This window comes from Ambystoma mexicanum, chromosome 8 (genome assembly GCF_040938575.1).
Source record: "Ambystoma mexicanum isolate Mex_15411 chromosome 8, UKY_AmexF1_1, whole genome shotgun sequence".
NCBI classification, from domain to species: domain Eukaryota; kingdom Metazoa; phylum Chordata; class Amphibia; order Caudata; family Ambystomatidae; genus Ambystoma; species Ambystoma mexicanum.
In genome coordinates, this window is record NC_090929.1 from 406,838,065 (window position 1) to 406,910,153 (window position 72,089).

Sequence of the window (72,089 nt, forward strand, 5' to 3'; positions counted from 1 at the left end):
TTGCGTGGGAAGGCCCATGCGTACCCCGTCCGCACCCCAGCAAAATCATGTACCCCACTCGCATTAGCAAAATCATGTGGGAAGGCCCGCGCGTAGCCCGTCCGCGCCCCAGTGAAATCGCGTACCCCGCTCGCATGAGCCAAATCACGTGGGAAGGCCTGCGTGCACCCCGTGATACACGCACAACTCCCCTGGAAGCAGACGCCTCCTCACAGGACAGCCAGACCCCGACAGTGGACCATACCCCACAGGCAGCCCACACCACATGGGACCCCCACCATCACCTGTGAACATACCCCACAGGCAGCCCACACCACATGGTCCCCCATCACACGTGACCATACCCCGCAGGCAGCCCACACCACATGGGACCCCCACCATCACCTGTGAACAAACCCTGCAGGCAGCCCACATCACATGAGACCCCCACCATCACCTGTGAACATACCCCGCAGGCAGCCCACACCACATGGGGCCCCCACCATCACCTGTGAACATACCCTGCAGGCAGCCCACACCACATGGGGCCCCCACCATCACCTGTGAACATACCCCGCAGGCAGCCCACACCACATGGGACACCAACATTACCCATGAACATACAGCGCAGGCAGCCCACACCACATGGGATCCCCACCATCACCTGTGAACATACCCCGCAGGCAGCCCACACCACATGACCACCCCATCACGCGTGACCAAACCCCACAGGCAGGCCCCACCTCATGTCCCCACCCCCCACCAGTGACTGCAACCTGCAGGCAGGCCCCACCACATGTCCCCACCCCCCACCAGGTACGGCAACCTGCAGGCAGGCCCCACCTCATGTCCCTACCCCCCACCAGTGACGGCAACCTGCAGGCAGGCCCCGCCACATGTCCCCGGCCCCCACCCCAAAACACATTGGACCAACATACAATCACGCAGCACATGCCAACTAAAATGCCACCACACGCTGCATGCCACCCTGGTGCACCGCAACACCCATTCATTGGTCATGCTCCCTATGTCATGTGAATCCTAACATCACACATGCATCCATGTGCACACACATGAACAACATTGGTGAACAGCAGAGACACACAAATGAGTCATGGAGGAGTGAAACATGCACTAAACCGTTGCGACCAGATACCACTTCGATTTCAATGTCAAAAAATTATATTAAAAAACATGTATCTAAGTCTCACACAGTAAAAACAACAAATTAAACATGCATGAACCAAATCAAAAACCAAAAGAAAGTGAAAACCAAAATCAATGTGATGTAAAAAATGAAAGGGTCAAAAATGTGGTCCTTGGCCATTAACGTATGTGCAAATGAAATCACATATCATGTGAAAACCATTCCTTCATGGTTAAAAAAACTTTTCAAATTAAAATCCAAATATTTACAAAGATCCAGGGTCCATTGTCCCAAAACATGTAGAATCATCCTAAAGATACAATAAAAAAATAACTTCAAATAAAAGGAAAAAACAAATGAAAACTACTCCTAAAGAACTATATACAAAGGCAGCAGGCTAGTCCATCTCCTCACCATGCTCGCTCATAGTCTCCGCCACGGCATCATCGAACACTGTGTCCAATTCCAGTAGGCGTGCCTCGGCTTCCCCCTCGAGGGCTTGCAGGGACTCCTCCATGCTCCTCTCAAATTCCCTGCTAGTCTCCTCGAGGACCTCTGCCCACCTCTCTGCCCGACGCAGTGAATTCTCCACCCTGGCCATGGTGAGGTGCGCCTCCTTTGCCCGCTGCCGCTCTGCCCCGATTTGCTGGCCCAAACACTCCAACACGGAAGACATCCTTGTCGTAAGGTCCACGTTTGTCTCCTGCTCGATGGCCCATACCTGCCCTTCTGAGGATGAACGCCCTGAGTCCTGTTGCATCCTACCCTGAGCCTGCTGCTGCCAAAATGCCTGGTGCCTGCACCACAAGGACAGCCTCCGGGATGATGACACCAACCGGGGCTGTCGTGCATGTGCCCTGCTGCTTGGTGCCTGCACTTCCGCCATTGCCATAGCTCCTGTCGCTGCAGTGACATCCTCTGCTGATCCTCCTTCGACTCCCGACTGTAGCAGGGATGTGATCTCCACCAGTCGGGCTGCCGGGGTTGGGACAGGAACACAGGAGGCCCTGGTGGTATCTGGGACAGAAGACGGCAGGGAGGACGACTGACGCACGAAGGAGGAGGGGGGGTTGCAGCAGTGGCCATGACACGTACCCGATTCGTGATCAGGAACTGAGCTAGCCAGTTAATGAGGCAACAGACCTCATCTTGATGATGTGCAAGCCCCCGATTGGAAGCCTGCACATCATCATGAATGCTGGCTGTACGCCTTGCAATACCGGCTAGCAGCGGTTCCACCCTGTCACGAATTGCTTCATCCGCAGGTAGTGGAAGATCCATTTGCGTGGATACATCCGCCACATGCGGATGGGTCCGGCCTGAGGCATACCCGCAGGTGCATACTGGTGCAGTCGCAGTTCCAGGGACAAGATCAGTCACAGGCCCCTCCACGGTGACCTGCACTGCCTCCGGCCCCTGATCCTGGACTGCACCAGTCACACCTACCTCATCACCCCTGCCAGGCCCCATGTACTGGGCTGATGTGGCCTCCTCCTCCTCCACCAACCTGGATGACTCCCCACTGTCTTCCGCATCGGACTGCCCCTGTGTGGGCTCACCTGTCCCTCCCACTGCCGAGGTGCCCACAACCAACTTCACCCTCTTGGGCTTCCCCTCAGCAGCTTCGGCCGTTGTCGTGGACGCGGCACCAGTCTCCTCGCTACCGGAAGATAACGGTACCTGAGAGGAGGACTGGGCCCTGCGTCTGTGCCTGGTGGAGGCATTCCTGCTGCGGTGCTCCACAGCACCTTCTCCGCCCTCTTCTTCCATCGTTGCTGTGGATAGGGAAACATAGAGCACAAACATCAGGCTACTTAAAATATGTTGGTATGTGTGTTTGTCACAATGCAAATGTACATCAGTGGCACTGTCAAAGGTCACAACCATCATCACCCTCCAATACACACAGGGAAGTGCCATTCACACACATTCACAAACATGTCTGTCATTCACAGCAGACATTCACATCCATGGACAAGGCACTGACACAAGATCATAATTGTGTATTCAGATCACACACATCATGTGACATACACATCTCATTCACACACATCACCTGACAGTCATGAGGCAGGCCATGGAGCTATCATGTCATGGTGCACTCAAGGGCAAATTGGCAGCAGGAGGCAATCACAAATCAAGAACTCAAGTAACATACGTGCGGAGTGTTGGGCAGTCACACATACTCACTACTCAGACACACGCACATGTACACCATGCATGTCCATGATGGTGACATAAGCACCCATGTGTCACACCTCTCGCATGCCCCAGACCAGACACAGGTATGCAAACATGTGCGTGTCGTTACATGCCGGTGCGCATCACGCATTGCAACACAGACACCATCGATGTGGGACATGCTTGAATGGACTCACATGCAGCACTGTCAGGGACATGCACACAGACATCTGTACAGGAGGTATGCCAGACATACGGCCAAGGTGCACACTCCAGCGACATGTCAACATACACATGCACTATGGTGGACAAGAACACATGAACACTTAGTCGACTCCAGACGGAGCACCAACTCCAAGACCTGGGGGTACAGCGCTGGGTAGAAGGCTCCAGCACCCTCATCACATCGGTGGTCAACTGGCCCCGGCGCCTCGCTCGATCATCAACTGCCTTGAGGAGGCATCGGGCCTTGTTTGGGTCCTGGACTTGAAGTCTTCCCAGAGCTTGTGGACATGATGGTAGTCGCGGGGTGCCACCCCCTCCGTGTTGATGGCACCTACGATGTCCCCCCAGATCTTCTTCCGTCCTTCATTGCCGACTTGCAATGGGCCGTGGAAGAGGGCATCATGATGCCCCAGGACTTGCACCACCAGGATGTCAACTTCCCTGGGTGAGAAGCTGACAGCCCTCTGCCTCTCTGCCGATGGGTTGCCACCTGCCTCAGATGGTGTTGTGTCAGACATGGCAATACCCGAAGAAGGTGTGGGTGGGCAAGGTGGTCCTGGGGCTGGGTTGTGGAGCGTCGGTATGGAAGTCGGGAGTCTTCAAGATCAGCAGAGGTTGTCACAACAACCGGATCACTGGCAATGGCTGATGAGCAGGCACCAAACTGCAGGGCATGTGGGCAGCAGGCACACAGAGTGGGCTGGCAGCAGCAGATGGCTCGTAAGATGCAGCTCGGGAAGTTGGAGGCAGGTAAATGGCCTTATAGGCAGGAGCGTGGGTTTTCCGTGTTCTTTTGCGTGGCCGGCTGGAAACAGCGTGTTAGCGTGTAATCAGAGGAAAGGCCCTAAGCGCGTAAGTTACGAGACACTCGCTGGATGTTGGGCGTTGCCGTTCAGTATTGGGTTAAAGGTCTGCATAGGACAACAGTGCAATGTATGTGCTTTTCGTGGGGACGGACGCATGAACTTCATATATTTGTGGGTTCACACGTGAATAGTTCACTACTAAGGCAGTGCGTACTTCTTGTTTTGGGTGGGGAGTTGCCTACGCGCGTGTGATTTTTTTCATTCTATGAGACAGATGGTGAGTCGTGCATGCATTTTTCCCACTGTGGTTGCCCCTTTGTGTCGCGTACCCCATTTGAGTTCATAGTAGCCAACGTGTTCCTTGCGTATGCATTTTCTGTGTTGCTGGGTGACACAGCGTATTGCAGGATGTTTTTTACTCACATGTGGGCTACCGAGGGGTCGCGTACATGTTGATTTTTGTTTTTGAGGTGCCTGGGAGTTACGCGACCCATTATTTTTTCACCAGGGGTCACATAGAGCCTTTCTGGAGCACAGTGGTACGTTTTCCATCACGTACCCTGCCCCCTCACTCCAATTGCCCAGGACAATTGTTGGCTGCACCTCCCATTGCGCTAGTCCTTTAGTGCCATGACTGGGAGGGCAACAAGTGGGAAGGGAGGCAAAGGTGGGGGACTTGCCAGAGGTGGCCAAGGTGGGCGACGTGGCCAAGGTGGCCAAGGTGGGCGACGTGGCCAGGGTGGCCAAGCTGGCCAAGGAGTGCGACAAGGGCAGTGTGGCCAAGGTGGTCCACGTGGGCAAGGTGTCCAGGACCATGCAGGGAGAACTATGCCCCCTACCCAACCTGGGTAGGGAGATGCAGCAGCTGCTGACATACCCAGCACCCGTGGTCCCGGACAAGCAGTGCCATCTGCTGTCCAGAGCAGCCAGGGTGTGGAAGCTGCAGGGGAAGTTGAGGCTACCACTACCCAGGCTCAGGGTCAGCCAGCCTGGACTGTAGTGGTCCCGGGACAGGGTGACTCAATGGCCGATTTCGATGTCCCGAAGGCCAAGAGACGTGCGGTGCAAGTTCCAGGCACCTGGGAATCTGGAGCAGCAGTATCATCTGCTGTTCACACCGGCCAGGGTCTGGAAGTTACAGGGGCAGCTGTAGCAACCAGCATCCTGGCTCAGGGTCAGCCAGCCAGGACTGGATTGGTCCCAGCCCAGTGTGACTCAGGGGCCAAGTCCCTTGTCACTAAGGCCAAGACACGTGTGGCGCAGAAGCTGACCTTCTGTAGTTAAATTGGTGGCTGATTCCATAGGCCAGTCCACCTGTACTCCAGCCCCTACTGACCGGAGCGGTACAAGCCACTCAGGGTATGCACCACCTCACACGAAGCAGAAGCATGCTCCAGCGGTACAGGCTAAGACCCCAGACACGGCACAGGAGTCCCACACGCCGAGAAAGAGGAGTTTCTGTGATGAGGAACTGGACATGCTCGTGGACTACATGTTGGAACATGGCTGTGACATGCTGGTGCAGGCAGGGAGCACACATACACCTGCTCAGCGTATGACCCACTGGCAGTGCCTCGCGGACCATATTAGCTCCTTGGACTATGAGAGGCGCACAGCTGGTGATGTTGTGAAGCATTGGAATGACCTCCGGCACCGAGCAAAAGACAAGCTGGCTGCAAGGTTCGCCTCTACTCTGGTGACTGGCACTGGGTCACCACCAGAGGACGATGAACTCACTGGACATGAGGAGATCACTAGTGATTTCATTGCAGTGGAGCAGATCCAAGGCGTGGGAGACCTGCCAATGTATGAGAGAATGTCCGGTGAGTGGTGATGCATGTGTGTACAGGCCATGTGTATGATGCTTGGGTGATGTGTTATGATTGTCTGCCAGTTCAGGCTACATTGTCATGACTGCCATGTGTGACCCATGTGATGTTGGACTGATACGTGCTTGTTGTCATGCAGACTGCATACAAACCATGTGCTGCACACAGAGGCAATCCTCATCACCACACCTGCTCCCTCCTTCCATGACACTCTCTGTCCAGCCTCTCTTGGCCCTATTCTTGCTCCAACCTGTGGTCACGGATAGCCTGTGATGTTCTTCCACTCAACAGTCGCCTTCTATCGTCACATGACTGACATCTCTGTGAGGTCACCCTGCAAGTTACTCCTCCTCAGAGGCATTCTTCCTTTCATCTCCATCCCCCAGCAGCTCACTGTCTCCAGAGGACTGGTAATTCCTATGGTGGACTACTGCAACAGGCTTTACCAGGATTTCAGTGATTCTACACTCTTCCCTCTGCAACTCTCCCAGTCCTGGACTGTGTGAAAAGTCCTTTAGGCTTGGTGCAAGGTATCTCTCTAGGACTGTGATGATGGCAGAGGCTCACAATGGCTATGAGTGTTCATTCCTGAACCCTGTGCATTCTTAGCAAGTCCCTATGGGTCCTGGGCCAGCAATTCCTTCAACTCCACCTCCAGTATTTACTTCATTCTCATGGTCTTTGATCATCCCTTTCTTACTCCCTCAGGGTCAGTTGCTCCTCATGGAAATTAGTTTGTGGTTCACGTCTTTGTTGAGCTGGGGCCTCCCTCTGGTACAGCCTCCCTGCCTCTATGTAACTGGAGGTGTAGCTTCTGCAGGCACTTCTGATGCTTCCTCATGTGTTGTGCTTTCTGTCCTCCTCTCCCCTGCTGTAGTCCCAGATGACTGAGAGAATGCATTTGCCACCAGAGCACACTATCTGCTACAACACAGTACTCTGAGCAACCATTTTAACCCATGCACTGCCTCCTAGCCACCCCCCGCCCTTGGGGGTGGGGTTTACTGTATCCCTACAACCCATTACCAACACTTTACACATGATGACGGCACTTACCCTTACACTGCCATCAGGCCACGACATTGACATTACTGGATCTGTGTTTTTATTCATAGTTGAGGTCGTACCCATGTACTGCACTGCACCCACACACTTCTAAACCCTGTTATCCCCTTCAATATGCATATTCACTTGCGTGATGTCAATGAGACCTAGCATTACTGAATCCGTATGCCTGCCCTCACTGTATTACAACACCCTAGCGTTGTTGCACCCTGTGACACATGTGTGTGTTTTCTAATAGTGAATTCCATGAAATGTCATCTGACATGCATTTTACATGGCTCATGGTCAGTAGTATTCAACTTCCATCTGAGGCTGGTTGACCATTCTGGCATGGTTATGCTACGTGCCATCTGTGTATTGGCATCAGTCATGTTTGTGGAAGGACTATGCCAGTCACATGCTTGTGTGTGATGCAGGTGCTATGCAGTATATGTGTTATTTTGCCCTTTGACATGCATCCATGTCTGCTTTCAGGCTCCCCTTCCCTTTCATTGACACTGTGTGCGTGCCTGACTTTGTGTCATGTGTGACATGGCAGGTTCATGTGTTGGCTGACAACATTGTAATACCTATGTGTGTGGCCTATGCTATTAACATTTGTATTCATGTTTTTTTTAATTATTATTTGTGCAGGTGATGAGGCACTGGATGCATTGGAGGAGGACATGGTGTGGTAGCCCATGAGAATCCATTGGTGCTACAGACCATCCTGGCCAGGGGTGTCTCTGAGTACACCTCGGAGGAAGCTTAAGCCTCTGGTGGTGAAACGGACATGCAGGTGAGTGATTCTACTATGGATGCTGTTCAGAGATCGTTTGGAGCACACCACGACTGAATTGCAGCCAGACAGTCAGGTATTAGTGAGGAAGAGGAAGAGGCCGAGGGTAGCCTGAAGGAGAGCTGTGTGTCATTCGTGTAACACTGAACGTTGGAGATGAAGGTGGCTATCATACGGGGCAGGAGGGCCATGTAGCCATTGAAAATCCAGGGGGGCAGGTCAGTTCCCTGGGGGAAAACACAAGTAGAGTGAGTGGTAGGGGAGAGGAAAGACCCCAGTTCTGCCTGGGATGGGCTGTCAGAGTGAAAGGAGGTTAGCCATGCCAGGGCCTGATCAATGATGACCAGGGTATCACAGAGACGTGCGATGAGTGTGTTGTGGTTCACCGTATCGAAGGCAGAGGAGAGGTCAAGTAGAATGAGGACAGAGGGAGAGATAGACCAAGATTTGAGAGCATATCTTCACAGGTGTTCAGAAGAGCGGTTTCCATGCCTCTGGATGGTCTAAAACCAGACTGATGGTCGTGGAAGGAGCCAACAGATTCAGTGCGGAGGGTAAGCTGGGAAATAGCAAACTTCTCCAGGAGTTTGCCCAGGAAAGGAGTGATAGAGAACGGGCGATAGTTTTCCAGGAGAGGGTGCACAAGGGAGTGCTTAAGAGCAGTGGTGGGGAAAACTCCAGTGGCGAAGGAGAGGTTGCAGAGGTCAGCCAAGGCTGGAGCGTGAGAGTCAACGTTGTCCTTGATGATTTTGGAGGGACATGGGTCCACCTGTTTGGAGGAGGCTTTCATAGACCAGACTTGTCTAGTAACCTCCTCAGGTGTGACAGGGGAGACAGAAGGGAGAAGAAGGGGAGGGGTTGAGGTGGCCAAGGGTGGTACAAGAGATGTTGCTACATGAGGTGGTGAGGAAGAGAGGGAGGATAGGATATAGTGTGCAGCTAGGGCCAAGCAAATTGCCTGGGTGGGTGCAATGGTGGAGGAGGCTGTGGTAGGGTTGGCTAATTCCTTGCAGACTTTGAAAAGTGTGTCCGTGTTATTGGATACCGCAGATATGCAGGCTTGTACAAAGACTCTTTTCTGGGAGCAGATGCAGAGTCTATACTGCCTTTGGAGGAGGCGGCGGCAGCCAGTTTGTCAGAGGGAGCGCCAGAGGAATCCCATTTCCATTTGGCTGCCCTGCTCTTGTGTTTAACGGAAGCTGATTTGGAGTCATACGAAAAGTTGCACTTTTTGGTAGGCTTCAGTCGTACCCTCATGACAGAGGCAAGAATATAAAGAGTATTGGAAACAGAGAGGTTAAAGTTTGAGAGGGCTGTGGCAGGGTGGGAGTCAGTCGCAGGAGTGGAAGGAGCAAAATAGGTGGAGGCAAAGGCAGCTACTGAGACTCTTTTCATGGGTCGGATGACCTTGTAGACGGGAGGCAGTGCCGGGCTTACCTATGCAAGGGGAGAAGAGAGCTTCAAGTGAGAAGAGAGGAGAAAATGATCAGTCCAGGAGAGAGAAGTAGTGAGAGGGATAGATAGCGGAATGTCAGTTGAGAAGAGAGCATCCAAGGTGTGGCCAGCGCTGTGCATAAAGGTCTTAAGGAATCAGGTGAGTCGAGATGGATGTTGGGATCACCCAGTAGGAGGAGATGAGAGGAGGAGGAAAGGAGAGTGGAGGTCAGGTCAGCCCATTAAGAAAGGAAGAGGGATGGCTGCCAGGTGGCCGACAGAAGGTGGACAGCAGCAGTGAAGAGCTTGGAGAGAGGGACAGCCTGCAGATCAGGCACTCAAAGGATGAATAGGCCTGAGTGGGAATGACAGACACAGGGATACACTCAGGGAAGATCAATGCTACTCCCCCACCTGTTCTGTTTGGTCTAGGAAGAGAGAGTATTGTGTAGCCTTCTGGGAGAAGTGTGTCAAAACTTGTGACAGAGCAATCCTTGAACCAGGTTTCAGTGATGGCAAGAACATCACAATCCAGGAGTTCAAGGAGGTTGCAGATGTCAGAGGAGTGTTTGACAGCTGAGTGAGTGCTTACCATGGCAATGTGGAACGGATTGCAATCAGTGAAAGGCTTACGGGGGGAGCAGGGGACAGTGGGCCCCCCTAAGTGACGATAGTGCCTGAGGGACAGAGGTAGAAGGGGGCAGACGAGCCAAGGCCGGTAAGGGAGCCGGGATCATAATGGGTGAGGAGGGAGCCCCAGATACAGTGTTAGTGGGTGACTGGTTCACCCAAGAGGAAAAGTCAGACGGGTTGTCAATGTGTGAGGTGGTGGCAAGAAAGCCATGGCGAGGGTAGAAGGGTGGTTAGGAGGTGACAAGGGAGCCAAGGTGGGCACAGCTGGCATGGGAGCCAGGGCAGCTGAAGGAGCTGGTGCAGAAGGCAGAGGGAGGTTGATAAAGCTGGGGAGGAGCCTATCAAAGAGTAGAAGGTTGGGTTGAGGACCCTGGACCATGATGGTACCATTGCAGTAGACATTGATGTTGACCCTGGAGGTGGAGAGGGCAAGAAAGACCCAGCGGGTGCCACCATTGATGGGCGAAGAAGAGAAAGGAGAGAGAAGAGCAATCATATGGAGAGTCCATAGGACGGGTGAGGGAACGACATAGAGTATGTCTGTGAGAGTCTCTCTGGCAGAGGCAATGACGTAGGTGCCTGCAATTGGAAGGCCTGGGTTAGAGCTCAGTATGTCCTTCTTGAGGTTCTTCCTGACAGACTTAGTAAGGGGTGAAGGATAAGAGATAGAGAAGCAGTTTGAGAAGATAGGAGAGATAGATAGCGCCATAGCAAACTGCAGAGAGTGAGGTACACTTAACCAGGCAGAGGCCATAGAGGCGCGGCGAGAGCAGTAGGTAGAGCGGGGGGGAAACAGGGCACAAGACTGGGAGAAAAACAATGGGAGCTGGGGGAGGTAATATGCACAGAAAAACAGTGAACACGCAGAGAAAGGGGGGGTAGCGGGTGTAGGGCTGAGGGGAATAACAGCATAGAGGGACAATGGGACTGAGGAAGGGTGAGGGAACCGGTAGCAAACTACACAGAGTACAGAGGGGTGGACTTGTTAACACATTCTCATAAAAAGCAGGTTATGCATACAGCTAAAAACAAATGTAAACAGGACAATCAAGATGGGCACAAAGCTGAAAACGAATTTAAAAAGCAGCAGGACAATCAAGATGTGCATGCAGCTAAAAACGAATTTAAACAGCAGCAGGACAATCAAGATGTGCACACAGCTGAAAACGAATTTAAATAGCAGCAGGACGAGTCATCGATCTGACCATGCTAACCAGAGCTTTCGCCTCAACTTCCACTGCCTCCGATGTCGATGCCCGAAGACCTGGATAACCCAACAGGTAGTCCATGGGGTTGCCAGCCACTGCATCGAAATGGACAGTGACCATGTAATCTGACAGTTGCAATCAAGTGCTCTAATGGGAGTGGTGTGCAAAGAAATGACCCTTGGAAAATTGGCAATAGGGGTTTTGGGTCCATCACGATCATGATAGGATGATGAAAAATGTAAAGGTGGACATGACAACACCACAACAGACCAGACTGTTTGTATCAATGCTTTGGGAGCCCCCAATCTCTGCACCCCCTATTCCAGGGTAAAGGGCCTTCCTTCTTTCCTTATGTAGCTCCTGAGATGCCTGGCCTGTTTAATATACCAGGGGACCCCAGGCTCCATCTAGCCCATGTGTCTCTGGAAATATTGTTTTTAACTAAACCCTGTCCTGTCCTGCTTTTCTTCTATTCTTTGACCCACTGCTGAGATCCCACACAGTAACATGTAAAATGTGACTCGGAAGCAATGGGCCTCACAAAATTAACGACTTATCAAAATGCAACACATCACACACATCTATGACTCCAAGAAATCAACAGCCTACAGAAGGACAAACATATGATACATAGATTTTAAGACAAAGCTATATTTCACATGGGCCTGCAGTATAACAATATTGTTACTCTCTTGCCAACATGGACTAGGGGAAAAGCCATACAATTGCTGCCATTTCTTCCATAAAGCTGTGGCCCTGAGGGCAGTTGTCCATTTCATGCATGCCTTTGAAGGACAATAGAGGTCGGGCAGAGTGTGAGACATATGAACCACAGTGACATTCAGAGGGACCAGTCTGTTGGGAAGTGTCTGGATTTTAACATTAACATTAAGGTGAAGTAGTCCCTCCGTGAAGCCTATCCCTTGACGTTGACCGGGGTCCGCAGCAACGACCTGGTAGTGATGAACTTGCACATGAAATCAATAAGAGACTTGCAAGGTCCCCTACTTTCCTGATGTAACATTAAAAGACGAAAAGGTCTGGTTTGGAAACCCTAAACTGTGCTTCATATGAGACTGCAGGATGTGGTTTCTAATCAAATTTAGAAGCAAAGCAAGAATATGTCCTGTCAGACACTACAGTCATGTTTGTGTGCCAGAATATGCATGTCAGACCATCACATGGGCTGTGTAGCCTCTCGCACACCGCCTGTGCTGAAATTACACACATGATCATCTCATCTATCCCATTTATCCCTCTTTATCCAAAGTTGCCACTGAGATCAGCTGGAAATTCAGCAGTCGAGGTGTACAGGACACAGTTTAGCCCCAGTCAGACCAGCATGTGCTGTTGAGTGCTGTGTTTAGCAGTGTGTTACTTACTTCAACCCAGTGTTGCCACAAACAAAGGGACTGTCTGAGGCACAGATGAAGATCTTTGCAGATGTAGAAAGAAAATCCTGCTCAAATACGAGAGTGCAGGTGTCTGTCTCCTTTTGCTAGAGACTCCCACGATTTTAGGGAGACTCGGCAGCTCTGTTGACAGAGAAATGTAGGTGGCACTCCATGATACGACATGGAATACATTGCCAGAAAAAAAGGGACTAGCCTGAAATGCTGTATGATGGTAAACTCAGTTAGTACTGTGGTAGAGTCCAGATTGTCCATACTTTCTTTCAGGAAAGTCATGATTCTATTAAAGACACAGAGGCTCAGACTATGAATACTCTTCTTTATTAAAACTCAAGCAGCAATCTTAAAAAAGAAAAAAAAAATTAAAAAAAAATCAAAGAAAAAAACATTGTCTGTGTCAATGTAGTCTTTGCAGTTTGAAACTCTATTGCCCTCAGGGATGACACTTGTCCTAGTCCATGAATCGCGACGTTATGGTCCTATCACCTCACAATTCCTCATCCCCAATTCCTCTTTCGTTCACTATCTCGCTGTAGCTTCCTAATGAATGACTCCATCTCGAACAGGATCTAGCGAAGAACAAAACCTGTAATGAACCGCCTCCAAATCCGGCAGGGATCCGCCCTGTGTTGTCTGCCTGTTTAGTGGCCGCACCTGCTGTCAGGTTCCCTTGGAGGTTCAGCAGATTCCTTCTTAGATAAGCGGCTGTAAAATTACTGACGAATGCAACTTGTTATGACATATGATTGATGGAAAATATATCAGTTAGTTAAAAGAACTTTTAAACAGAAGAGGTGATTGAGCAAACATAAGACTGTCAAGTAAAGTTTAGTCTTTAATGGAAAGTCAATACTTTGATGTTTGAAAGGGTCGTTGATTTTCTAAAGGGGCAGAGACAGTGCCCCAGCTTTGAACCTGGGATAAACCGCAGGAACTCCATTCTCTGCTGTGGCCTGGTCTCGGATTTCTCCCAATTGATGAGAAACCCCAGCTTCTCTAGGAGGCCCGTCATTGGGACCATTTGCTCTAGCAGCCGCATCGGATCCTGCGCCATGAGACAAATATCCTCGATGTATAAAATCAGTCTCACTCCTGAGTAGCTTTGTGAAGCACAACAGTGCTGAAGTTAGTCTGAAAAGGGAGGCACATAAACTCCCACCTTTGCCATCGCCAGAGGAATTCTAAAAATTGCTGGTGCATCTCAGCAATGGGTACTGCTAGATAGGCATCCCTCAAATCTATGCAGGTTAGCCAGTGCCCTTTCTGCAAAATGTCCCTGAAGAGATGGATTTCCTCCATCTTGCAGTGTCGGTAAACGAGAAAGTCGTTAAATTGTCTGAGATTATCACTGGCCTGACCTTTTGCTTCTGTTTCACCAGTAAGACATTGCTTAGGAAGCGTTGTGCCACCTGCTATGCTGGCCTTATCACCCTTTTCTTTAGAAACTCTCCTACTTCCTTGAGGCTTTGTTCCTCCTCTGTGTTAGGGAGGATTCTCAAAATGTGCTAATTTCCCTTACCCTTTGGGACCCCCAGCAACTTTGCTGGATTTCTAGCATTTGATTTTTCTACCTGGGAAGAGTCTGAGCCTTTTTTCCCACTCTTCCATGTATTTTGGTGTGTTTTTTACTGTTGTGTTCTTTGGTTATGGTGTTTTAAAACAACTCCATAGGCATCATCTTTTTCTTTGTGTCACACAGCACCTTCAGAGCAGTGGCACAGGGGTGTCTTTCAGACTCCCCAAGGTTTAAACACTTTCTCTGGGACTGACTACTGTCTCCCAGAGCATGTAAAGTTAAATTGACTTTTCTAGTCTCTTTATAGTTACTGACCCAGCACACACTATCTTCCTATAGAGTGCTGGAGGGGTTGTCTAGCATCCCCTGAGTCGAAACACTCATGTAACAGCGAAATGTTACCCTTTCCTACTTTAAATGGCTGGTGGCAGTGGTTTAGATCAAACTACCATGATTTTACCCGACCGCGAACAACTGCAGCAAAAAATCAGGTCAGCCATGTTTTTCAAGATGGCGCCCAAGACCTATCTGTAAAAACAGACGCCGGTTGACTTTTTTCGCTGTTTCTTTTAGGAAAGATCCTTCTTGTGTTTAACTCTGAGCACCAAACCAGGTTTGGTCCTATTGTTCATTGGCCTTTGGCGGGTTTCAGTGCTGAAGCCCTCCTCTGGCGCCTGAGTGCATGGGGTGGACAGGATATGAGGGAGGTGCCCGAAACTCCTTGTGCTTAGTCTCCCAGGAGACCTGAATGTACTCTGGCGTGATTGGCTGGCTGCCTGTCCGGGAAGGACAGCCACCCTGCTGTGTTAGTGACAGCCAGGCTGGAATGAATGGGGGAAAACTGTTTAAAAGCAGGTCTCTGCGACTTGGAAAGCAGAGTCGACCACTGTAACGAAAGAACCGAAGACGAGTTGAAGGAAGAGGACTTCTGCAACTCCTAGACGACCAGTGAAGCCCTGCTGCAGGTCCGAATTGCCTGAAACTCTGTCGACAGAGAAGCCCTTCAAGGTTAACTTCTTCCCTTGAGTTTGGTGGGTCCAACCAACTCACAAGCCGCCTGGAAACCGTCCCCTCCTGGTCGAATTTTCTACAGAGTGCTGTGGAAAACCGGATAGCCAGTGGGAAGGATACAAGTTTGTGGTCTTTAAGGCACTCACACCTTAAACCGACGTTTATCCAAGGTTATGGCCTTGTCCCTGGGCAGTGCAGGAACCTCCTGACGTCCTCCTTCTTGTCCCCACGACTGAAGCACAGGAAAAGCGAGGTCTGCTCGAACTGCCAGGAACAACTGCCTCCGCTACAGCTCTTCTTCACTTTAAAGGTACTGTGCAAACGCGGTCCGGAAATCTTTTCGACCACAGTGAAAGTTTGTGAAACTTTCCCCTCTTTGAAGGCTGGTCCTTCCCTAAACATTTGTCTAACTTTTCGCCTAGCCAAATTCTTGTAAAAACCGTGGCAAAGACTTAACCGTTATCTACAAGAACTGTGCTATCGTATACAAAGACTCTGAACCATTGACTTGGCCCAGGCCTATCGAATTGAATTGCTGGTTGTAGTTAACTGAAACCCTTTACCCTACCTATTAATGTATTTGGGCTGCATTTCTTATAGCCTTGTCTTTTTACCCCTTTTTAAAGCAACTGAAGTGCCATTTTGCTCCCACTTCAGGGGAGCTGAACTTGTTCAGTAACTTATTGGTTGTGTATTGTGGTATATTAGTGTATGATATTAAGCTGCTTTTGCTAGTGTAATGTTTTCTAATTGACTGTGTAAATAAATGTATATTCTTTTACTAAGAAACCTTGAGTAAGTATTTGTTTGAACCACTGTATTTGTTGGTCCCTTTGTGTAACTTGTCCTACTGCTCACTTAAACTCTTGAGACAAGTCTGGCTGCTCAGCCAATGCTACCACATAACTGTGTAGTACAGGCTTGTACCAAAGGTGAAATTGTACTGACACTTGTAGTCTTAATTGCATGTAGTGTTCCCAAAGGGTACTGCATGTGATTCTGCCTAACACTCTGAAATTGCGAAAGGTTGCTGCAGTTTCGTTTGTCTGTGCTCTTTAAAAATTACAGACAACACCCCTGCACAGTCTCTGTGACCCAAGAGTACATGGTAAGCTCCTCCCTAGCGCTTAGGTGCATCGCGAGCCTACCACCTATCGCAGGAATGCTTTGCTTGCTGCTGCGCATGAGGAGTGGCCAAGCTCACAGAAAGGTGAGAACTCTCAGTGCTGCTGGAATCCCATTCAGTGCCCTCTTGGTCTTCCTGTGGGCTAAGGGGTATGTTTAGCTCTCAACTATTTGTTTTGCAAAGGCGGGTGAAATCATCCAATTTTGTTTTTGGCAGGTGAGACGCCCATTGGAATAAATGGGCGTGCAGGAAGCTTGGCGGTGAGTCAGCCCTTTACAAGGTGGGTGACACCCACCAAAAGCGTGTGAGTTGAGAGCTATGGGTATGTCACCTTGTCCCTTCCATCACGCCTTTCCCTTAGCATGCCACTATTTTGTGTGTCCTTTGCATGATTCGGACAGTGGTTTGCCACTGGCCTTATGTTCCTCCTACCATTGTTTCTTGCAGGCTCTGGGCCTCACAGTTGTCAACCCTTGCGAAAAGACGACCCAGCCCAGTAGAAAATCCAGCTTATGGGATAACGGCCCTAGACCTGCCCATGCTGCTTTCTCCATCAGATGTCCCAGAGAGGGGTCCTGCAGAATGTTTGAAGGCCCTTCTCTGCTTTACTTGCTGCCAGAGGATTCTACTTCTACCCAGGCCATATTGTGTAATGCGCAGGAGACAGCTAGCAGCCGCAAGGTGACGCACAGGTTTTTTATTACTAAATTTGATTTATAACATCTCACAATGGTTGTGAGGCTTTATATTCACTTGTTTAATGTCTTTGAAGTCATTTAAACAGTACATTTGCCATCAGCTAGTCCAGAGAGCGGTGACATGCTGTGGCATGCTGGGGTTCCAAGTGCTTAAAACCATTAAATTGCTGTAGGTTATGAAATGTAAGGCAAGAGCCTAAGAGGTGAGATGCCTGAAGTAATTTTGAAGCAATGAAAAAACGGATTTGAAGCAGATATAAAGAAATATCTAGGTGGCATGCCACGTTAGAATTGACACCGAAAAGGGACTTGCAGGCCCTGCTTTCTGATTATTCATGAGATTAAGCACCACGAATTTCCCATCTAAAGCATTGGTGCAATGGTAGAGCCTCTGACCACAGTCCTTTAGGATGTGAGCTCAAGGGAGCTATTGGAATTTAATTAATTTCTTTTTTTTAAATTTGATTCATAACATCTCACAATGGTTGTGAGGCTTTATATTCACTTGTTTAATGTCTTTGAAGTCATTTAAACAGTAAATTTGCCATCAGCTAGTCCCGAGAGACATGCTGTGGCATGCTGGAGTTCCAAGTGCTTAAAACCATTAAATTGCTGTAGGTTATGAAATGTAAGACAAGAGGTGAGATGCCTGAAGTAATTTCAAAGCAATTAAAAACGGATTTGAAGCAGATATAAAGAAATATCTAGGTGGCATGCCACCTTAGAATTGATACTGAAAAGGGACTTGCAGGTCCTGCTTTCTGATTAGGTCATGAGAACTAGCAGCAGAAACTTCCCATCTAAAGCATTGCTGCAATGGAAGAGCCTCTGACTACAGTCCAAGAGATTGTGAGCTTAAGGGAGCTATCGGAATTTAGTTATTTATTATTATTTTTTTTTTATTTATAACATCTTACAATGGTTGTGAGGCTTTATATTCACTTGTTTAATGTCTTTGAAGTCATTTAAACAGTAAATTTGCCATCAGCTAGTCCCGAGATTGGTGACATGCTGGGGCATGATAAGTGCTTAAACTATGCATTTGCTGAAAGTGTTTTAATATAAAACAATCTCGCAATGATTGAGAGGGTATTTTTGCACTTGTTGAATGTGTTTGAAATCCCTTAAACTGTACATTTTACATCAGCCAGTCCAGAGATTGGTGGCATGCTGTGGCACGCTGTGGCATGTGCCACATGTCACATTCGGCTCCTACCCCTTCTCCAAAATGCTTTAAAAGAGAGACTTGAGGGTAGGTCAGCGAGGGTCTTCGCCTTACACTAAAGAACAAACATTTGGAGAGAAAAAGATCAGGAAAGGGAGGGAGGGAGAGATGGCGAAAATCAGCGCTATATCAGAGTATGATGTGCCAGGCACAACCTTGAAACGCGTGTGTATAGGCGTGTTATAAATGCCATATCATATCATTTAATAAAAACTCCTGTTTTTTATAATAAGCAGCGCCCTGAACCTGTAGCTTAATTTTCCACCATCCCGGTATGCAAACTAAGCATTGTCGATAAAGCCAATGCATTTCGGTGAGAACCTTCATCAGGGCTGTATATAGGCTCTTGATTACATCATCAAGCTGAGCATAGTAATACATTTGTCAATACAAGTATGTTAAATAGTTTATATACAATACATAAACAAATTCACACATACCATTTTGTTTGTCCCACGAGTATTCAATTGGTACGCCAGAAAAAAATGAATGAAAAACAGAAATTGCCATTTAGTATCAGCGTTACAAACTCTATGTATACAGTTTAGGGACAGAAAAGTGTCCTACCTGATCGCTTTCAATGCGCTGTCTCTGTCAAATATAATAAGCCCGAAAGGCTTTTATTTTGCAACGCTCACGGCTACAGCCACGTGTGTTGCAGATGCGTGGCGAAACGCATATGTCAATCGTGTCTCTGTGAAAGAAACAGGCTATTAAACAGCCGTTCTAACATGTCTTTTGCGATTGTATAGATCAAAGCGGCGAATGTTTTCCGACGCTTACCTTCAGTTCCTGCGTTGTTCTGCCTTCTGCAGAGAGACATGCTTGCGCATGCCTCTTAGTTCTATTTAAACGTTGCCTTGGAGATGGTGGCGAGGCGCTGTGGTCCAACTGGAATGCCGGAGCACGTACGCCTCGCGCCCCACCCCCGGGTGTTTACCCTGGGGCGGGGATGTCTCCATGGCAACTCCCAAAACGCTGTGTGTAGCCAAGCTGTCAGCACCGTTCCCGTGTGATTAACATTAGTTTCGGTCTGTTTCTGTGAATGCGAATGCATTGTTGCATGATTGTAGGGATCTGTAAAATGAGTGTTATAAGTGTTGTATTATTTATGCTGTTCTAAATTTCTCATTATCGCGGATAACAAGGTATACCTACCTCTTTGGTGTCTACTGGCAAATGCATTCTGGTTATGTACAAAGCTAACTATCATTAGCTTACTATGTGTTGTATATATGTTCTTCATTTACGGGTTTCAAACAATGTTCTAGACAATCTAGCACATGGTGTTAGTTAAATCATGCTCAGCTTGATGATGTAATCAAGAGCCTATATACAGCCCTGATGAAGGTTCTCTCCAAAATGCATTGGCTAAATGTATATTGATGGCAAAATATGATCGCCCAACAGATCACATCAAGAATAAATATTATTACAAAAACGGGAATGTGAATAAAACATTCCTGGCCAAAACTGCACGGATTTAACTGATGCTTTGATTTTATTAGAACATTGGATATAAATATTCTGGGAACTTGCAGCCCTCTCTTGGGGCCAACTGAGAAGCGCCAGTTAAAATAAGGCAAAGTTGCCTTGTTTTCGTTTTGTATGGTTTATCGAGGTCTTTGTGCTATGGGACCAGTTTAAACTGGCAGCTCAAGGTTAAAATTATTGAGAGATTTACACATTGAATAGAAGTGAGTAAACATTGTGGTGCCCACCACTCCGGTATTTTTTCTAGTTTTTTCCGTGACACCTATAGAGTACAGTCTCTGTTTCAGAGGCCAGTTGTGCTGTTTAAATTGCGCTGCTCCGATTGAAATGCTGCATTCAGCATTTCCTGGGACTACTTGGAATGAACGGTGCTTGGAATGAACGGTGTACACTGCCGGGCGTACTGATATATATTTGTGTTACAATGTAAATTGTTTGGAAACATCACAGGCACATCTTCAATTTTAATTGCGTATTCCGTGGAGGCCATTTTAAGTGACTGAAGTCTAAATCTGGGGGCTTGGGTGGAGATGCAGGGACGGCCGGGAAAACCCAGAGACTCTACACTCTTCCCCGGAGAAGAGCGTAAAAACCCAGAGGTTAGGCAGGTATGCGGGGTGGTCTGGCATCTGGTGCTACAACCCCATTGCAGCATACGCAATGCAGTTCCTGATTCTCAGTGTGACATGCTATCTTGTTAATTTGGGCTATGCAGTGTTGCTTGTGCCACCTATAACCCGAAACTATTGCATTAGCGTACAGATAGGAAGAAATGGCATATGATGAGGGACACAGCTTTTAGGAGTTATTTGGTTATTTGCTCATCCATTGACTGCCCATGGCAATGCTAATCCCTGTGGCCATTCCCACCCAGTTCCTGCCACGCCCTGCCCAAAACACTTCATGGGACCTCTTTCAGCTTTCCACTCACAGGTGCCTGCCAGTGGTTTTTCAAAGCAGTCTTCTGAGAGTTAAGGAGTTGTAAACTGCTACTGGTGTAATAAAAATGTCTTAACCATGTCTGCCTTCAGCCACTCGATCTATAAGCACTATGCATGTCCTTCACAGTCCTGTTACAAACAAGAATTGGTAAAGCCAATGGTTTTGTCATGTGTATAAGTATTAGGTATTTTCCAGGCACTGTTATTGATACCCAGGCACTCACACCATTTTTCCCCGGTAACCATCAATGGCCAATTAATAACACTACGGCAGTGCCTGGTGTGACAAATCAACTTCTGGGGCACCAGTGGTCCAGGGATGAATATTGGTTTCTAAACCATCAAACAGCCCCGCAATTCTAGTACACCAGAAGGAATCCGAACAGATTGGAAACACAACCAAATTATAAACCTCCTTTCCAATTTTGTTAACGTGGACAGAACGGCAGGCTTATCTCTGCAAGGTCGTGGATCGTTGGCTAGTTGCAACACAGCAAAAATACATTCATTACCCAATGTTAAAAGGGACTGTCCAGTCAAGGTTGTATAAAAATATCACAACAGACAGTTCCAGCACACTAACCCAGGAATCTAACCTCTCTCCCTGGCTGTTCAACCAATACCTGGCACTTCTTGCCCACCGCATTGCCGCGCTCTGCCCCAACTTCCAGGGCTATGCGGATGACACTCAGCACATTTTCAGGCTACCCACAGCCGCCTCTTCTCCCTCTCTCATCTCTGACTGTCTGTCGCCATCCAGGAGTGGTGTGCCGCCAATGATCTCTGCCTTAATGCCAGTAAGACCGAGATTCTCCTCATCGGCACTCTCTTGGCCCTCTTCCTGCTCCCACCTGTGAGGCTAAAAACCTCAGGGTCATCTTCGACTCCACACTCTCCTTCCCTCCTCACATCTCTGAGGCCTCTAAGAAGTCACACTACCAGCTGCACCTCCTCAGAGGAATTCTTCCTTTCCTCTCCTTCCCAAAGAAGCTCACTATCTCCAGAGCTCTGGTTCTACTCTCCGCCCTCTGCAACTCATCCAGAATAGGACTGCAAGACTTGTCCTTGACCTCAAGCCCAGGGATTGTATCTCTCCAGGACTGAAATCTCTGCAGTGGCTCCCAGTGGCTGCGAGGATTAAGTTCAAAACCCTCTGCATTGTCCACAAGGCCTTCTGGGGCCTCAATAACTTCAAACGTCTCTTCCCAAATATCTTCCTTCTCGAACTCTTCACTCCTCCGCTTCCGACACCCTCAGGGTCAGTCGCTTCTCCAAGCAACGAGTTGATGGTAGATCTCTTTCTTCAGCTGGGGCCTCCCTCTGGAACAGCCTTCCTGCCTCCATGAAACTTGAGGAGAATCATCTCCGGTTCTGGAAACACCTCAAAACCTTTCTCTTTGCTTCTGCTTTTTCTCCTCCTCTCCCCTGCTGACTTCCTGGCTGAAACTGCACTGGTTACCTGGCCACCCTCTGATCTCGGGCCCAGGTCCCCTTCCCCGCCAGTCGCACACCTGCACTGCCTTCCTGGCAACCCCCGCACTTGGGGACTGTTTTCTGTATCCCTACAGTCCCGATACCAGCACTTACACCTGATGTCTGCACTTACCCTTGCACTTGCCACCTGCTGGCTGTACTTATTGTTATTTATTCTTTTATCCCATCTATTGCACTGCCCCCTGACCCCCGCACTGTCCCCTTTCCCCCTTTCACATGCACTTGTGCGATCTGAATGACACTTGGCCTAATAGGATCGTCGTCTGTCTTCCCTCTGTTCCCTCTCCCTTGCCTCGTTGCGCCTTGAAACACTTGTGTATAGGTGCGTTATGAATGCCATATCATACAAAATACAACCCACCCTGTAAAGGAATGCAAAGGACAGAAAGTTTCAAGAAGGAAAAGGGATGCACTCTGGATACTGCCAGGAGGGTAGTCGGTAAAGTAATTAATCGCAATAGTTCAAGGATACTTGGTTTCAACACAAAGGGAGCAATGGGTTGTAACATGTCACTAGGGGCCTTCGGAGAAGGACCAGCGGGACAGAAGCACAATGTACCTTGTGCTTGTAGAAGTTCTTGCTGCTCGACAGGGTTGAGTCGGTTTCAGGGCTCTTTGCAGCTTCTGTGACAGAGTTCAAGACAGGAGACAGCTGTGAGTATCAGGCAGCAGTCAGTTTGGTGAGCGAGGCTGGACAAACGACTGCAGGCTGGCCTGCATGGTGCCTCGGAGTCAGGAATTGTCTCAGTGCTGGTTGACAGGTCTAAAGCACTAGTCGAGGCATCTCTGACGACGTTAGCGACTGCGGCGTGACAACAGTGAGCAGTGGAGTCGGTTGCAGCTGGAAGGGCTCAACAGGCACGAAAAAAGTCCTTTAAGGCAGACGCTGATTGATGCTTGTCGATGCACGCCTCCTAACTTCTTCACTGAGCTTCTGTTGTCCTTAAAGGCGGATGGCCCAAAGCTAAAAATAGTGTTGCAGGAACCGGCCTTGTCCTGGGTTTGGTTCAAAGACTTGTTGACACTTCCCACATAGGAAGCTTGCTTGGAGAGCCTAGCAGGCACGCTGTGTGCTGGCTGGGTACCGGTACTGAAGCTGCTGGAGGGTCCTCTGGATTCAGTATTCCCCTCTGTTCCGTGGGAGATGTTTAGGGGAGGGATCTTGCTTCCCTCTTTGGAAACCCTAGCCTTCATCACTGGCGAGAGCTGTAAGGCAGACTGTACCATCAGTCAGGGTCCAAATGAGTTCTTCTTGTTACTCCTTGCAAAGTCTTCAGATCTGCTCAAAAGAGGGTCTCAGCCCTCTTTTAAAGCCAAATGGGACACAGTGATTGGTATAGGCTAAGCCTACCTTAATGAACCAATTCTGGGTCCCCACCAACAATCTCCTGTGTGCAGGAGTTCATAAGCAGAGTGTTCTGGAAGAGAAAAGGTAAATGGCTGAAAACATTTAATACTATGTCCCACCCATCGCCCTGTCTGTTGTGGATCAAACGGTCTCTCTAGTTAATGGAGCTCTCTCTGGTTCCTGATTAAATAACTTTTAATATGTGGGTATCCCCATCACTTCATAACGATTGTTACGAGTTGAGCATCATGATTGTGCAGAATGTTATATGATGCTAGCCATAACAGTTGTTTAGTGACTTGGATTCCTAAATGCTACATTTCACAATTGATAATTGAATGCACACTTGTGTAAGATCATCCATTTAAATGCTAAACATGTTGTAATATTGTTTAATGACATATGGACGGCTATGTACATTGTGTAATTCACTGGACGTGCAATTACTTTATTCTGCATCTGTGGCAGTACCTAAGTGAATATGATGGTTAGAAATGTACTTCCATTTCCAAAATTATAGATGTTTAATGATAGTACCTCACAAAAGGTAGAAGTCAATAGCATTAAAACAGGCATTGCTATTGTCACCCTATGGACCGAGCCATTGTTTAGCTATGATGTCAGCAAGCCCATCCGGGCATGCTGAACATCATTTAAAACACTGCCATTTTGTAAACAGAGCGGTTTCGTCTCTCCAACAAACGAGAACACGTACGACCACTATACTCATTGGTAAGTAACGCTGCCATTTCCCTTGCAGATGTTAGTTCATTGTACTCTTCACCGTCAATACAGAGCATGACCTTGGTCATACATTATCACCTTAGAGAGACACAACCAGAATATCCATAGTCCCTGCATCTCATCTCACTTATTGAGGTAAGATTACGCTTAGATTTGCATGCACTTTTTTTTACATTTTATTGATACGTAGACTCCATCATTAAAAGTTTTTAAACTATCTTCTGGATCTAGTTACTATTTTGAATTCTTTGATATTCTCCACAGTTGGAATACAATGTTGATTTTGAACCAAGAACAGCCTATACATCTCATGAATGTGCAGAGAGTCTAGAATAGAGGTAGATTTCCTCTTCATAGAACTAACTGTAACCCTAATCTTAAAACATAGTAGATATCTAAACTACACAATACTTTTTATAGAATTGAAGACACAACACAGTTCCCTCTACAAGGTGTGAGTCTAAAAGGATCTCATTGGGGGACACAGAGGATCATCTTGTGACTGCTAACAAGGTGACACTTATATTATTAAATATGATTGGATCTTATGAGATTCATTCATATGTAGAAACATCACACCTATTGAATTATTTGTTTTACTTCATAGATAAGAGTTGAAACTGGAGGATAGATACACTTCATGAACTAAATTAATATTTTTCTCCTGAGGAAGGGATTATATGTCCCGAAACTCGTCGAGCTCTTTTAATTTGAATTCTTCTATTATCATGTGGTGTATGAACATTTTCTTAATGTGAAATGTGATGAATAATATATTATGTAACTGACAAACTATTTACATTCATTTGAGGTGATAACACTGCCTCTGCCTAATCAGTAGAAAGTAACTCCATACATCCTAATATTTGACGATTTTGTTAGTACATGAGGTGTGCAGGGGCCGCGAGTGTCCACTAGCTTAGGACACTTTCTTTTTTCCTGAATAAAGTGGCAGGTCTCCCTTGAAGCTGCGGCGGGATCAGACTTTCTGTCTCCATCAATCCACACACTCCTACCTTCCAAATGGGGTCCCCCTGCGGGGGTGCCTACTGTAAATACATAGTTCCAGACATGACAGGTCACTGCCCTTGATACTGAGAGGCGGGAGCTGGCTTTAGGTTGGCACTGCGCATAAGAAAGGGGTTTTGGAGTTTCCTGTCTCATTTGTTTTAGCCCCAGCTTCTGAGGCCAGGCCCCATGTGGACCTGTTTCACGTATACTATATTAGTAGTAGCCGATGCCTTCTTGGAGCAGGAGCTCCCCAGCGCCGTGGTGCCCTGCTGGAGCAGCACCACTCGATCCCCACAGGCTGTGAGGTAAGCTTTGGACATACTACCAGCTGTCCTCAAAGCACCTCCGTGCCTGTTATAATCCTTTATCCCTATTTCCTGCATCGCATGCATCTACTGCACTACGCTTTGCCTGCCCACCCCTACGTTCCGTTTTCAGGCGTGGACTCCTCTACATGATATTTTAAATTTGCCTCCATTGGCGCACTCGAGGTGCCCTATACTAAGATGGCCGCCGCCCCTGCACTGTCGTGCCCTCATCTATGCCTGCCTCTCCCAGGCCAGTAGCCGAATGCTGATTGGCCCACATACTGCTCCTAAGCAGCAACGCGATTCGCCGACAGGCGGAGCTGGCAGACGGAGCCGGAAGCAAGGCGACGGAAAAATGGCTTGGCACTGACTGAGCTGCTCAGTAGTAGCCGATGCCTTCTTGGAGCAGGAGCTCCCCAGCGCCGTGGTGCCCTGCTGGAGCAGCACCACTCAATCCCCACAGGCTGTGAGGTAAGCTTTCGACATACTACCAGCTGTCCTCAAAGCACCTCCGTGCCTGTTATAATTCTTTATCCCTATTTCCTGCATCGCACGCATCTACCGCACTACGCTTTGCCTGCCCACCCCTATGATCCGTTTTCAGGCGTGGACTCCTCTACATGATATTTTAAATTTGCCTCCATTGGTGCACTCGAGGTGCCCTATACTAAGATGGCCACCGCCCCTGCACTGTCGCGCCCTCATCTATGCTTGCCTCTCCCAGGCCAGTAGCCGAATGCTGATTGGCCCACATACTGCTCCTAAGCAGCAATGCGATTTGCCGACAGGCGGAGCCGGAAGTAAAGCGACGGAAAGAAGGCTTGGCACTGACTGAGCTGACCGAGCGTGCCGCGCTGCGGGCTGCCCAGGTCTTTGCTCTCAGGCGGTGCTTCCGCTGGATCCCCTATCACAGGACTAGGATCAATACGGTGAGCCTCCTAAATATCCCCTCTACCTCCACAATTCCCACCAATTTCTAGTGACCCACCGTATTACACACCTTACCTAGGCGATCTTCACGGATAACCTTGACCCTGCATACTGGCCTAAACACCAGTCGGATTGCGCAGTTTTATTTGAAATAATTCTCACTTCGAGTGACATACTTGTCCGGCAAATCGTACCACTATTGTTGTCTGTACACACAGATGCATAGTTCTCACCTTGCCTATTGTGATCTTATGCTACCTAGCCACTGCTGCCTTTCGCACATAGGTGCAGAGTCGTTTCTAGCCCATTGTGACAGTGAGTGATTTAGCTACTGCTGCCTACTTGCACACAGGTGCATAGTTTTCTATTGTGATGTTGTGCTACCTAGCCACTGCTGCCTTTTGCACATAGGTGCACAGTCATTTCTAGCCCATTGTGACAGTGAGTGATTTAGCTACTGCTGCCTACTTGCACACAGGTGCATAGTTTGCACCATGCCTACTGTGTTGTGGTATTACCTAGCCACTGCTGCCTTTTTGTACACAAGTGCATAGTTTCACCCTGCCTATTGTGATGTTGTGTTACCTAGCCACTGCTGCCTTTTTGCACATAGGTGCAGAGTTGTTTCTAGCCCATTGTGACAGTGAGTGATTTAGCTACTGCTGCCTACTTGCACACAGGTGCATAGTTTTCACCTTGCCTATAGTGATGTTGTGCTACCTAGCCATTGCGGCCTTTTGCACATAGGTGCACAGTTGTTTCTAGCCCATTGTGACAGTGAGTGATTTAGCTACTGCTGCCTACTTGCACACAGGTGCATAGTTTTCACCTTGCCTATTGTGATGTTGTGCTACCTAGCCACTGCTGCCTTTTGCACATAGGTGCACAGTCGTTTCTAGCCCATTGTGACAGTGAGTGATTTAGCTACTGCTGCCTACTTGCACACAGGTGCATAGTTTGCACCATGCCTGTGTTGTGGTATTACCTAGCCACTGCTGCCTTTTTGCACATAGGTGCAGAGTTGTTTCTAGCCCATTGTGACAGTGAGTGATTTAGCTACTGCTGCCTACTTGCACACAGGTGCATAGTTTTCACCTTGCCTATAGTGATGTTGTGCTACCTAGCCATTGCGGCCTTTTGCACATAGGTGCACAGTCGTTTCTAGCCCATTGTGACAGTGAGTGATTTAGCTACTGCTGCCTACTTGCACACAGGTGCATAGTTTTCACCTTGCCTATTGTGATGTTGTGCTACCTAGCCACTGCTGCCTTTTGCACATAGGTGCACAGTCGTTTCTAGCCCATTGTGACAGTGAGTGATTTAGCTACTGCTGCCTACTTGCACACAGGTGCATAGTTTTCACCTTGCCTATAGTGATGTTGTGCTACCTAGCCATTGCGGCCTTTTGCACATAGGTGCACAGTCGTTTCTAGCCCATTGTGACAGTGAGTGATTTAGCTACTGCTGCCTACTTGCACACAGGTGCATAGTTTTCACCTTGCCTATTGTGATGTTGTGCTACCTAGCCACTGCTGCCTTTTGCACATAGGTGCACAGTCGTTTCTAGCCCATTGTGACAGTGAGTGATTTAGCTACTGCTGCCTACTTGCACACAGGTGCATAGTTTGCACCATGCCTGTGTTGTGGTATTACCTAGCCACTGCTGCCTTTTTTTACACAAGTGCATAGTTTCACCCTGCCTATTGTGATTTTGTGTTACCTAGCCACTGCTGCCTTTTTGCACATAGGTGCATAGTCGTATCTAGCCCATTGTGATATTGCGAGGCCCTGCTACTCTACAAAAGAAACTCCCAAGTACACTACAGATAGCCAACTCCCATCCCCTCTACTACCCAATCCAAGCCAAACCATGCAAGGTTGGTTATTATTCATGATGTTTCCCTTTTGTGCCATCCCGTATGACACACTATGCACAGGTTCACACTTCCTTCGTCTTGATAATGGCCTCTCCAGAGCAGCCTGCCCCCGTCATCACCCCATCTCTTGTCCGACACCTTTCCTGCCCCGTTCCACACCATTCCCTAAGCTACACCTCCCGTCCAATAACCGAATAGAGCACAAAAGCATCCTAAAGACACTAAGGGACATCACACCTAACTTAGCACCTATAACAACCACCCCAGTCCTCAGTGCACTTAGACGCACTAGACTCAGATCACAGACTCTTACAACCACCTACCTTAAAACCAGCAGACCTTCCAAAGCCAATCAATCCAAACATACCCCTATTCTAGGCATCACAAGAACCCAAAGACTTAGAGCTAGAATCCCTAACCTGCCTCGAACTATCACTTGCACTAATCATGCTAACGCAAAAGGTTTACCCCTATCAAGAACCCAAGACAAACACTCTAAAAGTCCTATCATAATCAAACAACAATCTAACGCCACAGAGACTACCAACATGCACCCACCCACCCCAACCCAAGAGCCGCCCCCAGCCACACACCTCAAAGCAGCTCTCATTAACGCGCGTTCCATACCTGCTCACGCCACTGAAATTCATGATCTCATCATTGAGCACGAATTGGACCTATTTATAGTGACAGAAACCTGGCTCCACCAAGCGTCCGGCCCCTCACTCGCAATTGCCATTCCCCCAGACTACACCATTCTCAGAACAGACAGAACAAAATCAGTAGGTGGAGGAGTAGCCATCATCTCCAAAGCTAGCCTCAATCTAAGAACCAGCCCTATCGAGAGCCCAGTCGGCTATGAAGTCCTGCTAGCTAAACTAGCCACGGACCACAAAACTACTATAAACTTAATAACCATCTACAGAGCACCTAACACCTTATCTCAACATGAACTAGATATACCACTATTGTTAACACCACTCATAAAACCAAACACAAAATGCCTAATACTAGGAGACTTGAATCTAGGATTCAATGACCCCCAAGACCACAAAGCAGATGCACTACATAGTGCACTCAAAGACATGGCCTTCACGCAAATCGTGAACACCCCTACCCATACAAAAGGGAGAGCGCTAGACTGGATACTGCATCTTAACGCCACAGTATCCCTTGACTCCATCTCCCCGGTGCCATGGTCAGACCATCACTGCATAAACTTCTCTATCTTGCGCAAACAACCAGACCTACCCAAAACGGTTGTTGAAGAATCATATGTGACAAGAAACATCCGTAAACTCACAGCAGAAAACATCAACCCCCTATTAGCCAAAGCCCTCAATAACAAAATCATTATTGCTCAAGAACCTTCTGTCCTGGCAGACCATTACCACAACTCTCTCACTAGTACTATAGACGCCTTAGCACCCTGCATTAACAAAACCAAACGTAAAGACAAAAAGTCCTCCTTCTGGTTCAATGAGGAATTAGTTTCACTAAGACGAATCAAAAGATCGCTTGAACACCACCTAAAGAAAAACCAGACCCCAGAAGCCCTGGAAGAATTCAACGCTGCAAATAAAATCTACAAATCAGCCATCATCGCCCATAAAGCAGATGCCTTTAATACTACAATTAGTAACGCGTCCTCCGACAGCAAAGAGCTATTCACCATACTCAAGGAGCTGGAGAATCCAATCCCCATAATCAATCCAGTCAAACCAAGCAAAGAATGGTGCACCACCATCCAAGACGCCTTAGCCACCAAAATTAAAATATTACAAAACAAAATTATCTCTAAAAGAAACCTCCTGTCCGACAAATATTCCACGGCCAACCAGATCTCCACTACCTCAGAAAACACTGCCTCTCCCTTCAACTTCACACCAGTCTCGCAAGACACTGTACTCAAGACTATTGCCAAACTTAAAGCGTCCAACTGCAAAGGAGATAACTTCCTGCCACACCTATTTAAACTCTGCGCCCCCACCCTCACGCCCATTTTCGTAAATGCCTCATTCGTCTCCAACTAGGTCCCAGACAGCATTAAAGCGGCCTGGGTCACCCCCCTACTAAAAAAGCCCACTCTAGACCCACTAGTGCCCACAAACTACCGGCCCATAACGACTGTCCCATTCTTACTTAAAATCATTGATAAAATAGCTTATAACCAACTACAAACTCACTTAGAACAAAACAATCTGCTAGGAGCTAGACAATCAGGCTTTAGGCCTAATCATAGCACGGAAACAGCCCTCCTGGATCTCAAAATCCAATTAGACTCCATTAGAGACTCAGGTAAACTAGCCACACTACTGCTACTGGACTTATCAGCAGCATTCGACCTGATAGATCACAATAAACTATGCAACACTCTAAAAAAAGATTTCAATCTTTCCAACAACGCCACATATTGGATTAAATCCTTTCTCACCGACCGCACATCCAGAGTCGCGATTGGGAATTTTGCAGCTAACCCCATAATAGTACCCATAGGAGTCCCCCAGGGATCCTGTCTCTCCCCCACCCTCTATAATGCATACACCAAACTCCTATTTTCAGCCCTAGACGATATGGGTGTCATTTACACCAACTTCGCTGATGACACTCAGATCCTCATCCCTATCTCAGGTGACTACACCCAAGACACTCTCACCATTAACAAAGTCTATTCCATAATTCAAAACTGGATGGCCCTGAACAGCCTATGCTTAAATGACGAGAAAACGGAGGTCCTCATTGTGGGCTCCCAAAAAAGAATAAGCACCCTCCCTCCAGACTACTCTAACATTAATATTGACGGCACCAAGATCCCAGTGCTTAAACAAGTCAAAACATTAGGTGTCTACATCGATGCCAACCTCTCCATGCATAAACAAATAGCAGCCCTCTCATCGTCCACAGCATACAGAGCAAAACTCATTGCACTCAGTCGCCAATTTCTCACCCCTGTAAATTGCATCACACTAGCTAGAGCCTTGATCTTAACAAAACTAGATTACTGTAATATCCTCTTCCTAGGAACATCCAAGACTAATATAAATAAAATCCAACTACTACAGAATAAAGCCCTTAGAGCGGCCCTAGGGATTAAGAAATCAGAACATATATCCAGCATTAGAAGAGATAATCACTGGCTGCCTATTGAAGCAAGGATCATTTTCAAAACCCTAAGTATCGTCTACAGATGTACCACCAACAAAGCGCCCAGCTATCTCAACAACTCCATCAAAAAAAAAATCTCAAGCAGATCGCTGAGATCGAACAGTTTGGCCCTCTTAGAAGTTCCGCCGTACAAATATAGCAGAGCAGGAGGAAGCAGTTTCAAAGTTCTAGCCCCTTCGCACTGCAACACCCTTCCGCTGAGCATGAAAAACGAGGACTCCTTACGTAAATTCAAAAAAGCACTGAAAACCTGGTTATTCAATAAATATTAACCACCCAAGCCCTTCCCTACCATGACTAATTTTACTACTCAGGATAGCCGCAATGCTGAATAGGCCCGGTTTACAAGGGTAGGGCGATCCCACCAAGTGGAAATTGACTTATGACTACATGATCTCCTGTAACCACTGTATAAATATGTATTGTTGTTTTGTAACCATAACATTGTATAATAATTAGTTACCTTTCTGTACCTTTCACCGTGATACCCCAGGGTCTGGGCGAGTAACAAATGCAATAAATAAAAATAAATAAAAATAGTATGTTCATTGCTGCTACCACCGTGGCATCGTGTAGTCGACTTGTCAGATCCCAAGTAACTATGACAGGGGGGACAGCGCCTGTAGGCTGTGTCCACACAGTGTACACAGGTCTATGTTTATGTTGTGCGGTGAGCATAGGAAAATGTGTGCGGATAAGCCCCTCACATTTTCCAGAGGTTGATCTACCATCATTCAATTTCATATACAAAATTTAAAAAGCCCAGGTGAGCGCACACCCACCGTGCAGATGGTCGAATTCCTCACACCTGTCAACCGCCTTTCCCATGCCTACAGAAAATCTCAAACATTTGCCATTGCCAATGCGTATTTTTGGTTTATGTTCTGGGTGGGAAGGGGCATTGATACAAGGCTTTTGGCGTGGGCTTCACCCAGGCCTGGCTGTAGATGTGCGTGGGGGGGGGCATTTAAACATGATGGTTTTGGGGGGGTTCTTTGCTTAGCATGAAAGACAATCACTCTGAGGCACCCGTGGGGTGCATGCATTATAATGGAGACAAATAAATACACTAGTGGCTAATATATGCCGATTATCACAAGATGGCCAGCCATCAGGGAGCTGAAACACTAAATGCCCACTAATTAGCACCTCGTTGCCTTTTAACATCGGTTCTTCCTCGTCAGCCCCTTGCTGACAAAGATGGGTTTATAGCTTTTCAGTGGGCATTTAGTGTTTTAGCTTCCTACTGGCTGGCCGTCTAGTGATAATCGGCGGATATTAACCCAGGGAGTATTTCTTTGTTTTAAATGTGCGCTTTTCAGAGCTTGCATTACAAGCTTCGTTTGCATGGAGCCCTACAGGCCGCCACTTGTAAGTGATGGCCTGAAGGGCTGCAGCAAATAAATGTTGTAACGCGAGTGCTGTAAAGTGCACATTTAAAGCCCCAGAACGAAAATATATAGAAAATAATCTATTGCAACGTTATTCAACCAATGACTGGCAACATGGGGGCAGTTGCTGGGCCCCTCGCCACCCCCTGTGCCTTGAGGCCCCTTTCAATTGAAAGGCCCGGGTGCCATCCCTGGTCACCCCTGAAGCTAGTGGGAGCTACAGCTACCCCTACATAGCTCTCTGCATGCCCGTGACCGCAGTCCAGTCCATTATTGTTGATACTAAGTAAAACAGTAGCTGTTGAAGTTGTATAAAGTATCCTGCAGTGATCGTGTATCACTTTGTACAAGAGTCCATGTTGCTCTCATCAAAGGCCGTGGGAAAGGTCAGCCCCTAGGTGCTCCTTTGTTGGGGCTACTTAACATTTTCACAACTCTGTTGGTTTTCTCCAATGTTCTACTAGTGATTACTTTAATGTCTGAAATTTTAAAAAGGATTAACGAAACATGTAAAGCCAGTAATATAAGGCGCATAGAACTATTGGCAGTCCAGGTATACATTTAAATTAAACCAAATTAGTAAGCCAAAAACAAAGTTTATTTCCACCCCTTCGTTACAGGACTTTAAAGACGGCATCGCTGACGTAGCTGCAACCTGGAGGTGCTGGCCAGAATCACTTGTGTGTTTGTTCACCTGTTTATGCATTTTCCTTGAATTGTGCTTTGCAAGGCTTGGGAAGTGATGGTGATGCCTACTGAGGGCTGCTTAGAGCCTTGCATCCAGTCACAGCCCGGGACCCTGAATTCAGGGGTGCCCAACCTTACAAAATGGTTTTGCAGGACACTTAGAGGAGGCAGCGCTTCAGAAGCAGATTGTGATGCATGCAGACTGTTCAGCATCATTTGCACCCTTCCCACCCCTATTTACCTTTTTGGTAACATTAGAGGAAAAGGCAATTTAATGTTAAAGGTTTTTCTACCGCGCACAGGTGCCACTTTCATGGTCTCTCAGCGCTTTGGTGGTTCTGTGAAAAAAAAGAAGGGGGTAGGTTAGTGGGAGGGTGGGAGAAAGAGCACAGGTGCTGTTGGCAGCTTCAGTTTGGATGTACCGTTCACTGAGCTAGGGTACAAGATTCGGGAGGCGGAAAGTCATGTGTTGTGCAAGGTTGTGTGTGCTAGGTCTTGTTGCGATCTTGTGAAGTATGTACGGTTTGCTCTGCGGAGGAGTTCTCGTTGTTTTAGTGCAGTATATGAGAGGTGTATGCGGAGGGTTGATTGTTAGTAACAGTTTGGGTTGTTAGTGGCCGTGGCTGATATGGTAACCCCTCCCTTTCTCATTTCCATCCCTGGGTTTTCCTTGGCCTACTTCCTGGTCCTAGCGTTTCTGGTTTATCACCCTCTATTTTCCAGGGGTCTATGTTGGCCAAGGAGATGGGTGGGGTGTGGGTGGTTCTCTTTCTGGTCCTATCCCTCAATCTTGTTTTTCCTGGTTACTTCTCTTGTTTTCCTGTTGTTGGTTGATCTGGAGGCATGCGGACGTCGTTCAGTCAGCTTTGTTTTGTTCGGAGTTGAAGAGCCAGGTTTTCGGCAGTTTCCTGAATTTTGTTTGGTCCTCCACGGTTTTAGTTTCCCTCAGAATGGAGTTCCATAGATTCACAGCTAAGAAGGAGAATGCTGAGCCACCCAGTTTTTTCTTTCGGTACCATTTGGGTTCAAGACAGATGTCGTTGCAGGATCTCAGGGTTCTAGCTGGTTTGTAGATGGAGAATTTATTTTGGATAAAGTCTGTTCCCTGGCATTGCATTGCTCTGTGCATTAATCACAGGGCTTTGAAGGAGATTCTCTTTTTTACCAGGAGCTAATGTAGCATCCTGAGCGCTGGTGTGATGTGGTCTCTTCTACTGAGGGCAGAGTCTGGATGCAGCGTTTTGTATTAGTTGTAGTTTCCTCATTGGGTATTCTGGCATTCCAGGGTATATGCTGTTAGCATAATCAATCCTGGACATAATGAGGGATATGATGGTCAGTGTTTTGCGCGTGAAGGAGAGGAATGGTAGGATCTTTTTTATCATTTGTAGGAGACAGAAGCATTTCTGGATTATTGCATTCACTTGGGGTTCAAGTGTTTACTCTTTGTCCATGATGGATTGCAAGGTTTTTTACAGCTTTAGATGGTGTCAATTGGTTTCCCAGCTCTATTGGGAGGATAGCTCAGGGGCAATGTGCTCGCCTTAGAAGCAAGATGACACGGAGCACCACAGGTTCAATCCCCGGGTGCGCGCTTAGAAACCTCTAGGTATTAAGCACGTTATAAATAACCTATCATATCATTGGCCATGGTATGTGCTGATCGTTCCCTCGGTCTCGCTGAATAATAGGGTGGCCAACTTTACAAAATGGTTTTGATATACTGAAGAATAGCACAGCTCTCTACCGGGTACTTTATCTGACGAATATATAGAGTGACAGAGAGTGACAGTTCTGCCCTGCCTGAGAGGACTGCACTCCGTTTTTCCCCTGTCTCCAGAGTCTTTCTTTCATTGTAGTACTGGTGGGTGGGCCCACAGTACTAAACGTGCCCTGAACCGCGGAGCGGCCGCGGACTGATGGAGAGTGACAGTCCTGCAGTCCTGGCAGGCCGGGCAGCCAGGGCCGGGGCCACTATGAACTCTCCACTCTCCGAAGAGGAAGATGGCCGTCGTCTCCGCAGCTCACGACTCAGACTCCTACATCAACGAAGAAAATAAGCCCGGAAGATACAACCTACCCTAAGTTGGACCAGGGACTTGTACCACCACTGTGCCCAAAACCAAAAGGGAAGTCTAAAGTAACAAAGTTATTTAACACACCCCCGACAAACATTACCCTCAATGAAGCGTCTAACCTGGTGGCTTCAGGCCTCGAGATGGGGTGTTCCAGCGCTGGGTCCCCGGCCACTGTGGTAGGGGCAGGCGCGTCCGGAAGCCAAGAATCAACTGTCTGTGCGAGCGCACCCGCCCCGGGCTTGCCACCCCCACATCCTCCATCGTCGTCCCCCAGAGGGGGGTTGCAGCGGGATATGGTGGGAGGGGCCGCTCCGAGTCGAGGGCGACTCGTGGCTAAAGACGGCGTTGAAGAAATAGGAGAGGCACCAGCTCGCTGCAGTGTCACAGATTGTGCTGGCGTTCCTGGCCCTGGCTTGCTGCCTTCCTGTCCGCTCACGTCGGCCCCGTAGGGGAGCCGCCGCGACACTCGGATGGGGGAACCGCGCTGGACCAGGAGCTGCCAGCATCAGGGACTCGGACCGTGAGCCTCCGGAAAGCGGGGACAGTGATGAGCAGTACCGCAGGGGACAGGGGGGAGGAGAGTCTTCCCCTTCATCGGTTCCCAAGTTGGCCGGAGCCCAGCCTTCGGGAGCAAACCAGGAAGTAACACCCTGAGCGTCCAGGCTCTGATACACATGGAGCCTAGTCCTGCAATTCTGTCGGCAATTCTGAAACCAACGAAGCTCTGCCCATGAATGGCAAAAAACGTTTAAGATCCACTCAACTACTAAGAACTGGGGGAACGTATAACAGAAAAAACATCAAAAGCTCCATTAAATGGTCTTTGACTAAAGAAAAACGTCAAACCCAGAAAACAAGTAAAAACATTCATGGCAGTATTGCAAACCTGAGAGATTTTTTCAACCTTAAACCTACCATTAACAATACCAGAAGGGGAGAACTAACAGACCTTGAAATCCTGGAGGCTTTTAATGACTGCATGCCAGTCTCTAAACAGAGACGGATCGACTATTCCACACTACAGGACCCAAACCACCTATCAAGTGATGGCATCAAATTAGCTGGGTCTGGCAATGAACAGTTTCCTTTTAACGCTAGTGACCCCAGTCTTCAGGAACTGCCAGCACACCAAACAGCACCCTCCATCAGCTTACCTCTGGTCCCAGAGTCTTCCGTGCCGACAGGGATTCCAAGCACAGCTCCAATGACTCCAACCTTAAAAACCCCTTCCCCCCCTCCGGAGGAAAACATCTCAACCATCTAAGATCAGTGCCCCCGAATTGGCAGAGAATCCATCAGCATCGAACATTATTACTACATTTTTGGATCTCAAGTCTCTCATGCTGGCAGCAAGCTCTAATCCAATCACAAAGGCCTCAACTATCAGCACAGCATTAGACGTAAATTTCGTCCCAACGCCCATACCACCTAAGCCTACGAAAAACCAGCACCCGGCACAAGAAAAGCCATCTGTATTAGTGGCTGGGCAAGAGCCGGTGTCAGCTCAAAGAGATCAAAGTGAACATTTTGCCCAAAACACCCAGAAAGTACCATCGGAAACTGACCCAAGCGAACTGGCCCAAAAAATCAGGCCACAGAAAAGTGGCCCATTACTAAGCACTAAAATCTTTTGCAAAAACCCAACAGCGATCAAGATTTTTGGGACCCACTAAATGTGGCAAACACACGCAGAAACTCACTAGACTTTCACAAATCATGCAACTCATCTCGAGTGAGCTCCGCACCCCACTGGCTCGACTCTCCAGTGAAAGGGAGAACATTGTTAATTACAGAGCCGAACTCAGGACCCTTCACGTCAGAAAAACCTGACATGCTTTCAATTATGTCGACAGTGACAATCGCCCTTGCCCCTTTTATGAAGCTGTACGAAGGGGTAAGCGACACATTGAAAGACCACACATCAATACAAGCATTGCTACTGGCTAAACTGACCTTCTTGGAAGCCTACATTATGACACAGGAAAGTAACAAAGCAAGCCGGGTCCAAGCGGGGAGCCTTATCCCCGTGGGGACGGCCCTAGACCAGCAACCAAAAAGAGGACCAAACAAAGAAGAAGGAACTCAAACAGCCCTCGCCATTGACCTAACAAGGAGCCCAAGAGAGTCTCTTACAGCAGCAAATGACAAAAAAAAACATTGCGGCAAAGCCTGAGATGAGGAAAAGTTCGCAAACACTAGAAGCGGTGTTTGTGCTAAACAAGTCCAACAAAGTGATGCCTAAAGAAAAAGTTAAACAGATAAAGAAGACCGGCAGAGAAGTATCTTTAGTGACGCCAACAGAAACCGCAACGATAGTGGAAGTTTTTGGCACAAAAAAATCACCAAAAACAACAGAGGAATTCCTGGAGCGCGATGACTTGATAAATTTGAGTACGTACTCTAACGAGGAAGCTTCTCCAGAAACAAGGCCAGAGAAATCGAGGAAAGAGCCTACAACCGTGATCTCACGACGAATAGAAAATTCAGAAAACGACACCAAAGAATCAAGAAAAGAAATAGAGTGGAGAGTTGAAACGCAAACAGTAGACATGAAAAACCAAAACACTCCACCAACATCGCAAAACCTGGCAATGATGAGGGTTCTTCGTGGAAACACTACAAGAGACACGAAAAATCGCCCTCTCCTCATAGGATAATCAGAAGACCTCGTATCTCTGACAGAACAACACCAGAGCCCAGGAAATTTCCGCATGAGTCTTCAAAACTCCATTACATCTCGAGAACTGAAAAGTATCACAAAGTGCACGCAAAAAAAGTCGCCACAAGATGGATTATGAAACTAGAACAGATCGAGGGAAATGAAGAGATCACGCTAAATCGTGGCTTAGTACTCGCCTTGTTCAGCTACATTCTGTCACTACAATGCATAAGATCTGAGGACTTACTAATCATTGACCCGAGTCACAAACGGGGGAAGGCTTTGGTTCACTTGTACATTGCTTCCTTGAATGTCAAAAGCCAACTGAAAGAAGACTCCAACAAACTGCTAAAAATGGGATACGACCTAACGCAGTCATCGCGAGAGATCACTCTAAGGCCTGGTGTAGCCTTACGTTCATGGGAGTGTGCCTCGCGACAAACGCGAGACACAGAGGTCACAGAACATCTCCAGGACAGAAGGTGGAAATCCAAGGAATACTTCAGGGAAACAAAGGACAATAGCAGACCTCAAAACTGCCGAATGGAGAAGCTTTCAAAGCAAGGGCCAGGAGGGCATGACTCTAGGAGACGGCTGGGGGGACCACAGAAGCAGAGAAATTGAGATTATGACTTCAAAAAGACTGCCCTCCACGTTGCAGCATGAAACGCCTAGGACGAATACTCGTGGACGAGTTGAGAAACTAGCCAAGACTGCATCCTCTCCCGGGAATACCCTGGCAAGGAACTTGTGGGCTTGGCTTCCAAAGGCATTACAAAAGCAACATAAAAGTTAGCAACCCTTGAGTCTGGAGCACGGCGTCCAACTTCAACCAAACTTAAAGACACCTACAAGAGAAATAAAGCTTTGCTCCTGGAACACAAGAGACCATGGTCACCTTACGGCACCTAGCACCATAAAACGGACAGAATTCGATGTCCTCTGTTTACAAGAGACATGGCTAACAGAACTGCCCTCTCTCGACGGCTATGAAGTCTTCTTAGCCCCTGCAAAAAAGGGCCCATTGGGGCGTCTTTCGTCGGGAATCTTGACAGCTATTCGATACGACTGTGGCTTGTCACACGCAAAAGTATTGAGAAGAAACCAATCTCTACTTATGATTAGTGCAGAGTTGATTGAGCCCAAAACCACCAAAACCAAGAACGCTAAGTCGGTAATAGTAATTCTGAATATTTACTGGAATCCATCTTCTACAGACACCAGTAACTTTCTAAGATCAATTGAGCAAGCAATCGACGAGGCTTCTGCTCTACACTCAGCCTCACACTTACTGTTGTGTGGAGACATCAACGCTACTTGTCGCCAGAAAAAACAACAAGATTACTCAGGCCGTAACACCTCGACCTCAGTTTCAATAGGGAAAGCCTGGGCAAACCTAATTACATCTCGCGAGTTACACAACATGAGCGAGGTTCTGCCCAAAGAAAACTTCCTGCCCATATGGGAAAGTGGCCTATCTAGCACAACGATTGACTATAGATTTGTCTCTGACTGCTTGGAACCATCAATCACAACATTTGAGGTGATACGGATCATCAGGAGTGACCACAATTTGTTGTATGTCACCTGGCCAACAAAACAGAGTTCGACTTTAAAGTCAACCGCGCATTTGGAAACAAGCACTCGAGGGTAAAAAATAAAAATGTCAGCAAAGGCCATCAATGACCTCAAACACAAATATTGTGCCCAAAAATCTAATCTATTGATGAACCAGATCGACTACTTACCACTCCTAGAGATTTACAAAAAGAAGAGGGGCCCTAAAAACAATGTAGAGTCTAGAAAACACGTGTTTGACAAACTCCTGGTTGAAAAAAGAAAAGCGTTAAGAAAAGTGAAGAGGATAGCCCAAGTGCTGGGCTCCACAAAAACAAATCGGTCAGTGACAGAGGCTACTAGGGTATATAAATCATGGCTCAAACATCACCAGGCGACACTATACCAGCAAGATGCTGCGGAAATCCAAACAGCCATACGAGGGAACAAAAGCCGAGAATTCTGGTCACTTCTAAACTCAACCACACCAAATGATGAAGCATCTGTAACCAACAATGTAGGTGAATCCGTATGGGTGAACTTTTTCAGATATCTTTTTGCCCCACCTGGGACAACTGGGCCTGTAAGGAAGAACCTAGAACCAGCAAAATGGATCATCTTGGACGATCGTGAAGACATAATTCGTCAGATCAAGTTCCTCAAGAACTTTAGAGTGCCTGGCCCTGTTGGAATCATGAATGTGGACCTCAAGGTTTACCCTAAAGAGTGGGCAGCGCTCTTGAGTGAAATCTTTCGAGGATGTGCACACTTGAAATCAGTCCCGCCATCATGGAAGTCAGCAACAGTGGTGCCCATTTTTAAAAAGGGAAACAGGAGTGACCCTGCGAACTATCGCCCAATCGCCCTGCTAGACTGTATAGGCAAAGTGTTCTCTTAAATGAATTCAAAAAGTGGGCAAAGACGGTGCCATGCGAGGATAGCCTGCAAACGGGGTTCAAGATAAACTTTGAAACATCTGCAAACATTTTGATAATGAACACCTTGAAACACAAAGTCCTAGAGGGAGGCTCAGTCTATTCATCGTCTTCGTGGACCTTACCCACGCGTTTGACCGTGTAGATAGGTCTTTGCTATGGGACAAATTAGTGGCATGGAACTGTCCTGTCCTCTTTTGGAACCTATTAAAGCCCTGTATTCGGATACCAACATGAGGGTGCGTTTGGACAAACAAGGACTTCTCTCCGCTCCCATTTCGACACAAAGGGGTGTTAAACAGGGAGGTCCCTTGACTCCGGCTTTGTTTCTAGCATTCCTCGGCGATATCAAAAACTCTGAAGTGACCCTTCGAAGCTTCCCACCCAAAATAGGGAAACTTCAAGTAGGACGACTCTTGTACGCAGACAATGTGATACTCCTCGATTACACACAAATAGGGTTGCAACGTCAACTCAGCAGCCTTCAGGCATATATGGAAAGAAACAACTTGGAGATCAACGAAAACAAAACTAAACTCATGTCTGTGTCCAAAAACACAAGAAACAACACAAAAACGATACTAGTGTTGAACGAAAACCGGATTGAAAACGTGGCAGAATTCAGATACCTGGGAGTCATCTTGGACAATTCTAAAAATGAGACAGGCATGCAAAATCTTTTAAAAGAAAAAAACAGAAAATTTACGGCACAAGGCAGAGCTATCGACAGAAAATTTGGTCGATTTTCCTTGATACCGGTGATCAACGTTTATAAAATGAAGGTGGTACCAACATTAGTCTACGGAGCAGACGACATGCCTAATATTCCAGCATCTCTTTGGCCAACTTTGGAGGCAATGTTTTGGCTGGAAATTTTGGGACTTCCTAAATGCGTCCCAATAGCGTGCATAAAGAAATAACTTAGTTTACTTTCCCTTGAGGGCTCAGTCAGATGCAACTCCCTGATGCTATACTGCAAATGGCAGCTTGCGGACAAACCTTCAGTCTACAACTTGATCCTACAAGAAATGAACGATTCAAGTTGCAAGATGTTAAACAGTTGGTCAAAACGGAACAAAGAAATCCTACAAGAGGTCTCAGCCGACGTGGAGACCCTCAACAATAACCCAGTGAAAGTTTTGAACAGAGTGAAAGAGCTTGATTGGATAAAAACAGGCGAGAAAGCTGCCTCTAACAAACAAACGAGACATTTACTTGTGAACCAACGAAAATTGAACAAGCTACAACCGCTCATGAAACAATTCCATCTAAGCAAGCGAGGTCCCTGTTATTGAGAGCAAGACTGAACTTGCTACACACCAACGAAATCCTCTCTAAACGGGGGCTTGCTACAACAAATGGCTGCAGATTCTTTGGACTACCGGAAGTAGTGGAATCCATCCGCTACTTGTTGCTTTGTTGTCCTGGGACTTTGAGATTAAGATCACTCTACTTAAGACACATCTTCTCGGACTTTGTGCTCCAGGATGAAGACCTTTGCTGGGCAAGGCTGATGGTGGGTGACAAGACTTCGTGGCTGTTGGCAACCTACAACATCTTACGCCACATACATAAAGCCTTTCCGGATTCAATAGAGATGACGGAGAACTGTGTTTCATCAACACCCACACCCTCCTCCTCTCAACAAACCTCCTTGCCGGCACCATCCTGACTTCTCTTCTAGAGACTTAGGAAATTCGAAAAAATTGAAATTTTGAAAACCTGTAAACTTGAATCCAGCTTTTACATTGCAATCTTCTTTTTGTAAAAATCTTAAGGATTAAAATACAAATATTTTTTTTTTAAAATGGTTTTGCTGGACACTTTGAGGAGGCGGCGCTTCAGAAGCAGATTGTGGTGCATGCAGACCGTTCAGCATCATTTGCACCCTTTCAACCCCACTCCCCCTATTTACTTTTATGGTAATATTAGAGCAAAAGGCAATTTTTAACCGAAATGCAGCACAAAAAATGATTTCTGAGGCCATGCATGGCAAAAGATATGCAGACCCCCATATTTGCATACATAAACATCATAAGTTACATTACAGAAAATAATGTAAGGCATGTCATCAGTTTTTGATACTCTTAAGCATCATTGGTAGTGAAATTTAAAAATGTTTTCACGTTTAAGCCAAGAGACAAATGCATCTGAACTGTACATTATATGAATGGCCACTATCATTATATATGTATGAACTCCATAGTCTTCTCAAACCATGAGGCGATTTTATCTAGCAAAAGCTGCAAACTGCATCACTTCTATAGACTCACACAAGGTAAGGCACAGTAAGATCAACTGACTTGCCCAGGATCACTCACTTTGGTTAAGTGGTGAAACCGGGATTTGGGCGCAGTCTGCGTTTGAAGCATTTGACAAGATGTCTTCCAATCTTCAGTTTAGAGCTTAAATAATCATTTGTTTTAAAGCAATGCCTCATAAAGTACACACATGACATAAGTAACAAACCAGGAAATTATTATAGAAAAATGTGGAGCAAAACAAAATATGTTTATAAATGTAGTATTCCCATTCGCAAAGGAAAATTAAGGTAGCATCCTACAAACGCAAGTGAACCTAAACAAATCTCCTTTGTGTTTTGAACTGGATTGATGGTGAAAGAAAATGCAACACAATGAGAGGCCATCTGCTCGTGTTAAGTCATACAGCCATATGCGCCCCTCCTATTTATTCACCTACCATTCACACCTCTTTGATGAGAATAGCCTTTCCCCAGGCACTGGGTGCCTGGGCGTTACATCTGCAATTGCTCTTATTGCACTGCTCTGCTAGCACAGAGCTGGAACTCAGGGAAGGCTTCCATGCGCCTCGATCTATCACTTGAGCTGATGCGGCAGACACAAAGTTGGGTCTTTTCGCAGTCCTGCAAAGACTGTGTTGAAGTAGCTGGACACAGCCCTTTAAATCGGGACAGTCCTCCAAAATACTGGACGTCTGGCCTGGCCACCCAACGTTGATACACCCCTCTACACAGACTTTAAAGCCAGCATCGCGGATTTGGTGGCACACTAAGCACAAGTGTGTTGCAGAAATAACAAACAGCCATGAAATACAGAACCGGGATGATTTATCTTCAAGGTAGTAACTCAATCAAATTCTATTGTCTGTGTTCAGGGGTGTTAATAAGGGGTTGGATAAGGACCCATAGCCACCCACTGTCTTCTGGTGTTCAGGGGCCCTCTGTTTCCTCTGAATGGCCAAGAGCAAAGCCTTTATGTTATGGGCTAATGCACAACACTATTGATTCCTAGTTAAAAAGTAGTTAACCAGCTTGAGGAAAAGGTCAACTTGTTGGAACGTAATTTTGTATTGAAAGGTTACCTGGGTGACTACCGTGAGAAAGGCATGGTGCTCAGAGGTAGACACCGACACAAGGATACAAGTTTCGTAAAACTTTATTTATAAAAATGTGGTTGGAAGAATGCATAATTTGCCCTATTTCTAAATGGGAGTAGTCTCGACCATTAAATTAAAGAAGAAAGAATAGTCCAAAAATCTGTTGGTCAAAAGTAAATAAACCATGTCAAACCTATGCTTAGCCTCATATTCTAATTTAATGTGTAGGGTATTGGATACAATATATGTGTCTCAGAAGAATATCAGGATGGTCAGGGAGTTTCTTCTCAACTCCATTCCCCAAGCTTAAGTCACTCGAGATCTTAAAAAGTTCACTTCATTCCAAACAGTTCACAAAAAGGCAGTTCAACTGTTTTCTTATTCAGCACAGTTCATGTACTTGTCTCAGGCTTCCCGCGCCCGATTCAATGCTTTCTAGTATAACACAGTTCTACTTTAACAATGTTCCTGGATGGATCTTTCTGGATTTCCTCACGAGAGCTTAGATCCTCTTTACTCATCACTTTCAACTCATTAGTCTTTCACATTGCATTTCATCAATTTGATACACAGGGTTCCCTTCTCCCAATCTTCCTTCTTTCCTCCTGCACTTTATGTCGAAGACCTTCAAAACGGCACAGCATGATCCATTTCCATGCCTGACCACTCCAACACTGTTGCATTCTGGTTATCGTATTCCTTATACTGTTAGTCTTTCTTCAAATGTGCTTTCTAGCACGACAAGTTCCACTTTCTTGTCAATTCATTTAATCACTCAGTTCTGTTTCGTCCGATCCCCATCAGGATTTTGCTTCACTCAATATTCTCTTCTGTAGCCTTTCCCATCGGCTTCCACTTCCATTAACGTTTTTCAACTTTCTTTTCACCTCAGCAATACTTTATTTAACTTTCACATTTCACAGAGACTTTTTCGACAATGAAGTATTCCACAGGACCACTCTGTTACTTTGTTTCATCACAGTTCAAAACAATCAAAGCTTTCTTTCAACGCATCTCGCTTCTTACGCGTCACCTTGCTTGCAACTGGGTAATCATTCACGTCGTTAAAAACCGGGCCTCTTATCACTTTGAACTCACCGACTGTACTTCAACAATCTGTCATTCATGATTCTTTTATCTGAGGTCAGGGTCTCTTCCCTCCTGTCCCTCAGACCTTCCCGGGCAGCTTTGCTGTCCCAGGGTAACGAGCAGTCTCTTGGCACAACATTCAGAGAGATTAACCAGCTTCTCGGCTTCCTTTGACAAACCATTTCGGGCTCTTGGAGACACGTCTCCCTTGCCACGCTTTCTCCTGCTTCAATCTGCAGCGTTGTAGCGCCTCGGCTTACTGTTCTATCAAGCTTGGTTCTCAATAGCCTCCATAGCTGCTCACCATCTCGCCTGCTCTCCTACTCGAATTAGCTTTTGCAATCCTGGCCTTCCGTGCTCCCTTTGTGAATCTGGGTTCCACCTTTTATGCTTAGTTCGTTTCTCACTTGGATTCAGGTGTTTGTGATCGTAGCTAAGTGCCTGACCTTGCCTGACCTCCTTAGAGGGACATTCATAGAAATAGAGAAGTATTTTTGAGTGTAGGTATTCCATCGTAATGTTATTAAGATGGGAGAAGCATTGAGGGTTATGAGGAAACCAGGGGTCTGGCTGACAGTCGGCTGAGGGGATGTCGGGTAGGGGGTTATTTTAAAAGGGGGGTACCATATCTCAGTATTCAGACTGTCATAGGGTAGATGGGAGTTGTAGTATCCTCTAAGTATATTAGAGGTGTTGGACCGGTAATTGCTAGAACAGTGGGCATAATAGTTTTATGGTATGGTCTTGTGTTTATGAAAACATTTAGTGTCAAAGGAAAATGGCATTTCTCTTCTATTTTTTGTCTCGCTCTCTTTCAGTAAAAAGACCTTGGTTATATAATTCGCTTCTTCCACTTTTGCAAAATACCATGTCTCTCCTGAGGTCTTCCCTCTAACACTTCCCAAGAATCCTTCATCCAGGTGATCCTCCCTCGCTTGTCTGCCCCCAGGGTTGGGAGCCAAGAGTGATGGCCCTTTCCTGGCCACCGGGATCAAAGACCCCAGGGATTAAATGAGAGAAAACCTTCAGGTTTCTCACACTGCCTACTCTCACAGGCACACTGAATCAGGTATTCTTTCTGTAATTGTATATAACAATCAGGACCGTTTTGGGGTTGCCTACTGTGGGTTACCCAGTTTGATGTTCACACTTAAGAAACACACAGTTTTTTGTTGAAGTATAAGTTTTGGAAGAGCAACATGTCTCCAAGTAACCTTATAAGCATGTGTGAATGCACTGTGCTGTGCTAAAAAACACTTATTTGATCATAGTGGATCAGGTGTTTGCCGCTTGCTAGATGAATAGAAGCATCATTTAATTGGTTTTCTCTATTAAGCGGGTGCTAATGTTAAGAACAAGAAACAAGAAGGATGGTTGTCTATTCTTCAATCAATTTCTCAATTTTTTCAATTATTTCTCTCAATATTTTTGTTAAAAACATAGGGGATCCACAGAGTTGTTCATATTGGGGATCCAAATAACCAAATGCACTGACTCCAGGTAGTCTTGTTGTACTCTTGGGTCAGGTCATTTCATAGCCGTAGAGCCTTTTCGAATGTGATGGATTCAGGAGGGATGCTATTGGGTGGAGGATAGAAGGTCAATTTACCTCGTAGATTGGTAGCACCCTTTTCACCAGTGGTGGTTGTTATTGAGCCAAAATATTGCTTGAGTCGGATTTTGCTCACCAATTGAGCCACTTCTATTCGAGCCTGGAACGGGTCATGCTCTGCTGATTGTACAAAAGAGAGGCCTTTCTCAAGTAGGTCTATCTCGTCCGGGGATAATGTATATTTCGATAGATTCATGACGAGACTTTGCTGCTGTTGGTCAGTCTCTCTAGTCCGCCTTCAATTGTGGGATTTACTCGGATGGAGGCCCTGGATGTCCCTGTTGTCCTTGTCCGCGGCCTCTGCTGCGGGTTACAATTGTGCCAGTGGACCTGTGGCTGCCAGTTGCCTCTGCCTTTGTTCTTGCCACTTTTCCGCCCTCCTTGAAAAAAAGGTTTAGATGGGTGGGCAGTGTTAGCTGGGCCTGTGCTGTTCATGGAGCTGTTCGGGCCGGATGAATTTGAACCACTTCCTGAACTTCCGCTCGAAAAAGACCAGTTGTTAAATCTGGCTCTGTTGTTCTGGATCCGTTTTTTGTTGTGTTGATTAAAGTATTGACCTGGTGGAGCCGAGTTATTGGCGCTCATGTCTTTGTAGCAGGGGTCTGTGGTGTATGGATAAATCTTTTCTTGTGTATAGACAGATAGATCTTTTTTGAGTTTAGTTATTTTCTTATTTAGATTGAAGTCTCTAAACTCCTTCATTGTTGCATCCAGGGCTTCCAGGCTTTTCTTGTATTGAGCAAGCTAATACATTAGAGGATTTCATGGTTTCTTGTATGTCTGTTATCTCTTTCATCAGTTTTTCGAAAAACAGCTTTTGCCGTGTTTATAATTAGTATCAGCCAATCCCTAGTGCATTTGTTTGATATGTAACTCCAATCTTTTGGGAATTCTATATTTTCAAGAAAAATTCTCGGTTCAATTCTGACTATGAGACCCATTGGTGCTGCATTCGCTCTGAGGTACTTGGTCATGATCGCTCCATGGAGCTCGGTCAGGATCAGTTGTTTCTTAAGGACTTCCAATTCGTCCCATTCGTCATTCATTGTTCCTGGTACGGGTATGGTTATATCTTCCCCTAGGATTGATGGTGTTGCTAGTATTGTATCGACAAGGTCTTCTGCAAATGCTGGGCATCTTGCTTCTATCATGGTTGATTTTTGCGTTGTGGGCTCGATTCGAGCTGGGATGAGGGAAGGATGTACGTGTATTTGCAGTGCTGCAGGCGTCCTGTTGCAGGATTGCTTGATATTACAAGCTTAGGTCCACAGCCCGTGGCTGTGAGAAGAAATGTATATAACAATCAGGACCGTTTCGGGGTTGCCTACTGTGGGTTACCCAGTTTGATGTTCACACTTAAGAAACACACAGTTTTTTGTTGAAGTATAAGTTTTGGAAGAGCAACATGTCTCCAAGTAACCTTATAAGCACGTGTGAATGCACTGTGCCGTGCTAAAAAACACTTATTTGATCATAGTGGATCAGGTGTTTGCCGCTTGCTAGATGAATAGAAGATTCATTTTAATTGGTTTTCTCTATTAAGCGGGTGCTAATGTTAAGAACAAGAAACGAAAAGGATGGTTGTCTATTCTTCAATCAATTTCTCAATTTGTTCAATTATTTCTCTCAAGGTTTTCGTTAAAAACATAGGGGATCCACAGAGTTGTTCATATTGGGGATCCAAAGAACCAAATGCCCTGACTCCAGGTAGTCTTGTTGTACTCTTGGGTCAGGTCATTTTATAGCCGTAGAGCCTTTTTGAATGTGATGGATTTAGGAGAGATGCCATTGGGTGGAAGATAGAAGGTCGATTTACCTCGTAGATTGGTAGCACCCTTTTCACCAGTGGTGGTTGTTATTGAGCCAAAATATTGCTTGAGTCGGATTTTTCTCACCAATTGAGCCACTTCTATTCGAGCCTGGAACGGGTCATGCTCTGCCGATGATACAAAAGAGAGGCCTTTCTCAAGTAGGTCTATCTCGTCCAGGGATAATGTATATTTCGATAGATTCATGACGAGACTTTGCTGCTGTTGGTCATGTCTCTCTAGTCCGCCTTCAATTGTGGGATTTACTCGGATGGAGGTCCTGGATGTCCCTGTTGTCCTTGTCCGCGGCCTCTGCTGCGGGTTACAATTGGTGACTGGTTGTGCCAGTGGACCTGTGGCTGCCAGTTGCCTCTGCCTTTGCTCTTGCCTCTTTTCCGCCCTCCTTGAAAAAAAGGTTTAGATGGGTGGGCAGTGTTGGCTGGGCCTGTGCTGTTCATGGAGCTGCTCGGGCCGGATGAATTTGAACCACTTCCTGAACTTCCGCTCGAAAAAGACCAGTTGTTAAATCTGGCTCTGTGTTAGGCGATCCTCTGCACACCGATCCAGTGCACACCAGAACACTGCTCACATTTCCCCAACACCTCCCTCCAGGGTTCGAGGCTCATGTGATTCGGTTTACCCAAAGGACCGAAAGCTACGTACCAGGTATGGTGTACGGGCTCGATTGCAACCCTTCCTGCACTGGCAGTTGCCATGGAGAACATACAGCAGAAGGGGCGGCGTTACATCTCCACGCCGATCACGTGATCCAGAGTGGCGTTCCTCACGTGACCTTGGTGGACGTCACATGACCCAGAAACGCACAGTATATAAGGCTTGAGACACGGAACACTCATTGCTTCTCAGCTGTCTTCAGACCCTGTTTGGCGTTACGTTTTGCTTTACTGTTTACCTTGATCTCGGAACTCTATCTTGGACTCCTTCGGATTACCCCTTTGTACCTTTGCTTGGAACTGTTTACCTGTTGCTGGATTTTGGACACGACCCTGACTTGCCTTTGGATCATCCCTTGGTACCTTGCTGAGCTCCCACGCCATTTCCCTTTTGGGATTCAAGTCACGCCTTCAGTCCTACAGGTGGCTCATCCTGCATCCACGCTTTTCTGCGGTCATATTGTTCTAGGGACCGCCTCATCTGAGTCTCGAACCTCCCTCCTAGGCTTCCTTGGTTTTCCTAACACCAGATAGGTAAGACTATTCAGATCCTTTGGTTAATGTGATATTTATTGTAATTGCCTGGTACTTAACCTCGTTCTTTTTGACAGCAGCATCGGTGTTCCAGAGGTTCCGTGGATCCGGGAAGTAACATCTCCCACCTGTGGCCCCAAAGGTCGCACAGCGGGTTTCTTTTAGTTCCCCTGTGCGTCACTTGAGGACGGAGGTCTCATCGGTCTACACGACACTCAAGTCAGAACAGACTGAGAAGCCGTATAGTCGTGTTAGACAATGCAGGGATCCACGGAAGAACCCATAGCTGCTTTAGTTCAGGCGATTACAGTATTAAAGGCAGATATGGCCGCCGCGAATACGGTGATTCACCAAAGATTAGATTCCATACAGAGTGTTCAGCATTCTCTTCCTGCAGACCCTGAATTCGGGGATGCTAGCACTTCAACCACACCTCCTCCCTTGGCAAATACCCCAGCTCCAACTCTGGTGGTCCTCCCAACCCCTTCCCTCCTGGCCGCTCCTGAACGTTATCAAGGTGACCCCAAGAAATTCAGGACCTTCATCAACCAGTGCAAATTACATTTCTTGTGCAGACCTCTGGCCTTTCCTAATTCCACTGCTAAAGCCGCCTTTGCCCTTTCACATTTGGCCGGGACTGCTGCCGCTTGGGCTAATCCTTTATTGCAGAATAATAGCCCGGTTCTTTATGATTTTGATTTGTTAATCCTAGAAATGTCTCGAGTCTTTGATACCAGACACAAGGCACAGTCTAGGGATTTGGAGTTGTTAGAACTAACTCAGGGCAGAACGACTTTGATAGATTACATCACCCGGTTTAATCAATTGGTTGCCGAGACATCATGGCCAGAAAGCAAGCGGGCAGTTATCTTTTATAGGGGGTTGAATAACGCAATGAAAGATGCTTTAGCAGTAATACCTTCCATGCCCACTCAGTATCAGGAACTAGTGGATCTCGCTCTGCAGGTAGATGCACGGCGTTCAGAGCGCAGAGCTGAGTTGGGGGTTTCTTCCCACCCTACAGTTGTCAGTACCCCTGCTTCCAGTACTGAAGAACCTATGCAAGTAGAAGGGTTACGTAGCCCTATTACAACATCTGAGAGAGAAAGTAGAAGGGTGGATAATGCATGTTTTTATTGTGGCACCACGGGACATTATGTGAAGGAATGTACTCGACGTCCCAAGAAGAGTCAGGTTTTTCGGACAGCTCGACCTTAGATCCGGAGACCAGGTCGAGTGTTCAGTCTTCATCTCCGGGTACTTCTCTTGCCTTTGCTCGCGTCCAGCCCATCTCTGTACTGGCTACTCTTTGTCCCTCCACAGGTATTTCTCATGCAGTCACGATCATCATTGACTCAGGTGCCACTGGGAACTACATAGGCATTGCGTTAGCCCATTTCCCTCAATATACCTTTAGTGATAAAAACCCGACCTGAACCTGTTCAGGCCGTAGATGGCACTGCACTAGTCTCGTGGTCCTGTTAGACACCAAACTGCACCTCTATTGTTGACCATACAAGACATTCACACAGAGACGTTAAGTTTTGATTTGATTACCACACCCCAATTCGGTATCATATTAGGAATACCGTGGTTACGTGAACACAATCCTTTGATTAATTGGCAATCAAGCACAGTGCTCTTCGAGTCTGAGATTTGCCAGAATTATTGTCTCCCAACCCATCAAGCAACCGATACCCCTTCTCGGGCCTTGGGAGCTCTAGCTCAACTCACGCTGAATGATGAAGGATCAGAGGTTGTTAATACCCATACCGTTGGGGGGGCTGGTGTTAGGGATACCATCTGAGTATAAAGCATTCGAGTCAGTTTTCGATCGCGGTTCTTCCGAGGTACTACCTCCACATAGACCATATGATTGCCCAATTGAATTAATCCCTGATTCCACCATTCCTTCGGGCAGGATTTATTCCTTGTCTCCCTCGGAAGAGCAAGCATTGAAACAGTATGTACAGAACGCCCTACGATTAGGACACATCCGCCCCTCTACTTCACCAGCTGCAAGCCCTATATTTTTTGTACCTAAGAAAGAGGGGGATTCACGTCCTTGTGTGGATTATCGGCGTCTTAATGCTATCACAAAAAAGGATAGATATCCAATTCCGTTAATCACACCCCTGCTGGATCACTTATCTCATGCTTCTATTTTCACCAAGCTGGATCTTCGCGGCGCATACAATCTAGTGCTCGTTCGCGAAGGCGATGAGTGGAAAACTGTTTTTTGTACCCGTTACGGCCTGTATGAATATCTGGTCATGCCCTTCGGCCTATGTAACGCCCCGGCAACATTCCAGCATTTTATGAATGACATATTCAGGGACATTCTGGATGTATACATGGTTGTTTATTTGGACGACATATTGATCTTTTCACGAAATCTTGATGACCATGTAAAGCATGTCTGAGAAGTATTATCCCGTCTGAGGGAACATTCCCTATTTGCCAAACCCGAGAAATGTCAGTTCCATAAAACGTCTGTTGAATTTCTGGGATTCCACATTACCCTTGGGGCATTATCCATGAACGAATCCAAGGTTAAGGGAGTCCTAGATTGGCCAGTTCCTCAAACACTCAAGTCCTTGTAGGCTTTTTTGGACTTCGCCAACTTTTATAGGTGTTTTATTTCCCCCTTTTCCACAATTGTTGCCCCACTCACGGCTCTGACCAGCCCTCAGGTACCTTATCGATGGCAGAGGGAACATCAGGAATCTTTTGACGCTTTGAAAACCGCTTTCACTACCGCACTGGTGCTCCAGCACCCCAATCCCGATCTTCCGTTCATAGTTGAGGCGGATGCCTCTTCTTTTACTCTTGGTGTGGTATTGTCTCGGACATGTCCTACAACAGGCAAATTGCATCCAGTGGCATACTATTCCCGTAAGTTCTCCAATACGGAGACCCATTATACCGTAACGGAGAAGGAACTCCTGGCTGTCATGGATGCCTTTCGTGTCTGGCGTCATCATCTTCTGGGGGCTAAGCATCCAATCACTGTATACTCAGATCATCGAAATCTACAGGATCTGGCCTCATTGAAGTGCATCAATAGCAGACAGGTCCGGTGGCATCTTTTCTTTTCCTCTTTTGATTTCCATATTATGCATCGTCCTGAAACCTCACATGGAAAAGCAGATGCCTTGTCACGTTCCCCGGTTGGGGTCGAGTTGCCAACCTTCCCTGACACTGTTCTCGGAAAGAGTCATGTGATTTGTCTCTGCACTCCCTCTTTGTCATTGTTAGATTCTGTACGATCTTGGACTAGCAATCATTCCGACCAATTGCGGGACTGGGACCCCATTTATTCTGATGGTTTGCCTTTCGTGCATGAACGTCTGTTTCTTCCCACACCTGACACTCGTAACTTGGCCCTTGAGTGGTCTCATGATGCTCCCTTCAATGCCCACCCCGGTCAAGAGCGCACTTTGGATCTCCTAAAGCGCTGGTGTTGGTGGCCTTCTATGAAGCGCGATGTGGAATGCTATGTGAATTCATGCGCTGTTTGTGCTCAGGCTAAACATCGAAGAGGACGACCGGTTGGGCTGCTGCTTCCGCTTCCGGTACCTCCAAGACCTTGGCATACACTGACAATGGATTTCGTAACCGAACTCCCCAAGGTACAAGGTTTTGACACCATCTGGGTGGTGGTGGACACGTTCACAAAAATGGCTCGTTTTGTTCCTTGTAAGGGTATTCCTTCGGCCCCGGTCCTGGCAGACTTGTTTTTTGAGCATGTGTTCGTGTTATTTGGACTCCCTTCGGTCATTGTATCCGATCGAGGGTCACAGTTCACCTCTCGTTTTTGGAGGTCATTGACTAAATTATTGGGCATCGATACCAGGTATTCTTCGGCCTATCATCCTGAGACCGACGGGCAGACCGAAAGGACGAATCAATCTATGGAGCAGTATCTTCGTTGTCTTATATTGCAACAACAGACCTCCTGGTTGACCGCTTTACGGCTTGCTGAGTTCACATACAATAACGCGGCTCATTCTGCTACTGGTTTTTCTCCATTCTACGCCCTCTACGGTCAACACCCCAAGGTCTTGCCTGTCCCTGATGCTTCTGTTTCTTCGAATCCTGCGGCCACGGCTTGTCTTAGGGATCTGTCTGCTGTTCATGCTAGTACTGTGGTCCATCTTACTGAAGCAAAGGCTTCTATGAAGGCTCGTGTTGACGGCAAGCGTCTGGCTGCTCCTCCCCTGGTGGTGGGTTCTAGGGTGTGGTTGTCTTCACGTCACCTTCGCTTTGTGGGTTGCCGGAAACTGCTACCTCGTTTCGTTGGCCCGTATGTGATCTCTCAGGTTGTGAATCCGGTGGCTTTTCGCCTAGTTCTCCCAAGTTCTTGGCGTATCCATCCTGTATTTCATGTCTCTCTCCTCAAGCCTTGTCCTGATTCTGCCCGCCTCAGGGCCCCTGTTGCTCCGGTGTCCCTGGCCTCTCCTGATGTTTTTGAAGTGTCGGCCATTTTGGGTTCCCATTGGTTTAGGGGTAGGCTCCAGTATTTAGTGGATTGGAAGGGCTACGGACCGGAGGAGCGTTCTTGGGTTTCCGCCTTGGATCTTGACGCCCCTCGGTTGGTAGCTCGCTTCCATAGGGATCACCCGTCCTGCCCACGGGGTTGTGGGCCGTTGGGGGGGGCTATGTTAGGCGATCCTCTGCACACCGATCCACTGCACACCAGAACACTGCTCACATTTCCCCAACACCTCCCTCCAGGGTTCGAGGCTCATGTGATTCGGTTTACCCAAAGGACCGAAAGCTACGTACCAGGTATGGTGTACGGGCTCGATTGCAACCCTTCCTGCACTGGCAGTTGCCATAGAGAACATACAGCAGAAGGGGCGGCGTTACATCTCCACGCCGATCACGTGATCCAGAGTGGCGTTCCTCACGTGACCTTGGTGGACGTCACATGACCCAGAAACGCACAGTATATAAGGCTTGAGACACGGAACACTCATTGCTTCTCAGCTGTCTTCAGACCCTGTTTGGCGTTACGTTTTGCTTTACTGTTTACCTTGATCTCGGAACTCTATCTTGGACTCCTTCGGATTACCCCTTTGTACCTTTACTTGGAACTGTTTACCTGTTGCTGGATTTTGGACACGACCCTGGCTTGCCTTTGGATCATCCCTTGGTACCTTGCTGAGCTCCCACGCCATTTCCCTTTTGGGATTCAAGTCACGCCTTCAGTCCTACAGGTGGCTCATCCTGCATCCACGCTTTTCTGCGGTCAGATTGTTCTAGGGACCGCCTCATCTGAGTCTCGAACCTCCCTCCTAGGCTTCCTGGGTTTTCCTAACACCAGATAGGTAAGACTATTCAGATCCTTTGGTTAATGTGATATTTATTGTAATTGCCTGGTACTTAACCTCGTTCTTTTTGACAGCAGCATTGGTGTTCCAGAGGTTCCGTGGATCCGGGAAGTAACATCTCCCACCTGTGGCCCCAAAGGTCGCACAGCGGGTTTCTTTTAGTTCCCCTGTGCGTCACTTGAGGACGGAGGTCTCATCGGTCTACACAACACTCAAGTCAGAACACTCTTGTTCTGGATCTGTTTTTTGTTGTGTTGATTAAAGTATTGACCTGGTGGAGCTGAGTTATTGGCGCTCATGTCTTCGTAGTAGGCGTCTGTGGTGTATGGATAGATCTTTTCTTGTGTATAAACAGATAGATCTTTTTTGAGTTTAGTTATTTTCTTATTTAGATTGAAGTCTCTAAACTCGTTCATTGTTGCATCCAGGGCTTGCAGGCTTTTCTTGTATTGAGCTAATAAATTAGAGGATTTCATGGTTTCTTGTTTTTCTGTTATCTCTTTCATCAGTTTTTCGGAAACAGCTTTTGCCATGTTTATAATTAGTATCAGCCAATCCCTAGTGCATTTATTTGATATGTAACTCCAATCTTTTCGGAATTCTATATTTTCAAGAAAAATTCTCGGTTCAATTCTGACTATGAGACCCATTGGTGCTGCATTCGCTCTGAGGTACTCGGTCATGATCGCTCCATGGAGCTCGGTCCGGATCAGTTGTTTCTTAAGGACTTCCAATTTGTTCCATTCGTCATTCATTGTTCCTGGTGCGGGTATGGTTACATCTTCCCCTAGGATTGATGGTGTTGCTAGTATTGTATCGACAAGGTCTTCTGCAAATGCTAGGCATCTTGCTTCTGTCATGGTTGATTTTTGCGTTGTGGGCTCAATTCGAGCTGGGATGAGGTAAGGATGTACGTGTATTTGCAGTGCTGCAGGCGACCTGGTACAGGATTGCTTGATATTACAAGCTTAGGTCCACAGCCCGTGGCTGTGAGAAGAACTGTATATAACAATCAGGACCGTTTCGGGGTTGCCTACTGTGGGTTACCCAGTTTGATGTTCACACTTAAGAAACACACAGTTTTTTGTTGAAGTATAAGTTTTGGAAGAGCAACATGTCTCCAAGTAACCTTATAAGCATGTGTGAATGCACTTTGCCGTGCTAAAAAGCACTTATTTGATCATAGTGGATCAGGTGTTTGCCGCTTGCTAGATGAATAGCAGCATCATTTTAATTGGTTTTCTCTATTAAGCAGGTGCTAATGTTAAGAACAAGAAACAAGAAGGATGGTTGTCTATTCTTCAATCAATTTCTAAATTTTTTCAATTATTTCTCTCAATATTTTCGTTAAAAACATAGGGGATCCACAGAGTTGTTCATATTGGGGATCCAAAGAACCAAATGCACTGACTCCAGGTAGTCTTGTTGTACTCTTCGGTCAGGTCATTTTATAGCCGTAGAGCCTTTTCGAATGCGATGGATTAAGGAGAGATACCATTGGGTGGAGGATAGAAGGTCGATTTACCTCGTAGATTGGTAGCACCCTTTTCACCAGTGGTGGTTGTTATTGAGCCAAAATATTGCTTGAGTCAGATTTTTCTCACCAATTGAACCACTTCTATTCGAGCCTGGAACGGGTCATGCTCTGCCGATGGTACAAAAGAGAGGCTTTCTCAAGTAGGCCTATCTCGTCCGGGGATAATGTATATTTCGATAGATTCATGACAAGACTTTGCTGCTGTTGGTCATGTCTCTCTAGTCCGCCTTCAATTGTGGGATTTACTCGGATGGAGGTCCTGGATGTCCCTGTTGTCCTTGTCCACGGCCTCTGCTGTGGGTTACAATTGGTGACTGGTTGTGCCAGTGCACCTGTGGCTGCCAGTTGCCTCTGCCTTTGTTCTTGCCTCTTTTCCGCCCTTCTTGAAAAAAAGGTTTAGATGGGTGGGCAGTGTTGGCTGGGCCTGTGCTGTTCATGGAGCTGTTCGGGCCGGATGAATTTGAACCACTTCCTGAACTTCCGCTCGAAAAAGACCAGTTGTTAAATCTGGCTCTGTTGTTCTGGATCCGTTTTTTGTCGTATTGATTAAAGTATTGACCTGCTGGAGCCGAGTTATTGGCGCTCATGTCTTCGTAGTAGACATCTGTGGTGTATGGATTGATCTTTTCTTGTGTATAGAAAGATAGATCTTTTTTGAGTTTAGTTATTTTCTTATTTAGATTGAAGTCTCTAAACTCCTTCCTTGTTGCATCCAGGGCGTGCAGGCTTTTCTTGCATTGAGCTAATACATTAGAGGATTTCATGGTTTCTTGTTTGTCTGTTATCTCTTTCATCAGTTTTTCGGAAACAGCTTTTGCCGTGTTTAGAATTAGTATCAGCCAATCCCTAGTGCATTTGTTTGATATGTAACTCCAATCTTTTCGGAATTCTATATTTTCAAGAAAAATTCTCGGTTCATTTCTGACTATGAGACCCATTGGTGCTCCATTCGCTCTGAGGTACTCGGTCATGATCGCTTCTATTCATCTAGCAAGTGGCAAACACCTGATCCACTATGATCAAATAAGTGTTTTTTAGCACGGCACAGTGCATTCACACATGCTTATAAGGTTACTTGGAGACATGTTGCTCTTCCAAAACTGATACTGCAACAAAAAACTGTACATTCTTTCTGTAATGCCTACATGTATATAAGATGCTGCTCAGCAAGCGGGGGCATCCCATTTTAGGGGGTCTCTTCTATCGAGACACTTGAAGCAGAACATCCCTCCACATTATGACTCTTCCTTCAACCATTTCCTTTTCCCCTTCATCCAATCCCAGTGACGCTTGCAAAAGGACAATGCTGCAAGCAATTAAACATTTTGTAAGAGGGAGGTTACCTTATCCTTGAAGGATGTTGTAGGAATAATAAGCAGTCTGTTCTCAAAACTCAGGAAAAAGTCATAGCTATCAACTACACACAAAATCCAATCTGTCAAGCAATCTACTCTTCCCCTAACAGGATGCCCGATTGATTGCAGTTAACTGGCAAAGGACACTCTACGCTTTGGCCTAACAGAAACAACACCTAACAGGGAGCAGTGGCCTAGTCACATCACTGAGAAAATCGCAGATTTTGAATTTAGCTGCGAGAGTGAGAAATATTGAAACAACACCTAACAGGGAGCAGTGACCTAGTCACATCACTGAGAAAATCGCAGATTTTGAATTTAGCTGCGAGAGTGAGATTTATTGAAATTATAATAGATACCAGACTGGTTACCATGAATGCATCTGTATAATCCATATTACTCTGCCTCAACTTAAATCCAATCAATTAGAGACCTTTGCTGGACCGAAAACCTTGCTAAAAAGATCATCTAAGGAATTTGCTACTCACTTGACAGCATCCATCTCCATGTATATCTCTAATCCAACCACACTTTGAAGTTATTTGAGAGGGTACTCTGCAGTTGATATGATATGATATGGCATTTGTAACTAGGGATGTAACGGTATAACGGTATACCGTTAAAGATACCGTGAACCACTTAATTGAACAATAATAACCGTCACATTGTTTATACCGTTATACCGTTCATACTGTTAAGTGTGCTTTTCAATCTGATTTGGAAAGGCTGCAGTAAGCAATTGCTGCGCAGTCTTTGTTTTGCACTGTTGGATCTGCCTCTGCCAAGTAGTTTCAGTTGGAGCAGTTTTTAATGCCATTCCATAAACCACACGTGCCTTACACAAAATCAACATGTTAGCAATAGGAAGAATAGATACAGTGCCAAGAAGGAAAAGGGTTTACTTTGGGGTGGAGGCTTTGGGGTTTATATATTTATAATGGATAATGTTCTCTAAACATATGGCGATGTGGGATTTCCCTGGTTATATCATTGAATTTACATATAATAAGTCACACTGCGAAATCCACTCATCTCTGTGGGTATTCCCTGCTGCCATACCAAAGGGTAACATGTCAGTGATTACTGAACACCTTTTGGCCCGCAAGTAAACTAAAGGCTGTAACGTAAAGAGAGAGTGCGTGTGCGTGTGTGTGTGTGTGTGTGTGTGTGTGTGTGTGTGTGTGTCTAATCAGGACATTCCATCAGAACTTCCCAACCAAACCTGGGCCAGACAGACGGAACACCATGGGAGGGGCCTTAGGGGGGAGTGCTGTCACGACCCTTGCCCAAAACCCCCTCTGGCAAACCCATTGGCCAGGTGGAGTCAGGACTCGGGCCTCTAAAGCCTGGCACCCTCTTCAAAAGCCCTATGGCGCCAGGTTCATACACCATGAAAGTGTGTATGTGTGTGTGTGTGTGTGTGTGTGTGTGTGTGTGTGCGCGCGCGCGCGTGCGTGCGTGCGTGCGTGCGTGCGTGCGTGCGTGTGTGTGTGCGTGCGTGCGTGCGTGTGTGTGTGCGTGTGTGTGTGTGTGTGTGTGTGTGTGTGTGTGTGATATACCGTCATTTTGCAAGAAGGTTATCGTACCGTCATAAAACGAATACTGTGACACCCCTATTTGTAATGCGCCTATACACAAGTGTTTCAGTTGGGTGGTGTATCAGACATTTGTACTCCCTTAAAACAAGCAAATACCCCCTGCCCTCCACCAAAAATAGTGAGTAAAATACTCCCAACAAAGAATAGGAAACAGCAGAGAGAGGATCCTGGCCACTGCTTCCACAGCACACCTATAAAAAAAACATTTGGATTAGTAGCACTAGCAGAGCAGTAACACAGGATGTAACACTCCTGGTGATGCTTGTTCCAGAGAGGCACCTGAAGGTAAAAATGCATCTTTGATGGTGCATGAATTACCAGATGCAAACTAGCATGGAATTTCCTTCTTAAAAAACCTAAGTTTTATAGCTAAAGTATGAAAAATAACCTTCATGGTAATAAATGCCATCTTGGTCCCTGCTAGACCGCCTTCAAAACTGGCAGTGGTAGCCTTATTCTGCAGGTGGCTCTGTAAAAGCTAAAGACACTGTCAGATTTAATATTTAGGCAGGGTCCCATGTGCATGCCCATCACCTCCCTCGCTAGCCTTAGACCCCTCTACACGTGTGTCAAGCAACCACCACCCACTCAGCTCCATCTTTCTTTCCCCTTTTGCAGAGAGGCGGTTGTAGCACAGTGTATACTGCTGAAGATGCAGAGGTGGGGGTTTGTGAAGGAGGGAGCACAATGGCTAAGAGGACCTGAATCACTGTCAAAGTAATTTTTAAATTCTCAGTCATCCTGCTCTCCTTTGGGACCAGACTTAAAAAACTCCTCAGTGACCACTGGGTGGAGGCAGTATACAAATGCCAAGCTTCAAGCAAATAGTTGCAAGGCACTTCTTTGGCAAATAACAGATCTTTACTTGATTATGTGCCCAGCGCATAATGTTTGCAAAAAGCTAACTGGGTAGTGTGAGAAACCAGAAGGTGTCTCGGCCACTAGTCCCCAGGGATCTGTCATCCAGTTGGCCAGGACATGGCCATCGCTTTTGGATCCAGTTCCTGGTGGTGGACCAGTGCAGGAGGATCACCTGCGTGAGGGGTCTTCGGGGAGTGGGAGTGGGATACCAGACGGTGAGACGTGTTATCCCCTTCCTTGTAACACCTTTACCCCATCATACCAGGTAGGACATTTAGGAACTCTACCCCGTGCCGCTTTTTACTACACAAACACTTTCTCACGGACAGCCCGCTATGAGAGAAAACAGACTAACACCCGAATAGTATACCTGACATGTCCCAATACAATGTTCAGGCGAGGTCAGGCAATTACTGACCATCACACACACCTGACTTACATTACATTTCCACATATGGATAAAAGGCGGAGCTCGAGAGCACACTCTGAGTGAGGCAAAGCAAACGAGGAAACAGTAGTTTCGAGACAGCAGCTGAGCAAGAGAGGAAAGATGGCAAAACCGAAGGGGATCGCAAGGAGGGAAATTCTCTTGACCTTTTCGACAAGGAGCCATTACTTTCCAGAGAACTCGAGAATAGAAAGCGTAAGACCAGGAAACCAGGCTGAAGAATCCTGCATTGTGTGTCGGAGATACCCTAGCCCTCCTGCCTGCATCAATAATCACGGCTGGGAGAATCACCAGCCGCTGTGGTACCATCCTTGATGGTACCACAAAGAAAGAACAAAGCAGCTTCAGTGAAGTCAACACAGCCGGTGAGTTGGGGAGACCAATACAAGACCGGTCTGTGCTGAAGCCAAGGTTGCAAGCAGCAACATTATATGGCGAGCGCTGGAACAAGCATTGTTAAAATGCGTGTGATATGAGACGCAAGTGAAGTTGAACTGCTTATGACTGATTGAACTTTAAAGCAAGCTACAATACCTTTCACACAGTGGTCCGGCACCACGTGGGAGCTCAATCAAAGGTCTCTGTAAAATATCCAGCTGAGAAGTGACAACAGTAGATACATTTGGTCCGAGTACGGTGGAGGGAGACCAATTGAAAGAGAAAAGATAAATGAGAATCGAAGGGGTCCTGCAACGGTTCAAGCAAAATCCTGCACACAGTCTAAAGTCTTCAATTTTGATGAAGTATAGAACGTTTGGAAAAGTGCATGGATTTGGTCCAAGACAGGCAGAGGGAGACCAATTGAAGGTTTTTTGTTAAGGCGGGTCTGAACCCGCCAGAGGGGGACCTGGGGTGAACAGTAAATCACTTGAGAAGTTGTATAAGGGAAAATCCTGCTGTGTTGCATCAGGCCCTCTGAAGTAAGAAAGCCCTGATGTTGAAGTTTTGAACTGCATCATTGTACTAGAGAAGCCACAGAGTGTGCGAAGCTCGAGTGTGCCGCCTTGTCATATGCTGAAAACGTGGGGAAGGGAAGCCAACTGCTTGAATATCCTGACATATCATTTCTTGAACACTTTTCTTTTGCATAACATTGTTTCCCACACTATTTGTATTTAGAAGTAAGGAGTGGCAACATGTTTATTAGTACAGGCCCTTTTTATTTTGACAGACTCGGATAGGACTGCGTTTTTATAATTATCCTTTTATGGTCGTAGCTTGCTCCCATCTTTAGATTTAGGATTAGATAGATGTTTTTCAAACCCAATTGAAGTTCAATAAACACCCTCGAACTGTGATCACATGTGTCTGTCTTACTATTTGATACCATGCCTTCCTTACAGTAGCCCAAGCAGCTGCCCTGAATATTTCTGACACAGGGACATGCATTTGAAACTCTGCCCATGCTGCATTGGCCCTGGTCGGAGTAAGCCTGAAGTCTCTGCAGAACCATGACTGATGCATTAAATACATTAGAAATGCAAGACATGATCCATCTGTCGATTGAGGCTTTGGATGCATCTCCCTAAACCCCACAAGGAAAGTCAACCATAGTTCATAAACGGTCTGAGCATCCCTTTGCCCACAATGTCTAACATTTCAAACCTCTGGAAACATCCAAGCTATGCAGAATCTACTCCCCAGGTGGAGAATAACATCTGCGGTGAAAAACCAGTGAATACAGCTCCAGATTGAAATGACAGGGCTGCCCAATTCTATATTGTCCCAATGAAACATGAGATATGGCTCTTTAGCAAATAAAACCTGTTATTCACCAATTGTTCAGGCTGAAGTGAAAAGCCATCAGGAATGTACTTCCCTGGTCACTAAATCTAGGTCACAGGAATCCTTCGGCTGAAGGTAATGTGTATTAATGCAGCGGGCACCAGGTTCAGGGCCCTTTTGTAAGCATATGTCCTAATAAGGGGATCCACACCTAAACTTCCATCTAACTGTAAAATTAGAACATGAAAACGACTTGTTCTGCCTATTGTGGTAGGAACACATAGCAGAAATGTAATATGTGCCTGTGTGTATGAGCACTCCCATAGACACTATAGGCAGTACATCATCCACTGATGCCTTGGAGGATTGATATTCTCTAGAGACAGAGTTTTAACCATTTGCTTTTATACTGCTTTGTGGACTATTTCTGAGCCTCCAACATAAACATGCAAATGATGAAACGCTAGCTTTTCTGGCACCAGGCCTTCAAGTTTAGAAATGGAAGGGGGTGGGTGGTGGAATCAGCCCTTTCTGTCATGGACCAGAAGATCAGCGGTCTGAGGGAGATCCTTTGACTGACATTGCCTGAAGATCTGTAAATCAGCTCTGACGCAGCCTGAATGAAGGAATCAAGATCATCTTTGAGGGAATGGAGCTCAAACAAGCTCTCTGGATGAGTGGAAATGAATGACAGAAAGGCATATAGAGTCTTCATTAGACCAGTCACGGGTGAGAGTGTTTTGTAAAAAGTCTCTGATTCCTAATTCAGGATGTGTAAAGAGAGAATAAGGCGTTGCTCTGGCAGTGAAAAAAACCACTTGTAGATGGCTCTATGGATTATCTCTCTTGTTACAGATTAGTTCAACTCCTACTCATGAGGTGCATAAAATAGCCTTCCGAATGGGTCCACCATCAGGAAGAGAGGGTTGTATAATGTTCACTGCCATATTTGCTCCTCTATGATACAAAGTAGATGAGACTGAGGCATTCCCTGCTAGTTTATGCAAAACATTGTAGTGTTGATTTGCCTGTAAATAAGTTGAAGGACCTTTCCCTAAAGTCACTTTGAGGGTATGGGTGGAGGGGAATCATTTATGTGATCTATTTGCCTCTGAACTCTAAATAACCCATGAGTATGAAGCAGCAGGCAATGAGCACCCCACTCGTACTGATTAATCCATTACATGTAGAATAGGAGGGTGGAATGGAAGACGTACTAGATGTTTTCCAATTTAGTGCACCAGATCATGGATTCCTGACCATGGGCTGGAATGGCCACCATTTTTTAATCTGTTTCCATAAGCAATACTAGTTCCAAAAGAGATGCCATGGGTTTTGTCCTCGTGTGCAGTCTGGTGAAAAGAGCAATGAGGTCAAATAGCCTTTGGAACCAACAAGCTGATTTCTCCTTCTACATTGAAAACTGAAGGATGGTCTGCTTCAGTGCTGCTACCATGCCCCTTGGTGAGAAGGCATTGCTCAAGGTGGTGTCTAGAACTGCACCTATAAATTGAATAATTGTTTGGTTTAATTGAATAATTGATTGGTTTTCCTCCCATCTCCATGCTTGCTCCGTTTCAGTTTCCTGGCATGGTTCTTTATCCTCATCTATGTCTTATTCTTTTGGTGTCTCTCAGGGTTCAGTATTAGGTCCCTTGCTTTTACATCATACACAACCCCCTTGTTAGCCGTCATTAGCCAGTTTGGGTTTCACGTCCATTCATATGGCGATGATACTAAAATCTTCTTTTCTTTTCCTTCCTTTACTGATTCATTACATCAACAGCTTTCAGCCTGTCTTTCTTCTGTTGAATCTTGGATGTCGCCTCATTTTCTTGAACTCAACCCTGCTTCTACCCTGGTACACCCCCCTACCACCATATTGATTTATTTTACTCTTTCTGATTATACATGTACATAATCTTGGATTTATTGTTGAATCTCCCTCTCCCCTTTGATGACCAAATCTTTCTGTAGTACGCACTTTTTGTTTTCAGTTGTTTAATATTCGAAAGAGTCATCATCTTTTGACTTTCTCCTCTACCAAACTTGTGATTCAAATTCTTTCTCGGTTGAACTACTGTTGTTCATTGAATGTTGGACTACTACATTATGTGCTTATTCCTTTTCGGTCCATTTTATATTCTTCTGTTTGCGTCTTATTTAACTTGGGTTTTTCAATGACTATTTATCAAAAATTAGCCCAACTTCAATGGGTTCCTATTTCTGCTTGTTTTCAGTTCAACTTTCTTTGTCGTGTTTCAAAGTGTTTTCATTTTCTTGCATCTAACCATATGTCCAATCCTATTATAATCCTATATTATATCCACCTTCTCGTTCTCTTGCTCATTTTCTTCTTACTGTTCTTCGCCCTCCCCGCACACCTTGCCATTTTCGTTTGTTTGAACTTCTTGAACCTAAATTATGGATGTTCTCCCTTTGGATGTACGTCTTTCCCACACATTGTTTATCTTCAAGAAGCCCTTAAAACAAAATGTACTCTCTCTAACTTATTCCATCTTAATTTGATCTATTTTGCTTGTAGTCTATCATTGTGCCTGTTTCACATTTGCATTTCTTTTGTACCAACCTTTTACTTTGGGTAAAAGCACTTTATAAAAATCCAATGAATAGAAATACTAATCTGTGTTACAGATGGCCTGAATAACTCATGGATGCTCACTTTCAATTCAAAGGTTTTATTATAAATATAAAAATCTGGACTGATCTTTGAAGCAATGATGACGGGCAACTGGTCAGAGGCACCAACTCGCTTGGGATTCCCACCCTAGCCCAGGCGTTCGTAACCCCCGGATAGTGCTACCAACTGATAACTCCCAGTGCGCACACACATTTCTCACCTATGCAAAAAGATTCAATAAGGCTACAGTAACAGCAATTACATTACATTTGCTTTCTCCTAAAATAATTAACAAGTCATGGTATTCTGGTCTAGCTCATTTACATTACCCTAATATGCAAGCGTGACCTTAAAAACCTAAAAACCGAATACAGCCACAAGAGGTAAAAACGAATCCGAAAAAGTGGCTCCATGAACAGAAAAATATAACTAAGATATGCCTGCACACATTACCCAAATACTGTTCCCTCCCCCTCCAGGACTCCTATACTCTACCACACATTTACTCTAAGCTCTAACCTCTATCCCAGAACCGCTTTAGATATTACTGGACAACCTGGACTCCTCCTCTCTTGGCTCCGTGAAAGGTTACAAGACTTGTACCTACATCCATCCACTTGTTTTATGTTATTCATGGTGCCTAATCAAAAGTGACCTTTTGGAAGGTCTTCGAACGACTACCCTGGCATCCCTGAGATATGTCCTGCATGCTGCAGCACGACTAATCAAAGGACTCCGGAAATTCGACCCCGACCCTCCTCTAACTGCACTGGGTCCTGCTGCAAGCCTCTACAAGGCTGTGAACCGGAAGTCCCCAATGCTACCTCACTGAGAAGCGCATCATCTCCAGAGGCCTGCGATCCACCAGAAGTAAGGACATGTGTAGACTTGAACTCGGATGGTGCAGGAAGGAAAGAATGAGCTGGCCATCAGACTCACCCCATTGCTTCTACAGTTAGGAAAGAACTCAAGACCTTCCTCTTCTTCAAGGAATGGCTCCTCTGTAACACATAAGTCCACATACCCTCCATTCCCCCCCAGTGGTCGAAATGTAAGAAAAAATGTAGTGGAGCTATGTTCCCTACAGGCGTGCCCCGCTCCTCACAAACCTCATTGCCCTGCCCCCTCCCACACACAATACAAACCTCCAAATACATTTGCCTGCTGTTTAAGGGATGTTCAGTGCAGTGCACTGAAAGTGCAAGTTTGAACTTGTTCCTACACTGTTATTGTAAAACGAAACCGTTCTGGAACGGTTTCTTTTTAAAATAAAAGTACAGGAGCTGTAAAACTTAATTTAAAAAAGTAGAGGAGCACCTCTCCCACCCGCTCCCGCTCACTTCGACCACTGCTCCCCACCATACCAAGACTCTGTGATCTGCTCCCCACTGTCTCCTCCCCTGGATGTGTTTAGATTCCTTGCTGCAAATTGCCCACCCTTGCCCTCATGTTAGCTCCTACTCCCTTTTTCTCTGCTTCCTTCACTGTGATCATAATGCACTCCGTTGCTTCCCGAAGATAGGTCTGCGCTCAATAAATACCCTAATAATAATAATAAATGCCACCCACACTATGTAACCCAACTATCATCTAACATATTGGATAGTGACTGTAAGTAAGCAGGTTACTTACATATGTAACCTCATCCCATGCTTCCTATTCTTAGTACAAACGTCACGTAAGTGCTTTGAAGCTGTCCCCTTGCAAGTTATCGCTCTATGGATTTTTTGTAGACAAATGCCATGCTCGGCGTCTCCAACCAAAAAAGTGATGGGTGGAAGGTTTTGAATAAATCTTAACCACTGGCAATGCTCTGGGCAATCTTCCACACAACCGTTTTTTAGCCCATCTGTGCCATTGCAAAAGGGGTCCAGCCATATGCAAATCAGTCAGGTACTGCCAGCAATGGTAGCAGCCCGGACGAAACTGCTAGGCCAGGTCCCCTCTGCACGGAAACACAAGCAACCCCAGACATGTTTCGGCCTTGTTCGGCCTCTCCGTGAGGTGCAGCTTGGTTCCCTATGGCGCAGTGAGCAAGGGACCCATGTCTGGGCATAGCCTCTCTCACATAGGGAGACTGTACCACTTACCTCTGCTGGAGTGTCAGGTTCGGACTGTCAGAAGTAGATTCCCCAGGGGCTGGGGGCAGAACCTTTGAGATGTCCTGCTATAGATATGTCCTTTTGCATAGTATTTCTGCAGTTGCAGTATCCTTCTGCAATGTCTATAGCAATCCTTGTAGTGTTCATGATTGCAGTTTATGTATAGCAAATGTCTAACAACCTGTGTGATGTCCGGTTGCTAACTGTTGCTTTTCTTCCTTTGTAGATGCAGCGAAATTACAGGCTACTGCGGCGGAATGGAATACTGAAGCAGTGAAACGTAACAAGCCCCAGAAGAGTGGAGCGAGCCTTGCAGGTGAGTGGGTTGTGATAGCAGCAGCTTGCAGGGTTTGGAAGTGCTGCCGGAATAATGCTCACAGTGTTCCTGCTCTCTCTTCTCAGGTCTGGTATGCCGTGTGTCGGAGGAATTCCCGATGGGGGTCGCAGTAATTATTAAGAGCCCCAGAGGACTTCAGGATGCAGATCGGATAGACCAGACGGCGGGTTGAGATCAGCTGGAGCTGTTAAAGCTGACAAGCGGGTCCTTTACGGCGTGCCGATTTCAAGGCATGTGGAATCCTGGATTGCAGCTGGAGAAAACGATAAGCGCTGGGTGTGGCCCAGGCGAGGTTTAAATAGCCCTGGGTTCCACCCAGCACCACTAGACCACCATGGATTCTTGGAGCATGGATATCTGGGGGCCATCTTGGGTCCTAGATGACATCCTGGTGTGGGCTGCAGTGTTCATAAGCTGTTGCCTTCACCTGCCAGCTATTTGTTGGGTCCACATCCTGCCTACTGTGTGTGCCTGAGCTGGGATCATGGTGTCAGCATGTGGTTGGGGTGGGTTCCTGACAAACTACAATCAAAAAAGTAATGGATGGAAGGTTCTGAATACATCTGAACCACTGTCAATGCTCTGGGCAATCCTACTTTAGCATTTCTAAGTGAAGAGCAAAATTGCAATATCATTTACTTGGCATGCAAGGGATAATGGGTATGGGCTAACCCTTGTAGTACTCATCTATAGTATTAGGGCAACATATATTCAGACACTAGAATGCTTTTAACACAATCTGCATCCTTTCCAAGTGTTCAGAGTTGCATTGGGCATAGACCTTAACAAATCAAATTGTAACTCGCTGCTATACAAAAACGGTTTCACTTATTAGTTGTATAATCCTACCCAATGATATAAGGGTGGGATAAGTTGCAAACAATCTTGTATGCACTGCAAAATTATTGTGTACATGGAGATTCATGACACTTTCTTAAAATGCACATAATATCATGCTGAGGCTCTAAATATGTTTTGCTTGCAAAGTGTTATGGGTATGCAAATATCCCAGTGAGTGATTTACTGCTACAATCCCTCACGTTTTACAGTGCTCTGTCAACTAGTATTGGAGGCTAGCACAGGAGCCGGGGAGGGGTACGGGTGAAAGGGCACAGGAGAACACGTGTTGCGGGTTATGAGCACATCAGTTACTTTCAAAAAGCAAGTCAGTTGTTTCGGCAGTACAGTACAGTGAAGGAAATGTGTTGTTTGCTAGAGGATAGGAAACTCTAGTAACAGTCTAGAGAACTGCACCTTCTGTTTCTTTCTATACTCAGCTGCTGAAGGCATTTCAATATAAACATGAATTCTGTGTTTGACTCTGGCATCCCCTTGCATCTTTTTTTTTTTAAAACTTCTTTTTATTAATTTTCCAACAAGAAATACATTTCCCCAACTCCCACAACAAGCCACCCCCCCTGAAAGCAGCTGCATTATGTCCGTGGTCCAGAACTTCCCTGGGCACGTGCCCCTACCTACCAACCAATTGCACTCCCCATTATCCCCCACCCCCCTCCTCCCAACCCTCCCCTGAGAGCAGTCTGACATAGTCCCTGATCCATTATCTCCATGGACCAGTTTCCCTTGTTCATTGCAGGCCCAACAAGCGCAAGCGCTGCGGGCACCACCCAATGCGAAAATCGGCCCTAAGGAAATCCAGAGTCTCCTCCCAGTCCCTTGCAAAATATTGAATATCATTATCTATAGCATAGGTTGCCCACTCCAATGCCACAATTTCCCAGAATTTCCGCAGCAGGTCCTGCAGCAAGAGGACCTCCCTACTCTTCCACCTCTGTGCTACAACAGTCATAGCCGCAAGTATGAGAATCGTTCTTGCCTTTTCCCGAGATCTGGGTTGCCCTTCCAAGGTGTCCCGCCTAAGTCCCAGAAGAGCCTCCTCAGGGGATCCGTTATTTCTTGTTCCATACGCCAGCTCCTGTAGTTTCTCTACTTCCGGCCAAATGGGCCTAATTTTCAGGCACGACCACCAGATGTGTTGTGCCGTGCCTTCCATCCCGCATTCCCGCCAACAGCTACCAGAGGTGGCAGGGTATATCTCCCGAAGGCGGGTAGGAGTGTAATGCCACCCAAACAGGACCTTATACCACATTTCCTGTAAAGCAGGCGCTTTGACCAATCTCGGTATTCTCCTCCACAACCTTTCCCACTCTTCCCTCTCAATTGCCCTTCCGAGGACCTGTTCCCACCTCCACATATACGGCCACTGGTCCCTAGTACGTGCCTTGTTCAAAATTTTATATAGGTTAGATATTAGGCCCTTAGATCCATCATTAGTTGACAGGAATCGCTCAAAGCGCGTCATTTCCCTTATTGCTGCCTGCTTGATTACGGGGTTTAGGACCCAGTGTCGAATCTGCACGTAGCGCAGTCTTTCCTTTTCCGTAATCCCGAACTCCCTCTTACACTCCTTAAACGATAGAATTCTATTCCCCCTAAACATATCGCCCAAACGCTTGCAGCCCCCCTCTTGCCATTGCTCGAATGCCCCAACCTCCAGCCCATGGGTAAAATCTCCATTGCAGAACAGGGGCGTGAATGGGGAGGGGAAAGTCGTAATTCCCTTTGCTCTCACCAACTTATCCCAGTTCTCCACCATCAGCTTTGTAATGGTGCTCTCGTAGACATGTTTAGGTCTGAGATGTCTTGGAAGCCATAACACCTCCGCTAAATTGCGATGCGCCACAGCTCTGTTCATTGCTACCCATCTTTTGTCGTGTATAGCCTCACCCTCCCGAAGCCATTCCCTAATTACTCGCAATTGAGTGGCCTCATAGTATTGTTGAAAATTCGGCACAGCGAGTCCCCCCTCTCCTTTGGGAGCCATCAACAGTTGGTTACTGACACGCGCCTTTTTCCCCTCCCACAGAAATTCTCCAGTCAAAGATCCCAACTCCTTAAAGAAGCCCGCAGGGACTGCCTGAGGTATCGCCTGGAAGAGGTATAACAATAGGGGGAGTGTCACCATTTTGATCACAGCCATCCTGCCCAACCACAACACCCTCAGGCCCCTCCATCTACGATAGTCCCGTTTAATATCCTTAAGGATCGGTGGATAGTTAGCCTGATACCACCCTGCCAAGGTTGGGGTAATTTTCACTCCTAGATATTTAATTCCCCCTAGACTCCATGTAAAAGGAGATGCCGCCTTCACCAACTCTCTGTCCTCTGCCTTCAAGGTCAGATTTAAGAGCTCTGACTTACTAAAATTGATCTTGAGACCAGAGGCTCTCCCAAAGTCCTCTAGAATATGTCGGCTTGCGGGGATAGATTCAGTCGGCGCTGTTAGTGACAATAGCATGCCATCCGCAAACGCCACTACTTTATGTTCTGCCCCCCCAAATGGTATGTCCTTTATCTCCCCCATCTCCCTTATAGACTGCAGAAGAGGCTCCAAGTAAATAGCATAAAGCATAGGTGACAAGGGGCAACCCTGCTTGGTGCCCCTAGTAAGTTTAAAGGGCCTAGACATAACCCCATTAACTGCTATCCTCATAGTAGGGTTCTGGTAGTTGGCCTGCACTAGGCGCAGAAACCCCCCACCTATTCCCATCTTCTGCATAACCCTAAATAGAAATGACCACGCCACGCGGTCAAACGCCTTTTCCGCGTCCAGAGATAGGAGGACCGCAGGAGTGTCCGTTCCATGTGCCTTTTCCACCAAGTGAGACACTCTTCTGATGTTATCTGCCGTCTGTCGGCCTCTTATAAAGCCAGCCTGGTCCGGATGGATCAGGTCCGGAAGGCAGCCCTCTAGCCTGTTCGCCAACACTTTTGTAAAAATCTTGGCGTCAATATTAATTAACGCTATGGGCCTATAAGAGGTCTTCTCTTCAGGATCCTTGCCGGGCTTCAAAATTAGAGTTATCCTGGCCTCCTCCATAGAGGGAGTGATCTTCCCCGTTAGCCTAAAGGTATTGGAGAGGTAAGTCAGGTGAGGTATTAGCTGAGGGGCAAAAGTTTTGTAAAAAGCTGCAGTACACCCATCTAGACCCAGGGCCTTGTTTAGGGGCAGATCCCTTATCTCCCTCCCCACCTCCTCCTCTGTGATCTCCTTGTCGAGAAGTTCCAATGCACGCTCCTCAATTTTCCCCAATTTCATCCTGTCCAAGAACTCTGCTTGCCTCCATTCCTGGGGATGCTGTGATGCATAAAGCGAATCATA